Source organism: Nelumbo lutea, chromosome 1 (genome assembly GCF_056320005.1).
Source record: "Nelumbo lutea isolate HS-2025 chromosome 1, American lotus-T2T, whole genome shotgun sequence".
Classification (NCBI taxonomy): Eukaryota; Viridiplantae; Streptophyta; class Magnoliopsida; order Proteales; family Nelumbonaceae; genus Nelumbo; species Nelumbo lutea.
The window spans coordinates 24,782,411-24,854,499 of record NC_142684.1 but is presented as its reverse complement, the minus strand read 5'-3'; the positions used below and the strand labels follow the sequence as shown (position 1 = coordinate 24,854,499).

General features: G+C 35.2%; 2 protein-coding genes across 2 annotated transcripts; one reads left to right on the top strand and one right to left on the bottom strand.

Annotated features, from left to right (window-relative positions):
• Positions 1 to 37,265: 37,265 nt before the first annotated feature.
• On the top strand, positions 37,266 to 46,951 carry LOC148873990 (CBS domain-containing protein CBSCBSPB3-like). Its single transcript, XM_088964170.1, has 14 exons — positions 37,266 to 37,680; positions 37,774 to 37,942; positions 38,023 to 38,155; positions 39,756 to 39,926; positions 40,774 to 40,852; positions 40,969 to 41,082; positions 41,218 to 41,284; positions 44,082 to 44,187; positions 44,257 to 44,315; positions 44,913 to 45,022; positions 45,109 to 45,230; positions 45,362 to 45,444; positions 45,530 to 45,619; positions 46,396 to 46,951. The coding sequence occupies exons 1-14, from the start codon at positions 37,538 to 37,540 to the stop codon at positions 46,567 to 46,569; spliced, it is 1,620 nt and encodes a 539-aa protein (XP_088820296.1). The 5' UTR covers positions 37,266 to 37,537; the 3' UTR covers positions 46,570 to 46,951.
• A 1,735-nt stretch (positions 46,952 to 48,686) lies between these two features.
• LOC148873989 (RNA demethylase ALKBH9B-like) lies at positions 48,687 to 51,601 on the bottom strand. The gene is made up of 6 exons (XM_088964450.1): positions 51,321 to 51,601; positions 50,442 to 50,987; positions 49,985 to 50,070; positions 49,579 to 49,889; positions 49,245 to 49,316; positions 48,687 to 49,134 (listed from the first exon to the last, which is right to left on the bottom strand). Exons 1-6 carry the CDS (start codon positions 51,445 to 51,447, stop codon positions 48,855 to 48,857), a joined length of 1,422 nt encoding a protein of 473 aa, XP_088820576.1. The 5' UTR covers positions 51,448 to 51,601; the 3' UTR covers positions 48,687 to 48,854.
• Between the last annotated feature and the right edge of the window lie 20,488 nt (positions 51,602 to 72,089).

The window sequence follows — 72,089 nt, the reverse complement described above, 5'->3', positions numbered from 1 at the left end:
GAAAACCCACCTAATTAGTTACTACTTTATGATTTCAGTTGACTGATTGTATCATGTCTTTTTGCACCATAGTCAAACCCTTGTGAAAAATCATAGTTATTGAGCGTCTCAACCCCCTAAATGAAAATGCCCAACTCTGCTAAACGTCTCCACATTGCATGCAACCGGCTTTTCAATCAAATGACCAGAAAGAACATCATATCTGAATCTCTAGATCTACTGCAAGCCCAAATACGTGAACCTGGATAAGCAACCAATCAGGAGTGAACATGCTGAGTAACCTCGCTGTGTCCAAAACACTGGCATGTTCTCTCATTATTGGTTACTTAGCAAGGTTTGCACATTTCTGCTGCTCACAGAAGATCACATATGGCTCCTATGCGTATGAAATACTAGCATGCTCATTCATGATTTGTTACTCATTCACACATTTGTGCTTATAATAGATCCCATGCCAAATCAAATCCTCCTCTAGGAAAGCCTCCACACTAGTCTCTGCTAGTACTCCTTAACTATGGGCAGTAAGTCAATACAAGTGATGTTTCCACCTTGTCGAGTAGGCATGCTAATGATACTGTGTTTACATAATGTGTTTATCCCAGATTTGGATAATGTGTTTACATAATCGAATCATTTTCAGATTTTGCAATCTACTTCCAATTAATAATTAGAGTGGATTTGGATTTGACTCCATCTAATCGAATTAATATTCGAATTTAATTATATTATAATATTTATAGTTTTAATATATAAAATTATGTAATTATAGTTACAATTATATGTGAATTTATATATAATAAATTTAGTATGTTATATTTATATTAGTTTATTATATATAAAAATTCAAAAGTAATTAACTTTTTAATATTTTTGTATTTTAAAAAATTAAAGTAGAGTCGGCTTAAATCCAAATCTGATCTGTGTTCATTAGAATTTGAATTTGAATTCGAGGTATTCAAATTCAATTGGATTCAAATGCAAGTGTTCAATAATTAGATTGGATTTGGATTTTGTTGAATTGAATCCGAATTTGATCCGTTTACAGCCCTATTGCCAAGGGGCCGAAGGTAATACATAACTTCACCTCTCTCACCTATTTTTCTACCTGGAACTGAATGGAACCAACCTCGGACAAACCTTACCCAATTTGTTACCAAGTAGAGTCTACTTCCAAATTATTGAAACTGACCCGCACCTAGGCTAGTTCTAGTGTATAGGGATTTACCCAACTCAAAATGAACCGGAGAACCAGCCTTGGTTTACCTTGGTAGAACTAGCCCTAGAACTGAACTTGCCTTGAAAAAACATTGAATAATTTTTAAATATATAATTAAATAATTTGATATTTTAAATATATAATTATTAGTTAATTCAATGAAAAAAAACTATGTAATTAGTTAATAATTAACTATTTTAGTTAATTATAAAAATAATAAATACTAATTGTTTTTTAATTAACAATAATAATACTAATAATGAGATAATATTAAGAAATTATTTTTTATTAATTATCTATGTATTTTTAATTAAATATCCAAATATTTTATTAATTATTTAATAATTTATTAATTCATTATTTTAACTAATTAAATATTAAATACATAATTTTTAATTAATTAATAATTCATTATTAATTATTACTATTTTAGTTATTTTATATTCATTTAATTAATTACTAATTAGTTTCTTAACAGTCAAACAAGTTTTCTCATATCTAGGGTTAAAACAGTCAATTTTCAATTTTCAAAGCTAACATTTAGATTTCAAAACAACATTCTCTACATTCTGACTTCAAAACCAAGAAAAGTTCACCAACTCTTCCCCTTGGCTGGGCTATCTCCCTCATAAGTATATAGGAGAAAGAACTTCTACCCAATTGACATCCCACACAACTTTGATGTCACAACACCACTTAAGATTTGCTACACAAAACTGTTCCTACACCCTTTGCCATAGAACACTGCTGCCGGGAACATCTCCCCATAAATGACAAGGGATATATTCCCAATGTGAAGCTGTATATGGGTAGGGATGTAGGATTAGGAACAGGTTGTGGGTAGCAAATCCAAACCCATTGCAAGCTCAGATGGGCTCCCAACAGAGCATGCCCCTCACAACACATCTACCCATGCATTGGTAAGCGTCTCGAGGAGTCCATCCGAGAGGTACCAATATTTGGGTCTGGGATGTGGGCTCAAGCTCATTGAACAAAATGAATTCAGATTTGTTCCTCCTCACAAATTAAGCATGCCTCACACCAATCTCACAGCAAGTTGCAGCCATTCATTGAAATATCTCTTCATGAATACCAATATATAAGTATGGGAGATACTCCCAATGTGCGAGACTGCAAGTGCTATGAGGTTAGGGATGGCAGTTTCATGGAATTTTAGGGTATCCAACCCATCTTGACCCTAATAAAACCTGTTTATCAAAACCCTATAGGGTATGGGGTTTTATATTAAAACCCTATATGGTTTGGGTTTTGACCTTAGGGTACCTAGTGCTCGAATAGCACACTACTTTTTATAAGAGGGGCATCACATTTACTTATGTGAACAAGGTTCAAAGTATCCAAAAGTGCAAAGAATATTGAAGATGAAATTAAAAGAAATGTATTATGATTTTGGATATGTATAGATAAAATAGAAAATTTACGATACACATGGAAAGTCAAATGTATATTAAACGATCTATTTTGTGACTTTTTGTGAAGTGTAATTTTACTATACATAAGAAAATTGTATTTTAATAGTCTACAACCTTTTGTGAAGTGTAATTTCACTATAACAATGGTATGTATAAACCAGTCTAAAATAAACAAAGTTTAATAAATAATGGTGTTAAATATATTTAAATGAAATTAAGCTTGGAAGGAGTACAGATGCAATTATGTAGAGTGCAAAATCTTGTATTTTTTTTTTTATTTTTTATTTTTGTATTTATACTGTACAATTTGCATTTGTACTCCTTCCAAACCAAGTCTAATTGAATTACTAGCTAAAATTGAAAAACTATAACAGAATAGGGACAAAATAAAGTGCAAATAAAGAGTAACTCCACTTGAACTTGATGGATCCGACAACACTTGAACACAACCTTAGACTTCACAAAGCTGATGATACAATCCGAATTGGGCAGAACCTTGTTGGAGGTTTTGATAGCCTTCTAATAAAGTGAACAATTTTGTTGGGGAGGGTTTTGTGACTTCTCTGCACATTCCCTTTTATAGGCGATTGCCACAACGTCTCTCCTATGAAAAAGGAGATAAGAGCCGTTGCAAAAGATTTACTCACCAACACTTACCTTGTTCTACCCCTTCGGATTGAGACAAGTGTCTCAATGATAATGGTTTTAAACCACATGATCACTCAGCCCATTCTAAGCCAAACATCCTCTTGCTGACTTAGTCAAAAGCTGAAATGGATCCAACTTAGACCCAATAACCACCCTGTGAACAAGTCAAAAACAGTTTACAGAAAACAGATTTATTTTTTTTTACTAGAAAATAAATAATAACATATAACAAAAATTATAATTGGTGTGTGTTGTATTATGTTCACAAAGATGATATCATTAAGCTATTCCATCAACGTGTGACTTTTCACATGGCCAGTGAATTCTCCTACACGTTGAGAATTCCAAATCGAGGGCTTATGGCCACCCGTTCCAACAGAAATCGTGTACTAGCAAGCACGACTCTCCTCCCAACAAAAATCCCAACCAACATGGTCCAACATGATCCGTGTGTCCACATATAATGCATGATGGGTGTTCCTAAGTCATGCGATGAGCCGATGAGTCCCACTAATTATGTGCTAATACAAATTTTGGGAGGAATTTCTGTTGGAACAAAGATCCGAAATCGTCTTAGAAAATGGATTTTTTTTTTTCTTTCTCAGACTAACTCAGAATTACGTGTTCATCAGAGGTGAGCCCAGATCTGCTCACAACTAAATACTTTCAATACGTTCCATCGTATTCTGTACCCACATATGGCGGGGATAATGGGTAATATCTTATGGTGAGATGTGCGGAGATTATGTTGGGAGCGTGTCTAAACAATTTCCTCATACCAAGATAACTAAATAAAGTTTTGTTTTTGGAGCGAAAATAAATAAATAAATAAAATTTTGTTTAATATGGCTCATGAAATTAAAATAAAAGAAAAGCACAAATTGCCCTATCAAAAGTAAATTGTTTTCTCTCTCTCTTTTTTTTTTCGCTCCAGGGATTACACAACGCAAGGTAACCCCATTCCCAAAGACGTTACCATTTAGTAGCATCAACAGTGGATTATTTTTTATTTTTGGACTGACGTAATAGTGTGATTGCTTACATATTTACATGTACATAGCCACGGATTTGAGCGGAGCCGAGTGTAGTTATTAGAGTTTGGCTCACCAATTTAGCTCGAATCAAAAGTTTATAAATTCGAGTTAGATTATGAGCTAAATATTTTATAAAAATAACAAATATATATATACACGTATATACTCACGAGCCAGGGGTGTCAATTGGATTGGATTTGGTCCAATCCAGTGTAATAAATATTTTGGACCATTTTGAATCAGTCCAGAGAATGTTCAATCTGTTCAAATTCCTGTTAATTTAAATTAGTTTCAACTCAAACCTGGTCCATTGACACCTATGTTCTTATCTTTTATCAATGGACCAAATATTGGCTCATTCGAACATAAATTCATTATGGACAGACCGGGTCCAATTCTATATGTCATATTGGTCCATCTAGTCCGTCCAAATTCAATATGTCTTATTGGTCTATCCAATCCATCCAAATGGATTTTGATTTGGATGGACTCCAACCCAAAACCGGTCCATTGACACCCCTAACATGCCTCATGAGCTAAGGTTTATTGGGCTTGAGCACTTTTCATATATTTTAATACAATATCTATATGAAAACACCTTTTTCTCTTGTTTATATTCTTTATTGTTCAAGGAAAGAAAGAGAGATTTGGTTTTATAATATCTAGCCAAGTGGAAGCATTATCCCCCACCTTTTCCTAATTTATCTCTAAAATTATCTCTAGTTAAGTAGAGAGTTTCTCTCCCAAATTATCGCTAATTCCTATTTATCCTCTCTCACATTTGATCTATATCTATCTAAATAAAGTTTGAATTAAAAAAAATCAAGAACTATTTAAATATTATAATGAAATTATACAATAACTTTAAAATATTTATTGAAAACACAAAAATGGATTAGTCGATTCAATAACTAAATTATATTTTAAAATTTTAAACGACAAAATTACTTAAACGTGATTAACATAATAAAAATTTAAAACCAAAAAAATATTATTTAAATATTCCAATAACCAAATAATTAAAATAAAAAATAGATATATAATTATATAACACAATAATGAATATTATGTTATGACTTTAAAATAAATAAAATTTAAATAAAAATTTTTAAATATTTTACATCTTATTTAAATATATAAGTATTTTAAATAACAAAATATTTAACATAACTAAATTTTAAATATTTAGAATAACGAAATTATGTAATAAATTAAAAAAAATTATACAAGTAGGAAAGTAATTAAAATAGATTTCATAATATTTGAATTAATAATACAATAGAATTATATAATAATAGCAAAAATTATAATTTGATACATAATTAAATTTAACAAATAATTAACATTTTAAAAAATGCAATTAATGACACTATTTGAATAACAATAATATCGTAAATAAATAATATTAAAATATGATAAATATAAAAAAATTAATAACTAAATCATATTTTGAATATTAATTAAAAATAGATTAAATAAGGAAGTTATGTAATAACTTTCAAAAAATAATATTTATTAATAATAATTTGGAAATATTTATCTACATTTATTATATATTGTATATACTAAAATTAATATTTAATGTATTTTCAGTAATTATTTATTTTATTTGTGATTAATATAGTTTAACAATTATGTGTAAATCTATTTTTGTTTTGTTATTTGATAAAAATTTTCAATAATTATTGAACATTAAATTATTATTATTATTATTATTATTATTATTATTATTATTATTATTATTATTATTATTATTATTATTATTTAACTTTTAAATTTAATTTATCATAATTATTGGATTGATTATATTTTTTTATAATTTATTGACTAATATTTGTAAGAGATTAAACTCTTACAAATATTGGAGATTACACTGTTATTGGAGATTACACTATTTATTATCTAATTTAATAAGATTTTAGTATTTATTATATTTTCATAATTATTGTATTCATTGTATATTTATTAGTTATTCATTGTATTTTCAATATAAATTTATTTTCAATAATTGTGTATTTTTGCTATAAATTCTCAATAATTTTTAGAGATTAAACTATTTCTATTTATTAGAGACTAGACTATTAATTTAACAAAAATTAGAAGGGTTCATGGGTCAATTGGGATCGATTGAAGGCTGTTTGGCCAACTAAACCAACTTCGTTGGGTTGAATTTTTATTTTTTTATTCCATGTCATTTTTAAAACCAATGAGATACTCTCAATTCCCATAAAAAAATTACTTAAATTATCTGTAAACTACCTCCCCCACTATCCCCCACTTTCCCCTAAATTATCTCTAATTCCTATTTATTTCCTAAATTATTTCCATTTTAGTAGAGAGTTTCTCTCCTAAATTATCTCTTATTTCTATTTATCCTTTCCCCCACATTTTATCTATATATATCTAAACAAAGTTTGAATTATAATTTTTTTAAATTATTTAAATATTTTAATGAAATTATATAATAACTTTAAAATGTTTATTAAGAAACAAAAAATAATAATTATAATAGATTTAACAATATTCATAGTATTAATAATTTTATATTTTTATAAAATTCATCACAAAACTATGTACTAAAAATATAAATCATGATTTTCAAGATTATTCAATTTAAAATTATTCAAATAATAAGTATTGAACAATAAGAAAGTAAAATATTTTAATAACTCAATATTTTAAATAATGGAATATTTAACATAACTAGATTTTAAATAGTTAAAATAACAAAATTATATAATAAATTTAATACATTTCTTAAAAGTAGACAAATAATTATAAGATAATATTTAAATTAATAATAATTTTAATACTTTACAAAACTAATAACATAATAATATAATAATAGTATACATTATAATGTTATGGATTCTTAAATTCAATAAATAATTAATATTTTAAGATTTAAATAATGATATTATTTAAATAACTAAATAATATTGAAAATAACTATTTTCACTTAGATCAATTAATAATTCTAGAAAATAACTTTACAAATTTAGTATTTATCAATAATAATTTTAAAAATCTTAACCTATATTTATTATATATTCTAAAATTAATATTTATTGTTTTTTGTGATAAATATATTTTAAATAATTATGTATAAATCTATTTTTGTTTTGTTGTTTAACAAAAAAAATTAAAGTACTATTATTTAACTTTTTAAGTTTAATTTATTATACTTGTTGTGTTTATTGTATTTTTGTTATGATTTATTGATCAATATTTATTAAAGATTCAACTATTATTTGAGATTACACTATTTATTGGCTATTTTAATATATGTTTTAGTATTTATTATATTTTGTAATTATAATAATTATTATATTTTTATTAGTTATTTATTATATTTTCTTTGTCAATATATTTTCATGGGTTGGTTTAGTTCGATTGTAGGCATTTTGGCTAACCAAATCGGCCCTAGTCAGATTGGAGAGTTAGCCACCTAAAATTGACTGGCCATTAAGGAAAACTGGCCAACTCAGGTTGTATTGGTTTTGTCATTCGGTTCAAAAGATTTAAACTTAAAATTTTAATTTAATTAAAAAATCAATGGTATTATTAAAAAATAAATTTAAAAATTAAATTTATAATATAAAATATTTTAGACTAAGGAATATGGAAAATTTCCCACTTTTGCATATTAAAAAAATTATATTAAAAATATAAAATATTAATATATATCTATGGCTTAGTTGTTCCATTTTTAGTCAATTTACAAATGGCTAAAGTGAAACTAATCCAATCTGTTTGAATTGGGAAATTGTTGAACCAAAGCTTATTGGAAATACTAAAAAATCAACCAAGTTGGGTCGAGTTGGTCAGTTTCATTAGTTTGATGAACAACCTTAACCGAAATTAATTATTGTTATTTTTATATTGTAAAAAAATTATTAAAAGTAATATATAAAATATAAATGATTATTAATTATTTAAGAAGTCAAAAATATAAAACAATTGTGCACTCTTATATGTTTCTATTATATAGAAAACCACGCAACCATCTAATTTAAAACTTTGATATTTGTTATTTTTAAAATTGGGGGAAATTAAGAAAACCGTTCAATATATGGGAGTTGCTGCAATGCACGTATCGAACGCCATTCTGGAGGGGCCAAAAACCCCTACAAAATAATAGGTTTTTGCCAGCGGTCTGGCTACATGACCACCGGCATTGACCAATGCCAGCGACCTATTGGCGGTCTTTCTTTCCCGGTATAGCCACCGTCAGGGAAACTCATGACCGCTGACAAAACTGCACAAAACCGCCAGCCTAGGTGGCATCAATTTGGACAATTAAATTAAGTATTGCCTACGTTTTGTTAGAATTGTCGGCTTATCCTATACTATACCAGTAGTCATAAACCACTGATAAAGTAAAAATAATAATAATAAATTTATAGTTTTCAAATATATTATAAATACCGGCATTACAAACCGTCGGTACAAGTAAAAGTAGACCGCTGGCATTGCTGAACTAGAAGACTTTATTATCCCCTCACAAATAGGAATTGCTGAACTGAAAGACTTTATTATCCCCTCACAAATAGGAATTGCTGAACTAAAAGACTCCAATTATGAATCTCTGACTTAAATCTGTACAACTTCAATCAAACTCTTGAACCATTGAACTACAATTATGAATCCTAGCGTTTTTTTGTGTATGTGTTTGATATAACCAAGGCAGCAACCTGAAACTCTAAGAAAGTACAATGCATTCACAATAAATTTTCACATTAACTTTACGTACTTATCAGCTGCACTACGGTACACCCTTTAGTGCATTCACAATCAAGATCCATTGGAAGGACCCTTGGCCCGGTGATCCCTCACCAACAACTTCTTCGCGATCCTCAGATCCTGAATGCCTTCAATAGGGCTCTTTTAAGCAATGACCTTCCCTTGACCCTCATCTTGGCCATGCCTTCCTCTGGTTACTTCCAAGGCATCCCCTTGGGCGCACCTTTCTTCATTGTCTTCCTCAAAGCAACCACCTCTGCCAACAATATCGCCTTCATGTTACCCTCAATGTCTACAAGATAAACTAGGAATCACGTCAAAAAGCTAAAACAGGGCTTCACTAGAGCCGTAACCAGCAAGTAATAGGAGTGTTCGTACCAAGGGGGTAAGACTAAGGCCGACCTTCACCAAGGGTTCAACATGAATCGCCTCACCCAGCTAAAGCCGATTCAACATGGACTTCTCATTTTAAATGCTACATGGTGCGATCCTCTCGGCCATCGTATCTAAGCTTTCCCAACTAGAATGGAAGGACTAGACCTTAGGACAACATATGAAGAAAAACTTCTTCTAGTTGTGAATGGATGACAGGTTGTCCACCACCTTACCTCGTCGGCCTTAAAAATACCACAGCCTTTCACTATCAGGGTGCCTCCTCAGGGAAAACAGGCTTTGAAACAGGTTCACCATCATTGAGACCCCTTGTTTTTAGGCTATCACCAAGACGGCTATTATGGTCCTGACGGTTTTGGGAGCAAGCTGGCTAAGGGTTAGCCTATAATTGTTTAACAGCTCAAGAATCAAAGGGTGTAAAGGAAAATGCAATCCGAACTGAAGGTAATAATCATGGATACACACTTTCCCTTCGGAGCAAAGTCGTGGCCTATCACTAACTATAAGCATCCAATTTTTACTCGGTCCCCTTTCTAACCAACTTCTCATACTCCAAATGCCCGATCAGACCTTGCCAACATCTTTAGGATATTCCAAAACCCTAGGAAACCAAAAATTAACTGAAATACCCTCAAATCCACTGTTAAATCCATAAGATTCCCTTTTGATGGCCCCGATTATGCCACATCACCATGCATGTTACCCAATCAGACCCCATCACATGAAACCAAACCTCTAAACAACCAATTACACCAAATTTCAGCTATAATTTTTTTTTATTTCGCCATTCATCCATCAGAGATTCCATTTTGACACATCTCACACTACAATACTTCTCAAACAAAAAACCTATGATCCACGCATCCTTGATATGATCAAATGCTCTTCACAACCTTGTAATTCAAATCCATGCCACTCTACCAATCTTAAACCTAAAATTTCCTCATTTACTCATCCATCAAGCCAAGATTCCATTTTGAACCCTTTTATTAGCTGAAAGACCCACTACGTAAATTCCCAAAGTTCCAACACCCTTAAAACCATTAGACACTCCCGTTAGACCCCAAATATCCCAAGACATCCACCACCCAAATTTCAGATCCAAAAAATCCCCATTTTGCCCTTCATACACAAATTCTAAATCGACCGCTCTCATTGCTTGCTACTCTCAAAATTTTAGATCACGATCACAACATCCCTCCCAAGACAAACAAATATCACCAAAACCTTCATCGACCACTTGAATGACCACCTAACAAATTTCAAATCCAAAAGTATCCATTTTACCCTTCATCTAAAAAGATTCCAAATAGACGATCCTCATTTACCACCATTATCCAAACCCAAGATCTTCATCAAGGCACATCATCCAAGACCCCCAAAACATACCAAAACCTTCATCAACTTCCCGATCAACCAAATTTCCAACATCAAACATCATAATGTTCATTTTACCCTTCATCCAAAACAATTCCAAACCAACGATCCTCATTGGCAACCACTATCCAAATCCAAGATCTTTATTAAGGCACATCCTCTAAGACCCCTAAAACAAACCAAAACCTTCACCAACTTCCCGATCAACCAAAAGTCCAACATCATACCTCAAAATGTCCATTTTGCCCTTCATCCAAAACGATTCTAAACTAACGATCCCCTTTGGTCGCTACTTTCCAAATCAAAGATCTTCATCGAAACACATCATCTAAGACCCCCAAAACTTACCAAAACCTCCATCAACTTTCTGATCAACCATTCATACAATTTTAGACCTTAAATTTACCTTTTTATCCTTCATTCCAAAAGATTCTAAATCGATGATCCTTATTGGTTGTCACTCCTCAAATCCAAGATTTCCATCATAATACACTATCTGGGACCTTCAAACTATATCAAAACCCCCCATCAACTTTCTGATCAACCATCTGTCAAATTTTAGATTTCAAAATGACTATTTTACCCTTTGCTTAAAAAGATTCCAAATGGACCATCCTCATCGCCCGATATGCTCCATATTCAAGTTATCCGTCACCATGCATCATCCGACATCTCCAAATTCCATCAAAATCTCCCGATAAATGATCCATCACATTTCATACCCCAAAATTACCATTTTACCCTTCATTTAAAAAGATTCCAAATGAGCCATCCCCATCGCCCGATATGCCCCAAATTCAAGATCTGTCATAGCACATCATCTAACACCTTTAAACCCCATCAAAACCTCTCGCTCATCGATTCATTAAACTTCAAACCTTAAAATTACCATTTTACCCCCATCTATAAAGGTTCCAAAATCAAGGGCTTTCATTAGCTGCTACTCTCCTATTTCAAGATCTGCATTACAGTACACCCTCTAATACACCTAGACCATGTCATCACCTTCCTAGACACCCGGATAAACCCTCCTCCATTTTTAGACCCAAAATTCCCCTAGCCACCGAACTCCTCATTCCTTCATTAACAAACCAACTAAGCTCCACCTCTACCACTCTCCTTCATCTCGATCACTCACCCCGATCCACATTCTTTTCTCAACCAAGAAGAAAAGAAAGAACAAGGGATCCCCATTCATCAAAAGGAAGTAAGAAAGAAGAAAGAAGGAAGAAAATCACACCTAAGTAAGATGAACAAGAAGAAACCCTAGAGAGTCTCTCTCATTTCAAGCAAGGTAAAAATTCCATTTTTTTCTTCTTTCGTTTTCCCAACCAAAATACTTCCATCTCCCCTTCTCCATTTTCTCCAAGACCAGCCCCCTCCTCCAATCATCTCACTCTCCCCCACCAACGGATGTCCACTTCCATCAGTCCTCCACCATCATCCTTCCTATTCCTTTCCCCTGACCAAAAAAAAGGCAAGAGCACCATTCGGCCCTACGATGATGAAGAAGAAGGAAGAACAAAGGAGAAGAAGAAAGAAGAGGTCAAGTGATTCAACTACCCCCTTCTCATCAATATTTCAGCATTATTCACCACAATCGAATTCATCAATTCTTGTTCTTGGAGTGTGTGTCAAAAGGCCACAAGGAGGTGATTGACTCACCTCACCCTTTTTCATTTTTATTTTAATATTTTTATTTTCTAAAACTTCATTGGTGCCCTAGATAGTCTCTATTTTTCAGTATTGTTTATCTCTTGATAGATGACCATTATGTTTTTTTTTTTCATGGTGGTTAGATGTAGGAATCGTTAGAACATTTTGTTAATCAATTTGAATGAAAAACCTATGTCTCATAGCGTTCATTTTAGTTTAATTTGCATCTAATTCAATGCTGAAATCTATTTAATTTCATATCTTTTCAACTTGATTTAGTCTAGGTTAATTAGTTTTTTCTCTTGAATTTTTATGTTAGGTATCACAATTGGAAGGGATTTTCATAGGGGAGCCAATCACTTGTGGCTTTTGCTTTCCCATTTGCTTGGTAGGAATGAGGGGAACCTTGGTCCTTGGATAAAGGAGGGTGGCATGTAGTTGCCAACTCCTTTGCTCTTTTAAGTGTTTCCCACACTCAAATTGAGAATGGGAAGGTTAAACCATTTGAGATAGGAATCCCCTATGACAATCACCCTCTTTGATACATAAAATTATTAGCATTCTTGTAGACTTAATGCATGTTTTAAGATTTGAAGTGGTGTGTCAATGCTTCTTTGGTTGTTTTCAGTCCATTTTTTGAGTTCCAAAGTTGTGTAGTTTGTGTTCATCTCTTTATGAATGGTTGTTGGTTGTTTTTGTTCTTGTTTTTCTTCACTTTAATGCATGTTTTAAGATTTGAAGTGGTGTGTCAATGCTTCTTTGGATGCCAATGCAAGAGGTTTAAGGTTCTATCATAAATGTTTCTTGGTGTCAAGTGTGTTGTTTTGTTTTGCCTTTTGCAAATTGTTTGTAATTGTTTTTGGCTTGTTTTCTCTTTTTTTCTGTACATTTCCAAATATGAAATTACATATGTTAATGCTTTTTTAATTTCCAATTCAAAATGTTTAGGTCACTATTTTAAGTTTTTTTTTAAAGCTTGCTTGCTATGGAGTTGGGAATTGCTTTACAAGCGTTGTTTGTTGTTTTTTTCTTGGTGCTGTCATCAAAGGGCTGAATTGGATTTCCCCACTTTCCCGTTTATTTTCTTTCTTGTTTGATTTAAAAATCAAGTGTTGGTCATGTGTTGGTGTTCTCCTACCTTTGAAAATGTTGAATTGAGCCTTTCCATACTTAAATTTCTCCCCTTCAACACATTTTATTGGTCTTGGTGATGCTTTTGGGTTTATGCTTGGCATAAGGAGAGGTAAGATTTCTTGTTCCCTTCACTTACTGGGATTCTTATAGCTTCTCTACATAGTAGAACACTCATACATGTCTATGTAATGTTAATTCAGCTAGTATTTCATTTTAGTTTGAGGTTCTTGAAAGAATGAAATGTTGGGATAGCTATTGTCATATGATTTCAGATTGTTGTAGGATCAATTACCAAGCTTGAAGTATGTGTTTCACATTGTTTCAAGCCTAATATAGATGATATAAATTGTAATTTAGTCTTAATGTCAATGTTGGAATTCTTGCTTCCATCTTGCTATTTGATCAATGCCATTTTGTAGAGCCATTTATCATGCTGAAATCCCACTTCACATGTGCATTCTTAGGTTTAAGAAGAAAGGAGTATGTTGATCTATGTCTGATTTCTAAGCTGAAATGGGGAGTAGCTTGCTTATATGTGAAGTATAAATTGTTTTGGGAATAATGCATATGCTGAACTTCTAATTTTTGTTGACATTTATACATGCAAATGTGTGAATGATGAAGTGTTTGATGGTAGGTTTCTATGCTAAAATGTTACATTTCTATTCGTGCTTGGACATAACATGTTAAATCTGAAATTTGACACTCCAATATGTGCATATTCAAGAGAGGAAAAATTACACTTTGAAAATCATTAAAACTTTCTTAGGGTCAAGTAGGTCTTGTAGATAGGTTCACATGGTGGGGTTTTAATTAGGTCTTGCAAATAGGTTCAGGCAACTAGTGCTGGAATTTGCATTAAAACAAACTAGGTGTAGAGTAGATCAAGGTGTAGTTTTGTAGATTTTAGTTTCTCTTGAAAATGAATAACTTTGTAAGAATTAGAATTCCCATTCTTTAAATGAAATGTTTAAAAAAAATAGATATACAAAAAAGAAAAAAGATTAGGTAGGCTTGAATCTTCTTGAGTTTGATTTAATCTTTTAGGCAAAGAATGTTAGAGAAGATAGGGGATAATTTTCAACTTTATCACAGAGGAGATCAATAACATATTGTTTATTAACTAGGGAAAATTTCAGACTTCTTAAATGATGGTTACATTAGGTTAAATTTAAAGGGCCTTGGGGTAAATTTTGATCAAAGTTGTAGGCCCATTTGGACTATAGGATGAAATTTTCTTAGATCAAAATATATCTAGTTCTAAGAAGGATCCAAAAGAAAAAAGATTGAAAAATAAAAAAAAATGCAAAAAGAAGAAAAGGTGAAAAGAAAGGGAAATTAAAAGATTAAGCTCCAGAGCAAGCCCATTTGCAATCCAAACCCAATTCGTCCAAGGCTAATAAGGCATAAGCCTAAGTCCATTTTACCCTATAGCCCAACCAAGGCCAATGCCAAATAGGCCTAGGCCAAAACCACATTAGTTTACGACCCATTTCCAACCCAATCCCATAGTCAACTAGAATCCTAACCTATGACAAGGCCAAATAGGCTTAGGCGTAAGCCCATTACCCTTAGTGTGCAACTATCAATTGACCAATGCCCATAGCCATCTAGAAGCCCAGCTTAGACTAAAGCCAAATAGTCTAAGGCTCAAGCCCATTTCCCTCTAGTGTCCAATTAACCCTAGTTTCAAACCCAATACAACTAGAAGCCTACCTAGGGCCAAGCCCATATCCCCTTAGTCTCTAACTAAAGCCTAAGTCCAAGCCCTTTGTAACCTAGAAAGCCCGTTAGCCATAGTGTCCAAAGCCTTGACCCAAACCCTTGGCCATCTTAAAGCCAAACCTAGGCCAAAGCCAAATAGGCTAAGGCCCAAGCCCATTTAGCCTTAGTGTCCAAAGCTTTGACCCAAACCCTTGGACATCTACAAGCCTAACCTCGGAGGCTAGGACAAGGCCAAATAGGCTCCGGCCAATGCACATTTCCCCCCTAATATCCAACTAAGTCTAGACTCAAGCCCACTATAACCTAGAAACCTAGGCCAAAGCTAAATAGTATTAGGCCCAATACCTTTTCTATCTCATCTCCAATTCAGCCTAGGCCACATAGACCAAGCACAAGCCAAGAACTCAAACCCATTTTCAAGTCCAATCCCCAATCAAATGCACCCAAGGCCAAATAATACTAGACCCAAGCCCATTCCAACCTTAAACCAACCCTGAAGTCCACCTAGCATAGAGCCCAACTTATTGCAAGCCTAGTGGACTTAGGCCTAGTCTTAGTCTATCATAAAACCCACATAGCACCTAGTCTATCACAGAGCCCACATAGCACCTAACCCAAACAAGCTTAATCTCAAGCCCATTTCAGCCTAGACTCCAAACAAGTTTACTCCCAAGCCCGTTCCAAACAGCTTAGATCCAAGCCCATTCCAACCTAGAGTCTATGCAAGCTTAATCCTAAGTCCATTTCAGCCTAGTGTCCAAACAGCTTAGATCCAAGCCCATCTCAACCTAACATCCAAATGACTTGGATCCAACCTATCTTAGCCCAGCGTGTAATAAAGTCATCCCAAATCCATTTCAGCCTAGGGACCAAACAGCTTAGATCCTAGCCTATCTTAGCCTAGTATCCAAACAAGCCAGACCAAGCCCATCTTAACCTATCATCCAAGCAAACTTAGACTCAAACCCATCCTAACCAAAAGCGTACTTAGTCCTAAATCCAAACAACCTTAGGTCCAATCCCTTCTCCATCTAGTATCCAAACAAGTTGGACCCATAATCAATGGCCAAGGACAGCAAGTCCCATGACTAATTACCCATGACACATGACCCATACCTAGGGCCCAACACCCATGACCTGTTACCCATATCCATAACCTAAGACCTATGACCCATATCCATGACCTAGGATCCATAATCCTTATCCATGGCCTAAGACATATGACCCATGTCCATGACCAATTACCCATATCATAGACCTATGACCCATGACATAGGGCCCAAGATCCATGACCTGAAAATATGACCCATATCCATTACTTAGGTTCCATGACCTATGACCCATATCCATGATACCGTCCCATGAACCATATCCATTACATAGGCCCATGACCCATGACCCATATCCATGATCTAGGACCCATAACCTATGATCCAAATCCATTATCTGTGACCTAGATTTGTGACCCATGGCACTGACTCGAATTTGAACCATGTCCAAATTAACCTATCTGGCCCACCTCAACCCTACCCTTCTACACCTAATAATAAATATTAAGGTGTTTGAGTTTTGTTGACATTATGCTTGTGTTTTTCTTTGTTGCTTTTTTGTACATCCTCATGCATTGCATATCATCTTAGAGTGCTAGGAACCTACTGTCCTATAGGCGGGGGCCGGTACACAAAGGTCATTAGGACCTAACACCCAATAGTTCTTGTGAAAAGCTTCCAACCAGTCACCAACCTGAGAAACCCATTGGTCTAATGAGTGGAGGTTTAAAGACTGGCGATCATATTGGAACCTTTGTCTAGGTGAATCCCAACCCTCATACATTGCATATTATGTATTTGTTAAGTATAGAGTCATTCATCTTTGTTTGCCAATTGTTTGTTTACATGTTTTTACTTTATTTATTCATTTATTTTTAGAGAGGCCCAAATTAAAATAAAAGTTCAACATTAAAAAAGAAAAGAAAAAGTAAAAGTGAATCTTCATCTTTGCAGTTTTGGATGTACCCAACCCTAGTTAGACTTAGAATCTGCAATCAATGACCCATATCTAGATCCAAGCTTAAACCTAGATCCAAGATCCATGACCCAGATTTAGATCCATATCTAGATCCATCCCTAGACCTAGACTAAAGTCCATATCTAGATCCAAACCTAAATCTAGACATAATCCCAGGCCCATAGCTAAACCTAAACTTAGATCCTAGGTCCAAACCTAGATTCAAATCCTAGATCCATGACCTAGATATAGATACAACGACAAACCTAGTCTTAAACCCTAATCCAAATTAAATCTAGACCTAAACCTAGATCTAGATTGTAAACACCTATACATGCCCAAACTTAAACCTAGACTTAGACATAGATACAAATCCAAACTCATCCAATACCCCAGATCCAAACTAGTTCTAGACCCAAGCCAAGATCCAAACTTAGATCAAGATTGTAGACATCTATACAAACACAAACTTAAACCTAGATCTAGACATAGATACAAATTCAAAACCATCCTATACCCCAGATCCAAACTAGATCTAGACCCAAGCCTAGATCCAAACTTGGACCTAGATTATAGGCACCTATGCAGGCCTAAACTTAAATCTAAACCTAGACAAAAATGCAAAGCCAAACCCAGTCTTAAACCCAGATTCAAACTAGGTTTAGGCCTAAGTCTAGACCCATACCTAGATCTTAGCCTATGACTTAGACTTAGATCCGCATCCAAGTCCAAACCTAACCCAAATCCTAGTGCTGGACCCATCACCTATACACTATGCTCATCTCCTAAATTCATAACCCAATGTAAACCCAAATCCAAATCAAATCCCAAAACGAAATCTTAAATCTAAACCTAGATCAAACACCCATGAGGGTCAGGGTAATTTGACCGCAACAACACGAATCTGTCCCAATCACAAACGTTAGACTATGTAAAGGGATGCACGAAATGCTTGCCTATGAAATGACTATGAAAAGCACTGTTAGAGCTGATGTCTACTCTCATCGGGCCGAGGTTGAGCCTTGGCATGGCCCATCCAACAGCCTTTGCCTTGGCCTCGAGAGAGGGGAGTGATGTAGGTATATTTGGTCGACTTACCAGACCCAAACACGAGGCCTCCACCAGGGGTACTTCCGTCACTTCATATCCCCTAGAGGGCAATGGGGTAACTCTCGCTCTACACAGTTATGGAGCATTTAATGCAGACACACGATCTTGATGAATTTACTCTTGGCACGTTATTCAAAGGGTCGTAATCAGCCAACACCTCTCTAACTCCCCCTACATAACCACAATCTACGGGATAGTTACTCGTCATTCATTACTCCGGTGACACTTACTATAAAAGGGACACTAAACTAAATATACGAATACACTTACTCTCTTATGGTGACCTTAATTTACTCTGAGCCCATGGCTAACTTGACCATTGGAGTCCTTGCCTCAAGGAACACTCCCAGGTCCTTCGACGTCTTTTCACTTTTAGTAGGTAGGACCTACAGCCCTTGAACCTCAAAAATTACCTCATTACCCTCAGTTCCAAATTTAGAAGCAATAAAAATTATACAAAATGTACAAATAATTAGACACATTTATGTTAATTTTATTAATCGAATTAAAAAATAAGTGTAATAAACAAGAACTATTTTTATTGATAATGAAAATGAAATACATAATTTAGAACTAACCAAAAATGAAATTATTTTATTGTTTGGCAAAGATCAATAGTTCAAATTTTGAGTCAAATGTGTTAACCTTTTAATATCATAAATAAATAATAAAGATAAAATATAAAAAACAAAGATGAAAAAATACATAATTCTTGCAAAAAAAAAAAAGCATTCAGACACATGTATAATATCATATATTTATCATATTAAACAAAAACCAAGTGTGACATATTAGAATTATTTTTACACGCAGAAATACAAAAGAAATATAGAAAAAATTAAACACATCTATAATTCTATATTTACACTACTATTAAAAATATGAATAAGACTATGGAACTTTCTTTTGACTAAAACACACATTTTTGACTTTAGTCTCTATTTAATTGGTTTAAATTATAAATTAAACTACTACTTTTCACATTATTCAATTCACTCTTATTCTGTTTTTTGTAGGCAAATGGGTTAAACAACTACAACCAAAGCTTAGGGGTGCAAATGGATCATATCATGATCCAATCTAAAGTCCAATCCTATTTTTCCGGATTCAAATATCCCCATTTCGGATTTTTGGATTGGATAAAAATTAGATTGGATTTGGATCACCCCTATCCAAATCGAATATATTATTTATATATATTGGCATTTTTTGTAATTTGTTTATGTTATTTATTATTTTTATAAAAAACATGTATATAAATAATTTGTTCCATTTCTTTTTGTGTGTATGGAGCTATTTCGGATCTGTATCGTTAATCCATATTTAATACCGAATCTCTCATTAATGTTGTTTATATAAGTCTAATTTCTCTTTCATTAATTAGCCAATTACTGCAAGACAAATTTAAATTTAAATTTGAATTTTAGCATCTAATTCAAATTCTCTAATTAATTCTTGTAATTAATGATCTCCAATCAATAATTTTATTTTGTTAGTGTAAAAACTTCAAACTTTAGCTATAGCAAGATTTGAACCTTGATCACTTGATTTTAACAACCACAAGTTGGCCAATGAGCCACACATATTTGTTTACTATGATTATATGTATTTTTAATTTTAATTTTGAGTAAATTTTCACTTTTCTTAATGGGTGACAAGTTTTATTAATAAATGCTACAATTAATTATTAAAATTTATATACTAATAAATATTAAGAATAATTATATTGGTTTTTGAAAATTTACATTCACATTTTAGTTTTTTTGTCACACTTTATATAAACCACTAAATTATGTTTTTTACATTTAAATGACTTACTTACAATTATATAAAATTTGTCAATAAAGTTAGTAATATATTTTTTAATATTTATTTGAATTTTTTACCATATTTATGAAGGAAGGGAAATTCATCATATGGATGGCCGAATCATGTTAGATGGTTGGGCGAAATTTCAAAAAAAAAATTCACCATTCCGGGAATTGTATTCCCAGTTTTGGAAAAACTGCATTTTTCTAGGATCATTATTGCACTGAAACCGAACTAGATTTGAAATCAAAAGAAAATGAAAAGAACACCTGATATGGATTCCACAAATGTAGCTCCCAAAGTGGTAGTTCACGCCCAAAGAGAATTCCAAAACCAGCTTCCACTGAAGATGACACAACTTGAATCGAAGCTGGTTCAACAACATAGTTTTCAGCAAAACTGTGACCCAACACCTTGGATCGAACAAGGGAGGTGAGCACAAATTGGTTCTGATATTTTCTTGCAAAAATCAAAAGTCAAAACTGATCAGAATCAATCCAAGAACTAGAGGTCAAATTAGGGTTTTTGGGGTGGCAAGAGCAGAGAGACAGAGATCTAAGAGTAGAGTTATCTAGAGCATATTTCGATCTCCTCCTTTCTTAGATTTAAGGATCACCACTCCTAATTGAATTAGGAGGTTCTTAATCCAAATCTTTATTTGGATTTGGGCTCTTAAAGTGGATACGACTTATCATCTTATCCTAATGGTTGATCCAAACCGATATTTGCCCAAAGCACACAACTGCTTAAATTGTCATGTGACCACTTGATTAATCCAATTAATCTTGGGCTTTAGGCCCATTAAGCAAGTGGCTCACGTCCCTAGGTAGTTGATGGCCCATTTGGTTTACTTTGTATGGCATGAGCCCCCAACAATGACCCTACATAAGCCCATATGGGTTCGGCCCAGCCTCTGCGAAAAGGCCTTGTTGAATTCACTATCAAGTACAGTTAACCCATGAGTCCATCAGTATGGGCTCTTAATGGTCCCAACATTTATATTAAATGATCCTTGAGTCCAACCATCCTATGAAGGCCCAAGGATAATGGACTTAAGTAGGATATAGCCCATCAGGTAAATAACCCTAAATGGTCTCTTACACTTAACCTCTCAACCCATAATGATCAAACACTATCTGACAGGGAAGGACCTCTCCTTTGGATGCAAGGAGCAGTGTTGCACTCTCTGCTTGGATGGATCCCGGGAATTAAAACCTTTGCAAACATTTTTCTTAAAACATAATATATATATATATATATATATATATCAAACACAATTGAAATCGATTACTGGCAGTTTTGGTTTCCATTAGAGATAGTGCAGTGCTTATCATTCACGTTATTTGACAAAGGTGTTGATCCTGTCACTATGATCACCCACTTGAGTGAATTCTTAGACTGCCCCAACATACCCAGGTTTTGATGCCTAAAGGATCTCACTGATTGACATATCAATGGCAGCCCAATCCGACACCCAATGCAGTCCCATAATCGAGTCTAAGGGTTATATGCAACTTTCTAGTTTTGCCACCAGTCTCCAAGGTCCATGGCATAACTAGAAATTGGTCTGGGGTCAGTGCTTCAAATAAACACACACTACATGTGCTTCGGGTCCAACCCTGGCAATTAAGACAAGCTACCCCAACCTTCTTCGCAACTAGGGTTGTCCAACCAAACCGTGGGCATATTTTACAAACCGAACCAGTATCACTGGTTTTTGCATAAGCCCAAACTGAAACAAGTGATTAGCCGATCAACCGGTTAACTAGTCTTAGGTGTTTGTTTTTTTTTTCATTTTTATTAAAAAACTAGTGAGACTACTTACTATTTTCGGTTTTCATTTTTTTTTCATTTTTGTTAAAAAATCAATGGGTTGCAATGGGATTTCACGGGACTATAGTATGGGGAGGTTGTTTATTGTTTAGTAGATCAGTCTTGGCCATTCAACACTTGGCCATTTGATGTTTCAAACAGTCAAACATTTGGCTATTTACTTGTAAAAAAAAACACCTAGCCATTGAACAAATCATTATTTCTCTCAATAGTGAGAGCTATTCGGTCACTATTTAGTAGACCAAAAACTGGCCATCTGATGTTTCAAACACCTAGTCATACCTGTCAAAAAAAAAAAAACACATGGCCATTCAACAAATCACTATTTCTCCCCATAGTGAGAGTAATTCGATCAGCTTACAACCTGTTTAGTACATCAGAAACTGAACATTTGATGTTTCAAACACTTGGCCATTTACCTATCAAAAAAAAAAAAAAAACACATGGCCATTCAACAAATCATTATTTCTCCCCATAGTGAGAGCTATTCGGTCACTGTTTAGTAGACCAGAAACTGGCCATTTGATGTTTCAAAAACCTAGTCATACCTATCAAAAAAAAAGAAAAAAAGAAAAAACACATAGTCAAGTGGCCATTAAGCAAATCACTGTTTCTCCCCATAGTGAGAGCAATTCGATCAGCTTACAACCTATTCAGTAGACCAGAAGCTGGCCATTTGATGTTTCAAACACTTGGCCATTTACCTATCAAAAACAAAAAACACATGGCCATTCAACAAACCACCACTTCTCCTTTTCTACAAATAGCATTCAATAACACATTCAAGTCTTTTGCCACTCAACAAGGTTCACAAATTTCTACAAAAAACATTCAATAAGCTATTTCTTTCAATACTTGGCCATTCAACAAGGTTCACAAATCACAAGTTCACAATCATAAACATTAAACAAGATCTACAGCCATGAAAGTTTAAATTCAATGAGATCCACAAGACCACAACCATAAACATTCAAAACTACTTCCAAGGTTCACAAATCACAAGTTCACAACCATAAACAAAAACAAGGTCCACAAACCACAACCATGAAAATTTAAATTGAATAAGGTCCATAAGACCACAACCATAAACATTCAATCATCAATAGCAATAAGAGGATGTTCCTCATTGATACATGATATCTCTGCAAAAAAGATTAAGACAAACATAAATTAGAATTAACATAACAAAATAAAAATGAACAGGAAAAATAAAATAGAAAACATAAAGCTTACTTGATTCCATACTCCCAAGTTCTTCTAAATTTTCCTTTAAATGAAGGTAGCCATGTGATCTTCATAGACAATCTTGTCCACAAATGATAGCTTTCACCATTCTTGGAGTTAGAGAACTATGGAATGAATCAAGAACATGGCCTCCAGTGCTAAAAGCCAACTCAAATGCAACTATAGATACTGACATAGCTAACACATCTTGAGCCATCATAGAAAAACACTTGATATTTCGACGAATTAACTTTCCACCAAGCCAATATGTCAAATGATTGATTTTTCGGATCTTCACATTTTCCCCTAAATATTTATCCATTTCTATTTTGGTATCTACACCTCCTTGGCCTGCTTTTTGCTTTTTATACAGTGCATTCATAAAATCAACAACATCTTCTACACTATCAACTTCAATTTCATTTGTGTCTTGAATTTGATTGCTTGATTGAACATTGTGAGATGACTTAGCTGAACTATAGAACTCGAACATGGAGACCAAAACATGCTTCATCCTCTCTCTTAACACTTGAGCATTATCAACATCATAGGATTCATTAATAACCCAATCCACATACTCCAATTTACATCAAGGGTCAAGAATCACTATAATGAACAACATAATGTTGATATTCCTCACATTTGCCCAATACTTTTCAAACTTCTTTTCCATCTTGGAAGCCACCAAACTAACACTAAAATCATCACTGGTACACCTCCTAGAAAATAACAAGCTCAATACCATAAATTTCTTTCATGTATTCATTTCCAGTTACATAAAGTGACCCAAACAATTTCAATGTAGTTTCATAGAAAATTTTAAGAAAAAGAAGCAAACACCAAGCATATTCCCAATCATCATCATTAGGCAAACCCTTATTTTTTGAACTAGTAAGCTCTTCTACGTACTTACTATCAACAGTATCTAACAAATCAAATGCCTTCTAAAATTTTAAAATAGATTCCAACATCAAGTAGAGTTCCACCTAGTATCAATATATAGGCAAATAAAACTATTACTTTCTATCTTTTCTTTCTCTACACAATCCTTAAACCTTTGCAATCGTGATGGAGAATACCTTGCATACTTCATTGTAGAACAGATCTTAAAAATAGACTCATCAAACTCTAACAACATCTCTTTGACAATTAAACTCAAAATATGTCCACCACATCTCATATGTAAGAACTCACTCTTTAAAACACTTCCCTTCCAACAATTGAGTCTCTTTTTCAAGTATTGAATTCCCACATCATTTGAGTTGGAATTGTCTACTGTTATAGTGAAAACTCTTTCAGTGCCCCAATCAAACAAGCATCTCTCAATTGCCAATCACTTCTCTTGAGTGATTGGAAATTGGACAAAAATTTAAAATTTTTTTATACAATTTTCAATCATCATCTATGAAGTGAGCATTGAGACACATATAACTAAGATTTTGAAAGATGTCCATGTGTCTGTAGTAAGGCAGATCCTTGATGGCAATTTCTTGAAATATTTCAACTTTCTCTTCTCCTCCATAAAGAGATCATAACAATCTCTAGTTATTGTTTGACGTGAAGGGACCATAAATTGTAGTTGTACGGTATAACAGAAATCACAGAACCCCTCCCGCTCCACACGCTTAAAGGGCAATTCATCTATAATAATTATTCTAGCAAGTGCCCTTCTACAATCTTCTTGGTTAAACTTGTATGTTACAAGTATTGGTGTGGTGCCCATCCCCCCATCTTTTGCATTTTGATATGAAGACTCTAAAGTTTTTTTGTTTCTTGTACACATTTAAAGGATACTTCTTGCATCTAGTCAAGTGATTAATCAAGCCAACTTGTACCACTTGCACTAGGACAAGCTAAGTCCTTACCACAATAGTTACATGATGCTCTTTGATCACTTTTAACTTGGTAATCTATCTTAGTGAAATGATCCTACACCTAAGATTTTTTTTTTAGAAGTAGAAGAAAGACTAAACTTTGAATCAACCTTCATAATATGTGGATTTGATGCATTGTGATTATCGCTTTGAGGTTTAGGAAGAGGATTTGTGCTTGTGTTACTATCACCCATACTTGACATCTAATAAAGAAAAAAGATGAATAAGAATGAATAAGAAAAACAATTAATAAGAAATGAATAAGCATGAATAAATAAGAAAAAAATGGATATTTTTAAGGCTCCAAAAATTTTTAGGAAAAATAATGAATACATATAAATAAACATGAAACATCCATTGTTGAATATACAAAGCAAGTAAGCAGTTGTGTACTTGATTAAATAGGTATCTGTTAAAGTTAGCAACTGGTAGGAATTGATCTTTCAGCTGAAATCATATAATGCAATAGAAGTCATCCATACAAAATCATCGGAAATCCATAACTAAAGTTTGTAGAGTTATTTATCCTATTCTTAAGTAGAAGTGCATTCTATTAAAATAATACAAATATCAGTAAAACCACTGCCACAAGTTTGATTCCATACATAAGTTATAGGTGCTAACAACAATGCAAAACAAATCATCATAGCTTTCTCAAATCTCCTTCTAAGTTCATCTTAGTATATTAAGCAATAGCAAAACATTTGTTCAAAGAGTAGCAGATTATAAAATATAGAAAGTAGTGGAATGGCTCTAATATAACCTATCTGTTCATTCTTGTAAAATATATTAAGTAAATAAGCAGTAGCAAAACCCCTACTCATTCTTGAAAATTAATCACATAAATAAGAGTCCAGAACTCCCATTGCATGCCAAACATTCCGAATACTTATAGCCTTTATGAACCAAGATTATTATATTTGTAATTTGTAGCATTTTCTAAAAGCAAAATATACCTAAGACTAAGAGTCCTGGACTCAAACCAAAAGAAAGATCCTATTTAGTGGTATCATTTGACATTCAGAGTTTCAGACATGAGACATTCATATTTTAAACATATTTTATAGCAAATATTTAACTATTTTAACTATAAAAACCATTTACCACTATTGAAGTAGAATCGGCAACAGCGATGGCAATGGGGGAGAAATAGAACCGGTGACAATGACTGGAGAGGTCAAAGGAGAAATGGTTCGATATTCTGATTGTCTGAGGAGAAGAAACCACAACCCTGAGTTCACAGCCACAAGCGATGACAACGGAAGAAAAGAGGTGACGGCAACGTCGAGAGAAGAAAGAAGAGGAGCGGTGACCGACATCTTTGTTGCTAGGGTTTGTGAATTGCGACTTGCGACTTGCGAATTCTCTGTTCAAGGCTCAAAGAAGAAAGAAAAGGGATTTTTTTTCATGCTTTGGCCTTTTGGTGGGGTTCAAATGTAGGAATTGGGCTTGGGCTGAAAGAGAGGGTTAGAGACTCAGAGGGGCATGGGCTGCGGGGGGGCTGGGCTGGGCCGCTAGTGCAACAAAATATAAAATATATATATTATCTATAAAAACCGGTTTGTTTGGTTAACCGCCAGTTTTTTGATAGGTTAACTGAAAACCAAACCGATCCTTTGGTTTTTTTTTTCAAATCAAACCGAAACCGAACTAACCAGCTCGGTTAACCAGAACTTTTGGATCGATTTCTTTGGTTCAGATCGGTTTTTTGGTTTCTTATGGACACCCCTATTGGTAGCACATCAGTGTCAGCCTTGATAGGATAAACTTCCCCAAGTCTATCCAACGACTGAGAACATTCTAAACTAACAAGAGTCTCATAAGTGTCTAGTTTAAAGGTAATTACATAGAAATACACCAATTATAACATGAAACAATTATGTACTTATATTCATTTACAGTAAATGTATCAATACATCAATCTGATTGGAGCTAAGGGCATACAAAGTCTAACAATTTATGCGTATCTTGATTTTTCATCTATATCCATACATATCCAAAGCGTATCCCAATACGTCTCTTAAAATTGTCTTTCTGATACACCTTGCATTTCTAATACTTCAAACCTTGATATATATGATGAAAATAGTTGATTTTTTTATTTAAACTGTTATATTTTCTTTTCTTTTAATACTTTATTATTCTTTAAATTAAATCAGATCCAGTCAAATTCAAATATCTGACATCCTGATCAGATTTGAATTTGAATCAATATCTATGTGATTTAGTTAGATCTTTGAATTAGACCGGATTGGATCTATAGTGTAACCAATCGGATTTGAATATACCCTGATTTGAATCCGATCTGTTTTGTTTGCTTTCCTACCAAAGCCCTCCCCTAAACCTAGTCAAGTAGGATTTAATGCCAATTTCCAAGTTTAATGTAATGAGTAATAGGTCTTATTAGTAGGGGTGAACATGAATCGATCTATTTAATGAGCCATTCGAGCTAAGTTCAATTAATTTGACTCAGTCCAAATTGAGCTTTAAGTTGAACTTGAGCCTAATATGTAAGCTCAATTGCTAATTGAGCCAAGCTCAAATACTATGAAGCTTTGCTCATAAAGCTCATAATTTTTTATTTTTATATGTAAAATAAGAAAAACTTTAATATAAAATTTTAAATTTTTTATATGAAGCTTAACTCATTATCTAGCTCGAGTCAAGCTGAGCTCAACCATATGACCTATTTGAGTGGAGCCAAATTCAAGCTTTTGTTTTTAGCTTGAATCAAGATTGAGCTCAAACTTGACCCTTATTCTTTTCTTATTCTAAGCCAAGCTCAAATAGTGTAATATTCACCTCAACCTACTCATATCCACCCCTACTTACCAACAACCAAGCTAGTAAGTGTAGTCCCAAGTTGCCTTTTTATTGAAAATAGTTGAGTGGCATGTGCAAATGCACATGTAAGAGGTCACTAAGAAGATAGATAGATAATAGAATTGAAAATTGTATGAATAATAGGTAGTATGGGCAAATAAGAGTCTCAAGTCCATAAACCAATTGTAAGTAGGGTTAGAGTCAATAAATTTTGGACCTATGCTTTATTTGTTTCGTTGCAATTTTACTTTCACCAGTACAAATCCATGTGACTACATGCACATGAGAAAATTACAAATTTTAGTTCATTTTCATGCTAAATTTCACTTTATTTTACTTTGCCTAAATTGCATTGCTGATAAACAAAAAAAAAAAAAAAAGTAAAACCTATAATAAAGTTTAACTAAAATTTGGACGCAACTCATTTAGAATCCCTTACTTCTGCGTTATTGAAAATGAAAGTACACTACAAGTTTGCAACCAAACACAACCATACTTGGGTTCAACATGGGGACATAGGTATTAAGTTCAAGGAATTAGGGGTGTCAACGGTATTTGAAAATTTGATTTTGAATTTGAGATTCGACATAATCGAATCGAATTGAATTTGGATAATACGAATATCTAATCGATCGAATTCAAATATCCTATCCATACTAAATAGCTAATCAGATTCGAATTCAGATATGACCTGATTCAATTTGATAAATATTCGAATTTGATCAATTATTTAATTCTTATATAAACTAATTAGATTATTTATATAATTTATACATATGATAATTAAATTATATAAATAATTTATATATTTATATACTTTATATAAATAAAATATTTATTAATTACCTAAAATAATTTATTGTTCAAATTGGAATTCAAATAATAATTTCCAATATCTTAGACCGAACCAAGAAAGCAGACCCGGTGACCTACGGACCAGTCAAACCAATTACCTTATAAAAGAGTTACTCCCTTCGCCTAACTAATGTAGGCTCAGGAGTGGGGGCAATTAATGAGAGGTAATTTGATCCTCTAAATCACATTGCGACATGTGGCTTGCAAACGACACCTTGGTGTTGAGTAAGCAAACTAGCTTGACCAGTTAACCTAAAGTACCCTGCCCAGGCCGACCTCCACCTCGGCCGGACCAAGTTAACAAGTCTCCTACTTTACAACAACCTATCTTAGAGACCATCCAAGTTGTAAGAACTTGAGGTGACCTGCCAGGCAAACTTGTTGACTTGTCACAAAGATGCGTTACCAGCCCAAGATCTCTAGAGCGATAATCTCTTGACCACTAGACCGACCTACCACGCCGAATGCACCAGAGCTATTCGAACGGGCCGTAACTCTTGTGCAGATAACATAACCGACATAATAACTCAACTGACTAAGAAAAAATGGCTCTGAGAACAATTGAGACATGTTGTAAGGGAGCTCAGACTATTGATGCCTATATAAAGTCCTCATTTTCACCTGAGAAGGTACATGCGATACAACCTCCCAAGCTCTCTCATTTTCTAAAACATCTCGAAATACTCTCTAACTTAAGCATTGGAGTGCCCTCCCTGGGTAAAAGACACCTGGGCACTCTAATCCTCCTTTACAGAACAAATCAGCTCGACTAATTCTAGCTTGATGTCACGAACCCGATTAGGGACGTAACGTGAGTTTCGTCTGCTTCAAAGGAGACGAGAGACCAATAAAAAACCAAACAATTCTAAGGAAAATTCTTCAATTGATAAGCTTTCAAAGTGCAAAGGAAGTATAAATATAGACTCCTCTAACAGACTCATACAACTACCCATAACGCCTTAACTTACGTGACTAACCATGACATTCTCCCACTACTAACTGACCCATAAATAAGGAAAAAATTACTAACAAGTTCCACAACAAGGCCACGTGGCTCTCCACTAGATGCATGGCCCAACAACTAACAGAAAAAACACCCACTACTTAATTCTTCTAATTTAAACCACATTCAATAATTGGGCCCACTAATGGTCCATTAGTGGGTCCATGACACTCGACCCTGATAAAGAATCATCTGAATCAGCGTCTGAGTCATTTGACACGAGGGAGTTGTCGGATCATGCAACATCACTTAGGCCCTTAGCAAATCATATTTTGAACATTCGACTATATGAATCTTGACAAAACTCTTGTCTCTTTATTTATTTTTGGGGTTGGGATTCCAATTAAAATCAATGCTTTTCAAATAATATTACGTCAGGGAAATTGTCTTGTCCTGAATCTTTTTTAGGGTTTTCTGAATTAGCGTTTACTTCGGGTGGCATTTATTTTGTGCTAATTTTCAATTGTATCTTTATTTCAAATGATTAGGAGTAGATTTCGTTATTATGGATGGACTATGACTGTTATTTGGGAAATTAGTAGCAAATACTATCAAGTTCAGTGATCAACAACCCATCTTGGAATCTAATATAATTAAATCTTTCCATCTACTAACAATTCTTGGATGACAATTGATACTGGATTCATGTTCTAATGAGGACCAAATCGCGTAGTTATAGATGGTAACTGTAAAAATGTCTATACCACTATTAGATAGTGCATGCCCTTAGCTCCAATCAGATTGATGTACTTATTATCATTTATTATTAATGAATAAAGTGCATAGTTGATTCATGTTGTTATGGTGTGTTTCTGTGTAATACTCTAAAACTGAACACTTATGAGACTCGTGTTAGTTTAGAATCTTCATAGTCATTGGATAAGATATGGGGAGATTTATCCTGCCAAGGCTAACACTGATGTGTCACCAAGTTGGTCGGGGTGGCTTGTCTCAGCTGTCAGGGAGAGACCTAAGGTACATGCAGTGTGGGTTTGCTTGAAACCCTGAACCAGACCAAATTTCAGTATTGCCCTAGACCTTGGAAATAGATGTGCAAAACTGGAATGTTACACATGACCCCTAGACTCGATTATGGTACTACACTTGGTGTCGGATTGGGCTGTCTTTGATATGCCAATCAGTGAGATCCTTTACCAGGTCAAAACCTGGGTATGTTGGGACAGTTCGAGAATTCACCTGAGTGGGTGATCATAGTGACAGGATCAGCCTATTTGTTAGACAAAGTGAATGATCGAGGAATGCACTCTTTCTGATGGAAACTTAAACTACCAGCAATGGATTTCAAATGTGTTTAAAATTTGTTTTGCAAAATATATTTATATAGAGATATACTTATATGTTATGGTTTCACAAAATGTTTGCAAAAGGTTTTAATTCCTGTGGTCCATGTGAGTATAGAGTGCAACACACATTGCAGTCGAGGGAGATGTCCTCTCTTGTCGAGCAATGTATGATCATTAAGGGCCGAGAGGTTAAGTGTAAAGCCATTGAGGGTAATACCTGATGGGCTAATCTTGCATATGCCAACAGTTCTTATTTTTTCACAAGATGGCTTGACCCAATGACCATTTAATATAAATGTTAGACTCATTAAGAGCCCATGGTGATGGACTCAGGGGTTCATTGTGACATGCAGTGAATTCGGCCAGGCTTTATAACAAAGGTTGGGCTGAACCCATGTGGTTGATGTGTAAATCAACGCTAGGGTCCCACGCCATACAAAGAGAACCAAAATAGCCAGCGTATAATGGGTTAAGTGAGTAATATGACTTATAATATGACTGGGATTAGCAGTTGGATAAGATAAGTCTTATCAACTTAAGTGTCCAGATCTAAATACAAGATTTAGATTAGGAAATCTCATTCTTAATCAGATTAGCAAGCTGATCTTGAAGGGATTATAAATAGGGGGCAAATTCCACATAAGGAACACAATTCTCTTTGTAGTCCTTTCTCTCCCTTAGTTCTTGGTGCCATCCCAATTCGATCTCCACCTACTGGAGTGATCAAGAAGGGTTCTTGATATTGTTTCTTGGTGAATAAACAATCAGAAGTCATGCTCACACCACCCTATTTACTTTTTGGTGAAGAATCTCAGGTTCTTGCTAAAAAATCATTCTTGCTAATCCTGCCTCAACATACGATGCATCATCTTTAGTGGAGGCGGGTTTGGTATCTTCTTTGGGTGTGAACACCTATGCTGGGAGTTTCTTTTAATTCCATATCAGGTATTTCCTTCTCCTTCTTTTGGTTTTAGATTTGGTCCGATTTTGCTTCAAGAACAAACCTTGAAAATGCAATTTCCTAAACTAGGGAATATGATTTCCAGATGGGAAAGAAAGAAAATTTTTGAAATTTCACCCAACCTTCCTATAAGGTTCGGCCATCCATATGATAGATCTCCCATCCCTTCAACCACTTGATTAAATAGTTCCAAAAAAATGGGTTTAGACTTCAATTAAAGGTAAACCATATAAATCAGTTGTAATCTAAATGGGTGATTGTGTTTGACTAATCCTATCCCACACTTGTGAACAAAATATAATCTTGTAAAAGAGGGTGCTTTTCAAATAGAAGGACAAAACCCGAAAAGAGCATAGCCATGTAACAACTGGAACCTACTTATCCATAAATTAATTGTATATAGTAAGAGTATTTAAAAAAAAAAAGGTAAAAGAGAGGGTAAAGAAGTCTTATACTTTCTTTAGTTCAATGTAAGGAAAAGGGATTTTCTAAAAGTATCTACTTCAAACTATAGCATTTCATCATATGGACAGATAACAACTTTGTTTTTTCTTAAAAACTTCATAGAAATGACAAAAATTATGGAAACACAAATAAACTTTACTATCTTTTCATGGACCCTCAACAAAAATTAAGTGCTTTGGAACAATAGTTTATTCAAGTTGAACAATCAACTCCTTGGGATCAATAAAAACTCTTGTCTCTTTATAAATTGTATGATACTCAATCTCAAGTTAAGAATTTTTGGAGACAAAGATCTAGACAATTCTCGCTTACGTTTGGAGACAAAAATACAAGCTTTTTTCATAAAAGTACTTTATGCCGCCAGAGAAAGAATGAAATTCAAGGAATTAAAGATAGCCATAACTCCTGGGCGACTGACCATAAAGATATATCAAAAGTCTTGATCTCTTATTTTTCAAACTTATTCACACATCAACCCCAACATGAGTTGTCATTTGTTTCAGATATTTTTACCCCTACCATCACCGAGGAAGAGGATGTTTTTTTAACTGTAATTTCTTTTGAAGAAGAAGTTAAAGCAACCTTATTCAATATAGGTAGTCTCAAATCTCCAAGACTAGATGGAATGCCAGCTTTAGTTTATAAAGAATATTGGGATTTGATGAGCTCTGACATTGTAGCTTTTGCTAAAGAATTTTTCTAGAACAATAAATTACTTAAACGCTTAAATCATACTTTCATATGTCTTGTTCCAAAAAAGGTTAATTGTACTAAAGTCCAAGACTATCGCCCCATCAGTCTTTGTAATGTCCTCTATAAAATCATTTCAAAAATTTTAGCTACCAGGTTTCGTACCGTCTTGGACAAATGTATCCCTCGAACCAATCTGCCTTTATCCCAAGATGTCAGATGACTGATAACACCATTATTGCACATGAAATGTTCCATTTTTTAAAACATCACAAGCGAGGTACAACCTATGTGGCCATCAAGTTAGATATGGCGAAAGCCTACGATAGACTGAAATGGTCTTTTCTTCTGTCAATCTTAAAAAGTTTTAGGTTTTTTTGAAGATTTTTGTCACATCATTCTAGAGTGTATTTCCTCTGTATCCTTACTCTATTCTAATTAATGGTACCTCTGAAGGGAAAATTCTACCCACTAGAGGATTGAGACAGGGTGATCCATTATCTCCCTATTTGTTTATTATAGCCATGGAATGTCTCACTAGATTGATTATGAAAGCTGAACATAGAAATCATCTCAAAGGCTTGCAAATATCTGCTAGAGCCCTTCAAATCTCCCATTTATTCTTTGTAGATGGCATCCTTTTATTCCTTCATGATCATCGGGATGAATTAGATAACCTTAAAAATATCTTCCATCAATTCCAGGATTCCTCAGGACAACTAATTAATTTAGAAAAATCAAGAGTTTACTTTAGCAAAAGCATCCATCCTAAGCACCAAAGAATGGCTTGCAGACAATTTCATATACAAATACTCCTTGAGAATACTAAATATCTAGGTCTCCCTCTAATTTGAGGTTGAAATAGATACTCCTAGTTATCCTATATCCTGGATAATCTTAAAGCTAAGCTTAATAAATGGAAAGCTACAACTCTCAGCCAAGCAAGTAAAAGAGTCATCGTTCAATCTGTCTTTCAACCTATTCCAACTCATACTATGTCCGTTATACAATTACCCCAAAAGACTATGGTTGCAATTGAGCAAATTATTAAAGATTTTTAGTGGGCCATATTTGAATCCAATTCTCATCCTTATCAGTGGTGTGCTTGGAATTCTTTAACTATTCCTAAATCATTAGGAGGCCTAGGTTTTAAAAATATCAAATTGGTCAATCTAGTATTGCTTAAAAAAATGGCCTAGAGGTATCTAAATGAACAGAATAAATTGTGGGCCCAACTTTGGAAATCAAAATATCTCTTTATTCATATGCTCTTCCCGTATATCATCCAATCCAATAGCTCTGTATTTTGGAAATCAGTAGCACCTAAACTTTAAAGACCAAATTAGGAATTAAGATTCTTAGTTCGAGAATCCTCTTTAGAACAACTTGCCCATCTACCTTGGATCCATAATAATGGAAATTTTTGAATGATCACTCACCCTATTTCCTTTCCTATATCTCAACTTACTTTCAATGATATTATTATTAATGGTAATTGGAATGCTCCTCTTTTTCATCAACATTTTAACATGGACCAAGTTGAGAGCATCTTACGAACACCTATTTTTCCAACTAATATCTCTATTTCCTAGGTTTGGACTAAACATTCAATTGGTAAATTTCGAACTGCTGTTGCCTATAATAATCTAGCACATGATTCTCTTCCCAGACTTTTTGATCAACAAAAGTCTTGTATTAAATTGATTTGGAAACTCCCTTGTCCCCCTCGTTATCAATTATTTTTTTGGAGGATTACCCAAGATTTTATTCCTGTGAAAGTAATTTTTTTTTCTACAAATCAGGACCAAAATTGTGTTTTTTGTCGAAATCATCTAGAAACTTTAAATCATCTATTTCTTGAATGTTCTTTTACTCAATCTATTCTCTTTGCTTCACCTTGGAACATTAACTTTGATGCCATTTAATACCAACTGGATTAACTGTATTCTCCATATACATTCTCTTTTTTTTGAAAAAATCATTTTCTAAGAGTTCCTAGTTGGTATGCGATTGCTTTATACTATATCTGGTTTGCTCGTAATGAAAAATCTTTTAAAGATGTTTCCATTTCCAACCTCTGAAATATAAACAAAAGTAATACTATTTTCAATGGTATTCCAATTTCAAGTATTGCACAAGAATCACCTTTGGAACTTCCTCCAATCTTAAATCTCTTTGTGCGATCACACCTGAATGGTATTCTATTTACATATGCCGGGAAATTATCTTCTACTATCTTTTGCTTTGGTACTATCCTCTTCAACAATCATCTGGACTGTATTCAAATACCATGGGGTTGAAAGAATTTAAATTCAGTTAAAGTAGCAAAATCTTTTGCTATACATCAAAGCATCATCCAAGCTCTCCAACAAAGAAGAAGAAACATTTTGGTCTGCTCAGATTCTAAGTTGGCTATTCAAGCGTTACAAGGAACATCTTCTCTTCATTGGTCTTTGTTGGATTTTTTTCAAAGAACCCAAAACTTATTTCAAGCTTTTTAATCAGTTTCTTGTATTTATATTAATAGAAAGTGTAACATCATGGCTCATAAGATAGCATGCAGGAGTAAAACTGATTTATAGGATTATTTTTTGTTAGATACTTATCCTCCTGATGCATTTGATGTTTCAAACTATGTATCTTGTTCCTTTTGTTAATATAATAGTTTTCACCTTTCAAAAAGAAAAAAAAAGACATGTGAAGGAAAGAACTTAAATTAGAAATTGTTTGAATGCATTAAATTTCAATTTTAGTAATTCAATAATAGAGCTTTGCTTCCACACATTGATTACTTCTGAATTTTGGTCACATGGTAGGTCTTAGCGTAAAACCAACCATCTAAATGGTTGGTTGGCAGGTTAACTATCCGGGTCAAATGAGTCAACTTGTAATGTTAATAATCAAATAATAAAAATAATAGAAAATAATGACAAGTTGGACATATATATACTAATTATATTAAAGAAATAAATATAATAATTTGTATAGGAAAACAAAAAAGAAGAGTTAATGTCTGACAGGCTCAGTTTGAAAAGAGTATAAATACAAATATGTATAATGCAAATACGTATAAAATAATACAAAATATAAGATTTCACACTCTATATATTTGCATTTATACTTTAAGGCTCAGTTTGAAAGGAGTACAAATGTAAATTGTAGAGTGCAAAATCTTGTATTGTGTATGTATTTATACTATACATATATTTGTATTTATACTCCTTCCAAACTGAGCCTAATGGACCAAATGGTTTAACAGTTCAATTGGTTGGCCTGTTGATTGGATCAATATTTTATGCAAGTAAAGGTTCGGGGTTTAGTGAACCAGAAACTTGGTCAAGAAGATAGATGAATCGGTTCAATCGGCTGGTCAACTCCTGGTGGAAACTGCAAAAATATTAGTATTAAACCGTTGACTCCCCTACAATAAATTAATATTTAATACATCACGCTAAGCATGCCGATTGAGACGTGAGGGAGGAGGAATTGGAATCCAGTGGGCTGTAGGCCCCTTTTTTTGTATAAGGCTGTAAATGACCCTGTATCCAGTTATCTACTCCATCATCTCTCTCCCTTTTTCTTCATATATTAATTAATTTCGTATCCAAATTTATAAAAAGAAAAAAAACCAACTTTGTTTTAATGATGGGTCCCCACTCGCACGATGGAACATTCCTATGATGTCAGATTGGAATCTACTTCACTCCATGCCCCACCTTGTATGGGCATTAGATCCATTCAATACCAATCCAACGGTCAAAAGATCCCTCAAATCTGAGGGCCCCATTTTTGAAACCACGATTGTTACAAAGCATCAGAATTCATGTTGCGTTTACGCTGAGTAGTGAGAACTGAGAAATCAAACGTGGTTGGCATTTTTGTAATTTAACTGAAGGAAAGTGTCATTTCAGTAGCTATAAGCCTATAGCTCATTCAAGAAGCAAGCATAATTTGAAATGTCTTCTGACAAACTGGTGGGAAAGAAATTATTCGATATAGAGAGAAAGAGAGATGGAGAGAAGGCGAAGGGAATTTAAATCCCACAACCCTTCGATTCCCTCTTTTTCTTTTTAGCTCTATTCTCGATTGCTTTCCTCTGCAAAGCCTAGGGTTTTAATCGAATTCAGAGCTTCTTTAGGGTTTTCAGAGTGAACGCCTATCTGTTGCTTTTCCCCCGTCAATACCTATTTTCAGAGGTAGCGCTTATCTGCAAGTCGAAGATGAGCAGTCAAGTAGCTCCTCCTCCTCCTAAGAGAACCAATCTGAACTCCAGACGGGTTCCTTCATCCGTGAAGAAATCAGCCCCTGTTGAGAACGGTACCAGTAATGGAAGCCACACGAAGCCCACCTCCCCTAGCCAATCGTAAATTCGACTTCTCTGTTGAGTTCTTCAGTTGTTATTTCCTGTTTGATTGCTGTAATTTGACTTGGTTCACTATTGGGCATGGGGAAACAGGTCTGTTGGTGGGGAGAGGACGGTGAAGAAGCTGAGATTGTCGAAGGCGCTTACGATTCCCGAAGGAACGACCGTTTCGGATGCTTGTAGAAGGATGGCGTCCCGCCGTGTCAATGCTGCGTTGATTACTGATTCGAATGCCTTGCTCTCCGGAATTATTACGGATAAGGTTTAGTGGACTTCTGGTGCGTACTGTTCGGATTTGATGTTTCCTCTCTTGTTTGATAGAATATGTTTGTTTGGGTTCAGGATATTGCGACTCGAGTTATAGCAGAAGGATTGAGGCCAGAACAAACATTAGTTTCGAAAGTCATGACAAGAAACCCGGTATTTGTAACTTCGGATACGATAGCAATCGAGGCTCTGCAGAAGATGGTCCAAAGTTAGTTACATGTACTTCTCATTTGGTTGGCTTCTTGTATGCACTGAAATATGGTTACAGATTCATAATTTTGAAAATATAGACAGGAAGCAGGTTACACTACAAACAAAGAAAGTGGTTTTCTTAATACCCCTCTCCCTATCTCTTTCTCTATATTTGTGAAAGGGCAACAAATCTTCCATAAGACTATAACATGCGGTGGGCTCAAGTGCAGAGCTAACGGTGGAAATTTTGGTATTTGCTAAAATGTGTCCCAGATGTTATTCTTTAGTTGCGGTAGAGCTTTGGCTTTGTTAATTACTCGAGTTACAATAAACAATGATAGTTTTTCTATGATAACGAATCCCATGTATAAGGTAATGTGCCCCAGATGTTATTCTTTAGTTGCGGTAAAGCTTTGGCTTTGTTAATTACTCGAGTTACAATAAACAATGATAGTTTTTCTATGATAACGAATCCATGTATAAGGTAATGTGATGAATTATTTCATAAGAGAAAAGAAAAAAAATAATATAATTCGCGTACTTACTTAAAATGAAAGGCTGAAATATGTTGGGCATTCAAGGCCCTTGCTTGTATCTATCTTTTCTTATATCAATAGTTCAATACATTACCTTTTTCAAAAAAAAAAAAAGGTAGTAACATGTATTTATCATTTAGATTCATCACTAGAGCTGAATACTTTACCAGATTTCCTAAATTAAGCAATATATGTTCTGTACTTGATTTAGGTGTATTTTGATCTGGAAAACATTATGAAGAGGGGAGGGTGGAAGATGAGAACATGAACCCCAACCTGATCTGAACAGTAAACCATAGATCCTATGAGGAAAACATAAAACCCTTCAATTATCTTTATTTATGGAAAAAAGAGAAGAGGACTTATCTTTAAGAAGAGCAGGAACGATTTTGTTCTTAGAGCAGGTATTCTCCTTCTTCCCAAAATAATGCAATCTGAGATTACTAAGAAGTGAAAACTCCTAATCTAAAATTCAAAAGGTAAAGCAGATCCAAATTTCTAAACCATAATCCTAAGAGGAAAACATATAAACCTTAAGGCAATAGCATAAAAACCTTTTTTTTTATCTTGTTTTACAAAGGGAAAAATGAAAAAAAAACCGTGTTTTACTTGTAAAAAAAGAGAAATGTAATAGAGATCCTGTGACAAGATAAGGATGTTGAGATGGAGGATAGGCAAGAGTAGAAAGGATAGAATCAGAAAAGAGTGGATTAGAGAGGATTTTGGAGTAGCTCCAAGTAGTGACAGGATGAGGGAGAGTCAACTGATTGAATTTCTATTGCTATTGGCTAATGCTAGCTCTAACTCTAGTGATTGGCCATAATCTTCTGCTTTTAACATTGAATTTCTTCTTAAGTACTTTGTCCCATCATATGCCTTTTTTTCATTTGGTAGAAATTGATATAAAGTTGTTATGTTATGTGTGTGGTCCCCAATCATTGGTTCTTGTTATGCTGTAGTTTCCCCCTTTAATGAGCATATATGTCTCCAGAAAAATGATCATATACGTTAACTGGTACTTATAAATAGGCTATTGAACTTGCTCTTCATTCTCTTTTTGATCCTTTTTTCCTTTTCCAGGAAAATTCAGGCATCTCCCTGTTGTAGAAAATGGAGAAGTTATTGCCTTGTTGGATATTACAAAGTGTCTTTATGATGCTATATCTAGAATGGAAAAGGCTGCAGAACAAGGGAGTGCAATTGCAGCTGCCGTGGAAGGAGTTGAACGCCAGTGGGGAAGTGCTTTTTCTGGTTAGTTATCCAATCTTTTATGGACTTGTTTCATAAAAATTGTCTGTGCCTATTTTTGCATATATGTGGGCAAGGTTCAAAGTATCGGTAAACCCTGATATGCTGGAAGAGGTGTATCAATACTTTGTACCTAACTCGGAGCTTTTGTGTTAGTCTTATTTTTCAAAAATTGCTTATGGGGGTGGGACTTAGGCCTGTCTACCCCCTGAAATGGGTGAAAAGGCCATTTACCCTGTGTCTCGAGTATTGGACAGCCACCGACATGATACACCCGATACAGGGTGTGTCGTGTTGAAATTTTGAACCTTGTATTGGGCACTTGTGATATTTAATACTTGCTTCCAATTACCCAAATTGATGGTACCAATATGTTATCTGATAACCATCTTGAATAGGATTTTCTTAGCTCTTGTTTTTGTTATTTTTAATTGTGGTCATTTTAGTTTGTCAATAATGATTTAGTGTAAAGGGAACTCCGCGATTGTCTTTCCCATTTTTAAGATTTTGCCTGTAGTTTCTATAAAATCTAATGTAGTCATATTTTCCTGACAAAACTAACTTAAAAGTATGATGCCATATTGTTGTTTTGATACCTAAGATCCAATTCCATGTCTTCACTTCTTAAAACAATCATATTAATATTTGCATATGGTCATTGGTTTTAGTTATCAATGCTTGAAAGTGGTATGCTCCAAATTTTCTGAAACAGTATAGACTGAAGGTCTGAAATTATGAGCCAAATGCTACAGTTTATGCATTTAGTGAATTTAATATTTTGCCATGCTGAAGTTATGGATAGAAAAAAGGATAAATTTCAATCCTGTGCCCTGTTTCTCTTATTTTGCAGCTCCATATGCTTTCTTAGAAACTCTTAGGGAGCGGATGTTCAAGCCTTCATTGTCAACCATCGTCAATGAAAATACCAAGTATTGTTATCCCTTTTCTTTTGCTAGTTATCAGCTTCTGTTATGATCTCCTAGTATCATATTTTACTTATGGAATAGTTTATATTACCAATTTCTGTAATTGATTTTATTTGCAGGGTTGCAATAGTGTCTCCATCTGATCCTGTTTGTGCTGCTGCAAAAAAGATGCGAGAGTTGCAAGTTAATTCTGTGATTATTACAACGGGGAGCAAACCTAATGGGATACTAACGTATTAGCCCCTTTACTGTTTTCTATTTTTGATATTGCTTGTAGTTCTTGATACATGCAAAGTTATTGTATTTATATGTTACTTCCCTGCATTTTGGTGGTTACTCATATGGTTGCTGGTTGAACCTTACTGCAGTTCAAAAGATATCCTCATGCGAGTTGTAGCACAAAATCTGTCCCCTGAGTTGACATTAGTGGAAAAGGTTTCTACTTGACTCCTACATGATTCTTATTTATCTAGAATGTGTTATATTCTGTTCAAGAATCAATCAGTGTTATCAATGTGTCAACTAGTCAACTGACTAGTCAGTTGAGGGCCAGATTGACTAAGCAACCAACTAGTCAGTTTCTTCGAATCCTAGGCAACGGTCAACCACAAAATCATTTTAAAGTTTTACCTGTTTGCTTATATTCTCTAATTTGAAGTAATACAAATACATCTAAATTCTCATCCATGTTTTTTTTTTTTAATATTGTGATGGAGAATGATTGGATGATGGTATATAAAATGAAAAAGGGCATAAGACGAAGTAAAGTAGTGGAGTTCTTTAAGTTTTCTTCCAATCAATGGGGTGTTGGTAGAGTTGTCATATACAAAAGTACATCAAACAATCAAAGTTGATTTCATTCTTTGCAAACTTTTTTAAAGACTAAACTAAATGTTCAATATCATTTCTTTTTCTTTCATCATTGTAGGTTTAGCTTATTTATGAGATTACATCAATACCTTAAATTTTAGAACATGTCTAGTGTAGGACTGAAGTGATCCAAAGCTGGGCTGATGACAAATTTGTGGGAAATTGATAGTGAGGGGTTAGGTCCAAGGTTTGAGGGGCCGGAGGTAGGTCTAGAGAAGGGGGGATGAGGTTTTGTCTAGGGAAAACGACTGTATGAAGTAATTAGGAAGCAAGTTTAATGCTGAAATTCCTGGAAGCTGCAACATGCAGAAATTTCTTAAGAGAGAAACAATGAAATTTCTATATCTCAAGCATAGTTGTCAAGGCATTGCCTAGGCGACAAGGCGCCCTTTGAGGCTCGCCTCACCTCTCATCGATCTCATAAGTATCATACCAAATCCCATCAATCGAATCACTTTTTTGAGAAAAATGAGACATCTAAGTCGTACAAGTAAAGAAATCTATTCATTGATAAGAAAAAGAAAAACGTGAATGGTGATTGGATTGATGATAAAATAGAATCTTGGGTCGCGAACAATGTTTCGATTGATGATGAAGAAAGAGGATTCTTGTATCAGTTCTCCACCTTAATGACAGAAAAAAGGATTGATCAAATTCTATTGAGTCTGACTTATGGTGATCATTTATCAAAGAATAACTCTGGTTATCAAATGATTGAACAACCGGGATCAGTTTACTTACGATACTTAGTTGACATTCATAAAACGTATCTAATGAAAGATGGATATTCTTTGCTCATTATCATAAAATCACTTGTTCACAAAACTCGTGTGGGGCTAATAGTTTTCATTTCCCATCTCATGGAAAACCCTTTTTGCTCCACTTAGCCCTATTCCCCCTCTAGGGGTATTTTAGTGATAGGTTCTATTGGAATTGGACGATCATATTTGGTCAAATACCTAGCGACAAACTCCTATGTTCCTTTCATTATGGTATTTCCGAACAAGTTTCTAGATCCTCCAAGCATTTTTGTACTACTTATTATAAACACTTTTTTTTCTTTATTTTTTGACATTATAATTATAAAATAGGCGCTATTAACAAAAATAAGGGTTCGGCCACTTTATTTTTTGAATTTTCTTTTCCTTCTTGTTTTTCTTCTCATGAATATGTTGATTTTCTATACTTTAACATGAACTTTATACTTTTCTTATGAAGATTATGAATAATTATTAAGGAAATGTGGTTATGGTACCTAGGGAACTACCCTAGGATCTATGTTTTCTACATAAAAGAAACCCATCACCTAGGCAACGCCTAGGTGCCCGCCAGGCGACTAGGCACCCCTCTGTCGCCTAGCCTCACCTTGGTGCCTTGAAAACTATGATCTCAAGATTGGTACGGAATTTCTTTAAACTGTTTTAGAGGAAGTTTTAGTTGAGTGAACCAAAGCAGGGGGTTAAATTTAGAGAGGTCTTAACAAGGTCGGACACAAAAAGACGAGAGGTGGAAGTTCTCAAAATTAGAAACTATTGTTAACTGGGTTTTTAGGTAGGTTTTTTTTCAAACCGTTTTGGTGGGATGAAAAAGAACCTTAGGTATGTGGAACGGCTAAATCAGATATGATTTTCATGAAGGTTTGTTATGGAAATTTTATAAACAAATTTCTCACTGTGGGAAGGTATGCAGATGTTGGGATCAAACTGATTCTTTTAATCGATGTTGAATGATGAGTTTGATTGCATTTTCCTTGGTATTTGATTATTGTGAGAAACTCCAATATTCATTGCTTACGTTTTGAAACTTTATACATATATAGACTGTTTAAGGTAGGCCAAACTGCTTTCTGAATTAGAAAAACTCAAAAGAACAATTATGTTACTCATAAACCAGCTTAAGAAAACTAAATATTAGTAAATTACTCTTAAGCTACTTAACCAGTGAGTCTAACATTTAAACATGACTAAATTATCACTAGACAAATCAAGCCAATAGGTTGGACCCATGCCACATGTTAAATGACCAAAATAACACTAATCTCCAAAAATACAATAATCCATAAAAGTTACTAAAATTCCAGTTTTGACACTTCAGCTCCTGCATCAATATCCTTTTATATCTACTAGTTATTGCATTGACTAGATAGGCCTAAATGACTAGTCACCACTTCTCGCATTGATAACACTGGAGTCAAGTTTTGTTGAGAACTTGAGATATGTTTGGTCAAGATTTGACACCATCCCCACCCACACATGCACTGTTATTATTGCTGATTTACATCTCAGAATCATGACTGAAGAAAAAAAATGTTTCTGCTGATAAAGATGCCTTGGCATGACCTTATCTACTCTTTCTTTTGAAGGTTATGACAGTGGCTCCTGAATGTGCAACACTGGAGACAACAATCCTTGATGCATTGCATATGATGCATGATGGGAAGTTCTTAAATTTTCCTGTTCTGGATAAAGGTATGAAATGATTCCTTCAACTGGCAAGGGGTGGGTTGTAATCGGAGTTTGATGATGGTTTTTATGCAGAAGGATGTATTGCTGCTTGTGTGGATGTCCTACAGATCACTCATGCAGCAATTTCAATGGTAAAGAATTATTTCTTCCATGGAAGATTTGCTAATTTTAATTTTTTCTATACTTTATGTTCATTGCAACATTTGTTTGTTATTGGTGTTTAATTACTACAAAGATACATGTAAAGGTTGCAGAATTAATTGATATTATTGCCACCCAGCCCAAGTTCACCCCTTCTCTTAGTAATCACATTGAGGCACATTCATAATTCTCATTTCTACTGTTATACTTAAAATGTCAGTCTGTCATTCATCTTGGTGATATTAAGCTACAGATTTTTTTGGTGTTTCATGAAGTTTGAATTTTTGAATTTAATGTTTAAACAAATCCATGCATGGAATGTTGGAGCCTTGGAAGTTTAAATTTATTTTCATGGAATTTAAAACAAGTTCATGTTTTATTGTTTAATATTTCTTTTCTTCTTTTTTCTTTTTTTATTTTTTTTTTCGGGTGTCTAAGTTGTTTTTGTGAATTAAGAAGTTTGTTAAGTATTTTGAACATGATTATTAAAAAATGCAAGGGTTATTGCTAATTCTAGTTTACACCGAGGAACAATATACATTTAATACTTTGATAGATTAGTTACCCATCCATTGATTTCTTTGAAGGTTGATGGGGGCTCTGGAGCTGTCAATGACATGGCTAGCACAATGATGCAGAAGTTCTGGGATTCTGCACTTGCCCTTGAGCCACCTGATGATGAATATGATACTCACAGGTATCATTTTCCATCTTATTATATTATATGATGGTATCCTTGTGATAAAGTTGAACTAATGCTGCTTCTTGTTTTGTTGTTTGAAGTGAACTTTCTGCACTAATGACAACAGAAGCCACAGAAAAGTATCATCCATTAATTGGCCTTGGAAATAGTTTTTCCTTCAAATTGGAAGATATTAAGGGTCGTATCCATAGATTTACTTGTGGTAAGTATGTGCTCCAATGCATCCTAACAAATATGAAAACAACAAAAAAAGCATCATGTGAGAACCTGGCCTTGAGGATTACTGTATGATTTGTGGTTACTGAAACAATGAGATGTTCACTATTTCTTCAGGTACAGAGAAATTGGATGAGCTTTTTACTGCTGTAATGCAAAGGATAGGGACTACGAGTGACCAAGAACGTCCAGAATTGTTGGTGAGTTTTCGACACTCCCACACAGGCCTGTGCATTGATGGACTCTTTATTCTGACTTTTTTTCTTGTGGTTTGGTTTCTCGTAGTATGAAGATGATGAAGGTGATAAGGTTCTCCTTACAACTGACAATGATCTCATTGGAGCTGTGAACCATGCCAGATCAGCAGGATTGAAGGTAACTGTTCTTTCTTGTGTAGGAAGTAGGAACTCTTATATAAGGATTGAACTTATTCTTTCCATTTTTAGTATCTTTCAATCAATTGGTGTTTGAAGATATCTTATGAAGCTTGTGCCTCTGAGGCTTGTCTCAGATGAAGGCTGAGAGCCTAAGAAATTGTCTTGAGTTGGCACCTCAAAATCGCTGGTCACATACCTCACAGTTTGAGAGGTGTCTTCTGTTAAGGAGGATGTGTTTCAGAAGGTTTCTAGGTTTTTATGTATGTAATTCAGCTTTTCATATATAAATATATACTATGACCTTACATGTGATATTATTGTTGCCCGCACATGATTACATTTTTAAATACATAATAAATGAGAAAGTTAATCCTAACTTTTCTGGGTTTTAATTTTGTTCATTCATGCGATGGTTAATTTTAACTTGGTATTTTTCTTGGTATTGTATACAGTACTTGCTATTATGAATATTTTGATACTTTGATTCAGTTGAATTATTTTTTCTCCAAGAGGTGTCCATGAGAAATTGGAGGCTTGGGCCTCCAGCTTCTGAAGGTCCTAATGCCTCCACAGATTATTTTGTTTTTGTACCATGGATGCTTGGGTTTGGATATTCATCGTGGTATTGGTATTTCACTTATTACCTAGGATTTTGATTTGTTAAACTCTTCTAGGTGTGAGTTAGCAAATATATGCGGTACGTTCGGGTGCCATAAAAATTGTCTTCATTCCTTGTTTCCCCATTATGGATTTTTTACTTGTATTCCTTTTCAGATCCTAAGGTTGCACATCAATTACGATTCAAGCAAGAAACTAGTGGGGGCGTCATTTGATACCACTACCATCCAAAAGCCTGGATTGTTATCTCTGCAGTCGGGGCTTTTAGCAGGTGCAGCTGTACTGGCGGGCATCGGTGTGTTAGCTTACCTGAAGCGCTCCAATTTGTGATGCTCATGCTCTGTGAACAACTTTCTTCCCCTAAACATTGAAAGAAAGAGATCTCTGCAATCTTAACAAATACATGGTTTCTCGGGGTTGAAGATCTTAAACAAAAGGCCTTCCTGAAGACGATCCTCTAAACTCTGATAGACTAGAAAATCTGTAAAAAGTATACTGTCCTTTGGTGGTGGCGGCCAGGAGTGGTGGAAGTGGAACCACTAGTGCTCGATAAAAACATATACATGGAAAGATGACACAAAAGGCTGCTGGGTGAGGGCTACAGTCTACAGGGGATTCTTTTTGTCATTGTTCATAATGTAATCTGATTGTGCATACTATATATGCAACAAAGAATCATTGTGGACTATTTAACTGTGGATACATTCTTTCATTGACTAACTGTTCACAGAAAATGGTGAATGAGCATGTGAATCAGAACAGAAAATGTCCTCAAGTCTCAGGCCCATTTTCTGCTGGTTCTGTTTGGTCAAAGAATAGCTATTCTTTACTTGCCCAACAGACTTGGTGGTACCGTTCCTTGAGGCCTTTTTGGATTTTAGGGCTTGTTTATACTCCGCCCTTGGTGGGTTATCACCGAGCATTTGAGGTTAACCCACATCAGGGGTAGGGTCGTGGGGATCTCCTCAAAACAGAAACGCTGCAAACACTCTAAAAGCACTGGCATCCTGCATTGGGAACATCTTCCCATCAAAGTTGGAGTATCTCTATCGCTATCCAGGTTTCTGAGCCGTAATAGATTTTTAGTAATTTGTCCATCCTTAAACTTGTCTTAATTTGTCGGTGGTAATGGGTCATTCTGTGATTGGGGTCATTTCTTTATTTTTTTTGGTAAATTAGGATCATTTGGTGAGATGGAATCTTCTGAAAGCAAAATCTCAAAAGTTCTGTAGCACATTGGGAATATCACCCCATGGATTTAATATATGTACAAGAGATTCTTGATGTGTTTCGAATTTTTGCTTTCAGGAAATCCAGGCTCACTTGAAAGTATTGGGAAAATCGAGGCTCCCCATGAGTTTTTGTTTTCAGGATGTCCAGGCTCTCAATTTTGTTGCTCTCTACGAGACAAATTGAATGCCAAAACCGGTTATGTTATAGAAAATTAAAGTTTAAATCAGTGAAAGATAGGTAAGATTTTCGGAGGAAAGGACCTCTCTCCATAAAGCTAACGACTTTATTACCAAAAAAAAAAAAGCTAATGATGGAATAAATATTTCTGGTCCATCAAAAATTGTAGAATTTGTGAGTTCCCTGCCTTAGCATTTCCATGCCAACAAAAACACAAGAACCAGTCTCTCTCTCTATATCCATCAGTTTGATCACTGGGTGATGATGGAGAGCCAAGTGAATGTACTTCGCATCTCGCTCCTCACACCCACGTCATAGCATGTTCCAATCACATATCGGGAAATCTTCATTTATTTACGCCATGAAAATAACTAGAAACAAAATGACTTAAGTAATTGATTCTTTCAGATTCTTTAGAATATCAACCAAATCTTCATTGACAAAGCGAAAAATACAAGTGAAAACAAACGGAAGCCAACTACGAGGCAACCAACTTCAAATCAAAGCGAGAGCCAGAGAATGAGAGAAGATCTTGGATCCCATCAACCTGAATACGTGTCATCTGTTCTCTTTAGTATTGCTTATCTTCTTATCCACCTTCGGTGTGAATAGCCCCGGCTGCACAGGCTATGGTTGAATTGAAGCTAAAGCAGCCACTGTTCATCAATATTTGCCGAGAAATCGAAGAAACGTGTAGAAAGCCAATGGTGAAAACTACTTCAAAGAATTTGATGGAATCCAGAATAAATACAAAGATGATCATTTAAAATCCGCAGGATATCTGGCAGAATGGAATGTGATCCTAACTTCCTAAGGTGCCGTGCAAACAAAACATAAAGACAGAATTAACTGAGCCTTGAGAGGCGCTAACTTCAGTGTTGGAACTTAGAAGGAACATGTAATGCTCAATTACTAGCACGACTTGCACTTTGTTTTCTGTTATTCCCTTAGCTTTTCCAATTCAAAAAATACAGTGAAGATGAATAGAGAAATGAAACACTAGCAAGTAGCAACGTGACATGGAGAGAATACACAAGTTGAATAAATAGAATTTCATTTAAACTGTTGCAAGAAAAATCAAACGATTCAACAAAATAGAAAAAAAAACTGAAATTTGGTACACAATTAGATGGCCAAGAACTTGAGCTTTATAGTGTTAAAAAATAAACAACCAAAATTAAAATGAAGCCAAAATCTCATTGATGTCATCGGTGCTTGTTAGTTTTAGGTCTGTTGGTTGAAGCTGAAGCACCAAGTGGAGGGAAATCATCTTGCCCAAAGTGAAAACTATTTTTGCTCGTCCCTTTTACAGTGTCAACTTCATCATTGGAGGGTTGCTTGGTTTGCTGCAATGGTGGTGCTTGCTTAACTTGCTGCTTTGGTAGCTTTGTCAAGGAGTATGGCTGAATTCCCTGCAGCTCAGGGTCTGGTTTGAATTTGTATGGCAGCTTACTGTCATCCATCTTCCTGAAAGTTATGGAGATCCTGCAAAGAACAAGTAGGTACTAATAAGATGCTTTTGTCAAATATAAACATAACAAAGTTGAGTTATAAATCTTTTTGATTTCTAGTATAAAATGAGCAGATGACTGCACCTTTTCGCTGGGACACCAGGAACACAGTGCTTTGCAATGTCAGCGCCATTTCCATTTAAGATGAGCACCGAACTGCAGGGAAGTATGACAAAGCATTATGAGCAAAAGAAGAGGGAGCAAATGCTAGTTGAAGCATCTCATATGATATAGTGACAACAGATAACTTTCCTCATTGAAGGAAAACCCAACAAAAAGATGATAACAATAACAGGTTAACAATAAAGATAACTACTACACAGAAAGAGCATCTTTTCCAATTTGTATTTGGAGCATTGTCATGCAGTTTCTCAACATGACAAATTGTGAATTCAGAGAAAATAGGAGCTAGACATACCCAACAGGCAATGGAATTGCTACTGGTCCAGAGAATTCTCCTGCACCCTCAATCTTCAGATTTGATCCAAAGAGTATGTTGCATTCAGTCAAGAATGACACCGTGCAGAAAGGCCGAAGGAAATCATGATGATCAATGTGAGGTGGGATGCAGTCCCCCTCATCATAGATGTTCACAATGCAGCTATTGGGAACACAAGTTACAGGCAAGACATTCCATCTAACCAGCCTCTTGATGATTGCCTTGAACAATGGAGGAATGGGGTCAACTTCTTCATCTCGGATTATACCCGGGGGGTTTCCATTTTTGTCCTGCCAGAGATTTCTCAGTTTCAGTACACAGATAAGCAAACAAATAGAATATAGAGAGCACCCGAGCTATCAACTGCTGAACCCAAATATCTTACCACTGCATAATTGTAGCAACAGCCAAACTGCATTGTAACACGCCCTTTACCGCGCATCCACTTCTTTGGTTCTGTATATGTACGTTCTGTAAACCATTCAAACAAAACTAAGTTTAAGATAAAGCTGCATATATGATTAAGAAACGTATTCTCTAATTCTCCCATGACCAACTTCAATGAAAAATAACAAAAAAGGATTGGTTAAACCTGCATCAAGGGAAAACTTGGTTATACCAAAATAGATCAATTTTAACAACTAATTCCAACATTTCTGAGCAGTCTGTCAGAAATTTTATACCATAACTGTGTTTTGTTGTAGATTGAATCAATATCCTAACTAGTCTAGATAATAGTATCAATTAAACAAGCCATAACTAGTCCTAGCAAAGGCCTGGCTGTAAAGCTGAACAAAAGCAAAAGGGTGAGAAGAATGTACATAGGATTTTACTGTATCTACCTTTAAGCTGTCCATTCTGCCCCATTCGCTGTAGCTTGTAGACATAATCCACAATCTTCTCCTGTTCCATAGTGTTGAAAACTCGAGTGTGAAGCTCAAGCCCTTGAAGCACATTTGTTTTCTTTCCATTGACCCTCTCGAAATACACAAAATCCTTCTTTCTGCCTACTTGTGAGAATCTTATTTGTTCTTGCTCAGGCGATAGACTTAGACCCTTCTGGACTACCTGTTCATTTGATACCCCGTTACTGGATTTAGCAAATGTATCATTTTGTGCTACTTTAGAGTCTAGTCGATCAAGTGACTGTTGTCGACTGCTCATTGATGCAGGTGAGGAACTTGTCACATGCCCCTGACGCTTAGAAGAATGGACAGATCCTGGAGTTCGGGTTGAACTCCAAGATGAGCTTTCTTGCTGATGAGGCCCATTAGTTGAAGATGCAAAGCTCTTCTCTGGTGAGCACAAGCTGGACGTATTGGCAGAACAGAAATCGGACGAATTCTCAGAGTGATTACCGCTAGACAAAGATTTCCCATTGAATTTTCCTGCAACCAACCAACTTTTAATCAAGACTGATTACATATAGTCCCACACCCCATTAAAAGTAAGGCAATTGCAGACACAAAGCTAGGAATAAATCAAGATTACTTCAACCAAGTCAGGACTTGGAACAATAATACAAAGTGAGAATTTATATACTTAAGTTTCATTCAATAAGAACCAAGAAAATCAAACCCTAAAAAAAAAAAAAAAAATCATATACTCTGAAACAATCAAAACACGTACAACCTCTCAATCTTTCATCACAAAGGGAGGAAAGTGAAAAGAAAAAGAGACCCACCCACAAAAGAAAAAAAAGAAGGAAAAGAAGAGCTTACCATTAGTGTTATCAGAGAAGAGATTCTGAAGACGAGTCTGCAACAAGTCTTTGCATGAACTGCAGAGCCCTTCTGATAACATATCCACAATCTCAGGCATCTCGAGTTTCTTAAGAAAATTTTCCATTATCAGGAATCTCAGCACCTTTCAAATTTCGATCTCTCCACCGCCAACGCTGGAACCAGTATTTAACTCTGTTCTGCTCCTAATTTCGGACTCCGAGTAGGAGTTCTCTTCGTTAGATTTTAGAAAGAATTCGCACGCGTTCCTGCTCTTTCCTATCTATTTGATTCACCAATCACCATCTATCTAGGTGACTAGGATTTGGACAATTTCTGTATTAACGAAAATACCCTTACATGGACACGTTTAGGTTTAGCGTCATCCAACTGCCATCGGCACGTGTAGAAGCGTAGAACTACAGACCCTAGTCAACGTCTAGTTAACTTTGTAGTTTGTTTATAGTGGGCCCCACTTTCGCAGCCTGATGAGTTTATGAGCCTACGGTGCCGTTTGGGTTGGGTTAGGATTTTTAGCCCTCGTCAGGGTTCGGGGCGAGTACCGTATAGGGAATTTGAACTCGGGATCAGATAGAGGACAGGCAAAATCCGGCCCCATTGTCATTCTTACCGGAAATGATGCTCTTGGAGCTGTGATTACAATTGGATCTAACCCGATGGATTTCGAAAAATGTCTCAAACACAATTCGACATAAGATCGGGTTATCTCGTATTTGGATGTTTTAACCTGATTCGGTTAATAAATCGAATTAAACGCGGATTTAAGCCATTTGATTAAAAGCTCAATCTGATTAAAAATTATTAGTTTATATATTATATATACAGGTTTATATACTATCAACAGGTCCGGGCTGCAATTGAAGCCCAGTGGGATGGGCCCATTGCTCTGCAGTTATGAGATATTCCTCCGGCCTTGCCCATTCAATAATCAGACTTAAGGGCCGTTTGGTGACAGATGAAGTGCCTTAGCTGAATGACTTATTGCTTGGTTCTTCAGAGGTTACATTGCCTTGTTGCATGTTTCTGAGAGGACGATTATCATAGGACCAATTGAGTGCAAGTTGCCTTGTTAATACAGAATTAGAGTGCATCTCCTCTAGAACAGGTAGCCCATCTCTGTTCTTCCACATATTTGAACAATAAAAGTGGTCAAATGCAGAAGTCTAAATGGGTTTCGGGTCAGGGTTTACCTTTTTCATTGGGCCCTTTTAGGCTTGGTTGTTTTAAAAATCTCCTAGAGTCTAGCAGAGGTCTGAACTCCTGGTCCTGGCTCAGGTAAGTGCCCTGTTGGGGCTTTCACGTTTGTGCTTTCAGCCGCTTACATGGATCTCCTATAAGCTTCTTTCTGTGGCTTCTGCAAAGAAGCTTAGTGAAAGCAACTCTAGAAAGTTTAACCCTTCCAAATAGCCCTTAAATATGGCGTTAGTAAAGTGGGCCTTAATCCTCTATTTCATACAATACCACATCTAGCCAGCTAGCTAATAGTACGAGCTGGATATTATCCAAAGAGAACCCTCTCAATTACAATCATAAAGTAGGAAAATCTCAAAAAGGGCTAAACTTTGTTGCGGTATGATGTCGAACACATTACAGAGGACTCACCCCTAAGTAAGACTGTAATTCAAACGAGCTTTAATCGAATAATTCAGGCTCAAATTCGATTAAGCTTGATTCAAGTTAGATTCTAATTGAGTTCGAACCCTGGAGCTTGATTTCAATTTATAAAAAGATTGGCTCAAAAACTCATACATATGTATAATAGAGTACACAAATATATTTTATTATATATTATAAAAATATCATATAATATATAAATATATTTATTTTTGAGCTTTCGAGTCGAACCCGAACTCATTGAATATTTAATCGAATCGAGCTCGAGTTAGAAAATATAGTTCGAGTCAAACTCAAACCTAATAGTATTTTAGTCAAGCTGAGCCAAGACATGCCAAAGTTCAGCTTGGTTCGGCTCGACTTGATTGCATCCCTACCCCTAGGACCAAATAGGGTGCACATGAGGCCCATTGACCAAACCACAGGGAGCCTATAGTTTTACAAGCTTGATCATGCACCTCCTGTTTTGGATGGATGGCAAGTTGTCATGGGGCTAGTCAATGAAGCCCATACGGCACTCGATTGTGTTGAGAAAACCTATGAAACAAAGCAACACAAAAGAAAAGGCAACAATGATAGCACATAAATTAGTAAAAGGCATGTATTGCATTTATATGTTAAGTATAGACAATCAGTTCATGTGTTAAGGGGCCCCATACTTAACCTTTATACCTTAGTTCCCTTTTGACTACCTAACTACCTATCTTATCCTAAAGAGGATGTTAAACTTTTGAGCATCCACCAGAAGGATATAGCAAAGTATTGAATAATCATACTTGATAATTACAATAATACCATTAACATTACCCAAGTATAAAAGATAGACAATGCCCCACCCATGACATACATAAGGACACTCGCATAATTGGCATGTTGCAGGTAGTGCGATCATTTGATTTTATTGTGTAGGGATGGTAGAAGCTGATTAATTTGCTGCTTATTCCCTTCATGGCTTGTGGGGCTGGCAGAAGCTAATTACTTTGCTTCTTATCCTCCTTGATGTTTTCTGCTGCTAATTCTTTCGAAGAAAGTTTATTCCTTATTAGTTATTACTAAAACCCCCAAAACCATTTCCCTCCATAACTGAAAACCAAAAACTGCTTATTCCTTAATAGAGTGAACAATCTGATTTTGTCCATGAGCCCATGATGAACATTAAGACACCTGGGCCTCAGGCCAATGAAAGAGCCCCCTTTTACACTCATCAGAAACTAAAGCTAGGGGTGATCGTCAGGTGTTGGATTTCCCTCCTCATGTGAAAGTGGAGCCCACTCATGTATTGGGGTCTCTTGCTGAACACATAATTTGAGAAAGTTGGTAAAAAAGACAAATAATGTTGAGATTCTTGATGTTCTCTCATTAATAAGGGTGGCAATTTTCTCCATCCCTGATCCGATGGAGTCGGGGATGGGGGTATCTTGGCGGGGTTGGGGTTGGGGTCGGGGATGGGGCTACCCCTGAATCTTCGATCGGGGACTGGGAATGCAATCCCCGCCCCGACCCATCTCCGATTATATAGATAATATATAATATTATATTATATATTATATAAGTATAATAATTATTATTCATTTTTTAAAATATTAAAACTTAAAAAATAGTAAAATACTAAAACCCTTGATTGTAAAACACAAAACACTTCGACAGAGAGAAGAGAGAACTCTGTCTCTAAACCTTCATCAACAACTCTATCTCTAAACCTTCGTCTTCGTTGCCGGTCACTAATTTTCTAGCCGTCGTCTCATCGTTGTCGCCACTCGCTCATCGGACATTAGACAGAGGACACAGATACTCGAGTGACAGAGAAGAGCTACTCAAAGAAGAGTCATTGTTGCCACTCGTCGACCATCGTTGCTTCAACCTTCGTCTATCATCGCCGAGTCACCGACCACCGATGGCCAATTGCCGATCGTCGTCGCCCATCAGACTCTCTCTTGTCGCCGACCTCAACTCTCACAATGGTCCTTCCTCTCTCTCTCTCTCTCTCTCTCTCTCTCTCTCTCTCTCTCAGACTCTCAGTGTGCATACATATCTCACCAGGGATTCGGGTCTTCGATGGGGAATTCATCCCCGTCGGGGTCGAGGATGGAGGGGGGACTCCTTTTCCTGCTGGGGATGGGGGGTGATCTGGGGGTCAGGGTTGGGGGTGGGATCCACTCTCCATTATCCTTTGGCTTTCTTAACAAGCCTCATTTTGTCTTGGTGAGAAGAGTTTCTTGGCATTATTGACTCTCAATTTGGTATCCTCTTTGAGAAGAAAGGAGAAGAAGAGAGTGGGAAGGGAGATTTCCTCTTTTACAAGAGAAGAAGAAGAGATCCAAGCTCCTTACTGTGTGAACAAGAGCACATTCAATCAACCACTGTGACTACTATTTTACACTTGTTCCATCAAACCTTTGGTAGGTTTCTTGGCTCTTCAACAGTGCTTTTAGAGAGGGTGTGTTTAACTTGTTTGTGAAATGTTTTTCATGTTTTGTTAATTAAAACATTTTTTGTTTGATGACTGTTGTTGTATATTCAATAGAGATTCTTGTCTCTTAAAATTGATATCCTTTAGTTGGAACTACAGAAGTTTTAACCCATTATTCTTGTTGATAGTGAAAGATTTCTGAGTTAATGCCCCATGATTTTTACTCTTCACATTAGAGAGGTTTTCTATGCTAGTAATTCTAGTGTGATATTCTTCTTGTGGTATTTAATTATTTTTTTCATTGGCTATTAATTATTGTTTCTCCTTTGTTAATTACATTGCTTATTTGTCTTTGAGATCATTGATAAACCTAACCACCTCATGAGCATCCAACTCAAAGCACACTGATAGGATCCCCATGGACAAGGCTCACTTGACTACGCTATGGATAACGCTCACACCTCAGCATCCAATGAGCTCAAGCACAGGGATCGTTGGCCCTCAAAAACAATCAAAACACCTCAATGGTCTCAAAGACAAATAAGACCAGCACAGAGAGAAGCCAGGTGGAAGCTGGCATCACAATTCACTTTAACTATCCCCTCCAAGTGGAAGCCAGGTGCAATTATGCCTGCATATTGAAAAGGAAGGGAAAAGTAGTGAAGGAAATATTTGGACATTGAAGCAGTTTAAATACGATGGATATACCCAATGGTAAGCTTAATTAAAGTGTTTTGTTGAAATGATTGGGTTGGCTTTCTTTATTTGATTTAGGTTTGATCTGTAATTAAAGATGCACTTTATGTACAAGAATGAGTCTTGCACCAATGTAACATCTTGAAAGCGCTAGATTTCTTATTAGGGTTAGAAACTCAGGGTCCGTTTGGTTCATAGGAATAGAGGTCGTTTGGCATCAGAATCGGAATGGGTTATATCGATTTCAACTATTTAGTTGGGTAGAATCAGAATCTCATTTCCATTCTTGGTGGAATGGGATTTCTCCATTTGAGGGAATGGCCATTCCCTCCCCTCCCTTTAGAATGAAATCCCATTGTATTCTGTTTTTAATTTCTTTTCTTATTACTTCTATTTGAACCAAACGGACTATGGGAATAGACCATTCCATTTGTAATTCCAAAGAATTTCGATTTCAATTCCTATTCCAATTTCAGTTGCAGAGCAAACGGACTCTCAATTATATTTCATTTGTTATTAAATGATATGAGCTAACTTTCTAGTTTAGATAGGAGACAACACCATTTATAGGTAAGTGAAGCTCATGCCACTTTGAATATATTTTCATTTTGAATTAGATTTTTTTACCTTTTTTAAGTGAATGGCTGACCACATGTTTGAAGGGGAAAAGCTTGGCCGTTTGTAACAAACAGCCTAGGCTGTTCGAGTGCTTCCCATACATAGACACTTACCATGGTTATGGGGTAAGAGTAATTTTAAGAAACCTTTTTTAAGTAGCTCCAAAAAGTCATGTATAGAAATCAATTTTGAAGCTTTTATAACTGACCTAATTAATAAATCCTTTTTATTAAATTATTTGATTTTTTAATCTTTATATATGCAGAAGTAAAATAAATTTTAAGTTTTTAATACCTTTTTTTTTTAAGAAATATATTAAATATATCGATTTCCACATTTTAAAATACTAAACATATGGATGGTGACAAAAGTCATGTATAGAAACCATTAAAATTTGACTGCACTCCACTAAAGTTAAACCTCCCAAATCAGCCCTTCATAGGAATGACTGTGAGGGCTGTTGTGTTAAACATAAAGCTAACAGAAAATCAAGTTTTTGTGTTTAGCAATTGATCCCATTGTTGTTTCGGCATTATCTACTAAAGAAGTGTCTTTGTAGAACACCACTGAGTGGAGAATGTGAACTGGGTATGACCATGGGCCAGGCCAGGTCTGGCCTGGGCTTTCAGGGCATATAATTTTAAATACTATATTAAATAATATATAATATTTATATTATATAACATATAATATATAAAATAGAATAACATATATAATATATTACGTATTATTGTGGGTTGGGCCAGGTGGGCTAGAAGCAACCCCCTTAATCTAGACCCTAACTTTGCTACTTTCTTTGCAAAGTTTATTAAGGAACCAAAGAACTTTGAGATTTGTTATGTTTTAGGTCCCGTTTGTTTTTTGGTAAGTTATTTATCTGAGTAAATGCAATTACTTGGATAAGTTTTTCTGGGAAACACTTACCCGGGTAAGTGCATTTACCCATGTTCTTTTATTTCTCAGGTAAATAAGGTAATGACCATTTTAGTCATAAAAATCTATTGTTAAATGGGGTATTTTTGTCCCATTCAAGTGTTAGCAACTTTCTTCCTAGATGGGAAAGTTATTTACCCACCTAGGAGATAGATAAATAAACTTTCCCTGGTCCCACATTAATCTAAAAAATAAACATGGGATTCTTGGTCAATGGAAACCAAAATCCCATTGACCAACTTTCTCCCCTCTTAAAATCCAAAAAAAGAATGCCCCCTTAGAATAAGGAGGCTCCTCTATTGTTCTAGACAACCATTCACATAAAGACAGCCTTTTAAAATTGGGCATCAAACAATTTAGCTACATCATGGGTCTATATCCAATTTCAGCCATGGTTGCTTAAGTAGGGATTAGAAAAGATGGTCCAATCATGGTTTAAAGTATTGAAACACTCGGTATGCAAAAATTGCATATTGAGTATTTCAATCGATCAAAAGACTTGGATAAAAAAATAATTGAAATTTGGGAATTGAGTCAAGGACATTTCTAGAGGTTAGATGTCCTAATTCCCCCTATTTATTATTTCAGATATCGTATCTAAACTTTAAACCTTGACACCAATACATTAGGTGGTCAGATTGGGTGCAAGTGGCATTTTCTTTTTCTTTCCTTCTCTCTTTCTTATAGAGATAAACTATCTAATAGCTACATCAGATTGGGGATATCCCTTCCTGGCTTCCCACAAATGCAACCTTCTGTTTGCAGCTTGGTTGCCCTCTCTTTGAGTTCGGGAATAGATTATCCTTTCTCACTATGTCTCTGCACTGCATTCTATCAAAACTTTAGTTCTCCACAGGTTATGCTCAACAAGCAATCCACAACCAGCTTTGAATCACCTTCGATCCAAAAAATGGGCTTCCAATACTTCTCAATCCTCTGCTACATTGATAGAAGCCACTCCAATTCTTTGAGATCTCACCTCCACTACCAACCTTGACCTGACCATTAGGGGTGCAAACGGTACTCAAAAATTTGATTTCGAATTTGATATTCCATATAACTAAATTGGATTTGGATAATTCGAATATCTAATTGGTTGAATTTGGATATCCTATTCATACTGAATAGTTAATTAGATTTGAATATGGATATGACCTGATTCGATTCAATAAATATCCAAATTCAACCGATTATTTAATTCTTATATATAATATATATATATTTTAAATAATTTTTATATATAATAATTAAGTTATAAATAATTTATATATTTATATACTTTATATCAATAAAATATTTATTTTATATATTTTTTAATTATCTAAAATAATTAATTAATCAAATTTGAATATCTAATCAAATTCAAATTTAGATATTAATTTCATCCGTCGAATATCGGATTCGAATTCGAATATTGCTTGATGCAATTCGAATTTGACCCGTTTACACCCCTACTGACCATAAAACAGACTGCATTGTTATTGCCCCTTTTTTATGAATCAAAATTAACTTTCAATATCCCTTGGTTAGGAGGCATCCATTTGCCCCATTTTTGTTCTTGGATCCGATTTAATGGATTTACTGTTCTGGGAATACTGATTTATTCCATTACCATTTTAGTTGATTTTTCAGCTATAGTAATTTTATGTATAGTATGTGTATCATACATGTATTGTTTTTTCGAGAAAAACATCCCAAACTAGAATTTTCCAAAAACATAATTTGCGAGAAATATATAACACATGAATTTAATTTGGAATGTTTTATGTATTATGTTTATTTGACCAAAGTTTTTTACCTATTTTAGGGAAAATCTATTGTATCAAAAAAACATAATACAGGAAAAAGCTTTGACCAATCAAAGCACCCCATAAATTTTTATGAATACTATCTGATCGGTCACCTCTTTTATGATATTAGTTGATTGTTTATAATTTTTTTTGGTATATAATATAATATAAAACCCTATTTTGCACAAAAATTTAGAATACAAATTGGATTTCTAATTTGAAGAATTTACACCATATTGGGCCGGGCTTCCTATTTAAAATGGTAGCTGTCCATAGGGCCCTACGTAACATGGATGATGGAGCTCACATGGCCTTTGATGTTGATGAGGTGGACCACAGCCAGCAATCTACATCTGGTTTTGACCCTTAAGAGAGACATGCTGCTGCTATGCGCCAGATGCTAACAGTGACATGCTCTCCATGCGCCCATGCCCCCATGCCATACACCGAAAAAGCACGTTATTGTCCATTGGTTGACTTAGCTTTTGTGTCCCACCTTTCTTATAAATCAATCTACTAAAGGTGACATGGGACCATGAAAGCTGCATCGCAAAACCTTCCACATCCGCCACCTCTGTGGTTTTAAACTCTCCCTTTCTTTGGGCAATAGGAATTATTGTTTACTAAGTTTGTGCGATTCTTAAGACAAAGGTGGATATGGTTTTTTGGAGTCCGGACTTGGTTCACTAATGAGATCTATATATGGTGTAGGCCCTCGTGTATATGAAACACTGACGTGTTTGTTGATCAGATTGGGCATGTATACTTGTGTTTGCAGCAGATCTTAAATGGAGATTACGCTCAAAATTTTGTCATGTATTGGCCGATATGTATCATATCGGGGACAGAGGATGTATTGAGTCGGGCTACGGTTCAGAGGGTAATCGGGACTTAAACCGACTCCTTTCAATCGGTATTGAAAAATAAATAAATAAAATATAAAAAAAGTACTGATACAGGCCAATACACCCTATCGGCGTATTGGCCTGTATCAATATTTTGAACCTTAGGCTGTGTTTGGACACGATGCAAATAAATGTGAGTGCAAATAAGTAGAGTATAAAATGGTTCATATGAATTGCAAAGTTGTGTTAGTTTTGCATTGACAAATTTACCTTCTTACCAAATAGACTTTCAGCTGTAATGGATGCAAACATAAATTTCAATAAAGCATATGCTTTTTTTTTTTTTTTATCAAAAGTCCACTTGAATGCAAATTTATTTCTTTTTTATTGATGTAGTACTTTTACATCTTATTGTCAAGTTAAATATGCATTGGTTTGTCATTTATTAATATATAAATATAATATTGCTAAACATAGACAAAAGTGAACCAGAGTACAAATTTACCCTGAACCGGGATTCGCACTCCATTTGCATCATTTCCAAACACAGCCTTAATGGAGAGGTTGGGGGGCAATTGTTAACCTGGCGTATTAGTCTTCCCTTCTTTCTCTTCGTTTTGGGTTGTCTAATCCAACCCTACTTGTCCTAGAAAGGATCCAATTGGAAAATTTTCAACCTGGTGTGGAGTTTACTCAAACTGTTCCAAAAATAGAGTGTCATCTTTTGTTATTACCAAATACAGGCTCAACTTTATGCAGAAAACATAAAAAAAAGGGGGAAAAGAGAAAATAATGAAATAGATCTAACAACATGATTAGAATGATGAGTCCAAAAGGGTTAGGCATTCAACCTAATTCAGAAAGAATAAGACTCCAACTCATGGTCATGTATTATATGAAATAATTAGGTATTGAGATTAGGAAACTTGCAAAGATCAAAGAAGAAAATAAACAAAGATGCATTAATTGATTAGAATGAAGTTAGATAACCAAATAAATGAAATAAACAAGTAATGGACCTAAACCACTACAGATATGTAACATAAAAACTAAAAGCTAGGGCATGGTGGCTTTCAACATAACTAACAAATATGAAATAAAGAGACAAAAGGGGAGATTGATGAGGATGGCGCCTATAGAATCAGAGTTCAGTGGCAAAATGACGAAATGCATCTAGAGTCTTATAAGATAGGGGAATATTAATTTGGCCAAAAGGGAAAATTTATAAAACAGTTGAAGGCTGTTGTGCTGTATGGAGAAGGGTGTTGGGCTAGAAGAAATACGAATATTTAAATGTATGAGTGGTAAAGTGATAAAATAAGTAGATTGAGAATAGTTTGGTCACTGTACAGAAGACCATCTACAAAACCCTAAGAAAAAAGTAATCCTTTACAAGTTCAAGGGGCTAAAATTAAGGGTGTTAATAGACCATTTTGGATCGGACCTCATTAAAATCAAAATCAATTTGGACAGATCGAACAGATCAATAAGACATGTTGAATTGAACCAGTCCAGACTTAATGGTTCAAAATATTTATTGGATTGGATTCAATATGGTCCATTCGTAATAGATTTATATTGGATTGGGTCAGACTGAACAAATATATGATGCATTAAGAATGCAAGTATCAATGGACCAGGTTTGGATTGGAATCAATCTAAATTAAAATCAATTTGAACAAATTGAATTGTCCAAACATTGAATTGGACAGATTGAAAATGGTCCAAAGTATTCATCGGATTGAATTGGCCCTGATCCATTTATAATGGATTCATATTGGACCAAATCTGATCCAATTAACACCCTTAACTAAAAAAAACAGCTAACGGCAGATTGAAAAGAACTTAACTAAGAGTAAAAGTAATAAGAATTGAGATTTAGGACTCATACTTTAACATAGTTGGGACAAGGCTTAGATGATGAGAGGTGCGGGGTCTATTTATTACCTGGAATAAGTTCAATATGATTTTTACGTTTACAGTACATTGATCTTTTTATCTTTATTCTTTCTTTCTTTTATCTTTTTCTTTTTAACTTTTCCACTTCTTCCAACATCCTATGACTTGGCCTGCATCTTGCCTATCCCGACATGTTGAGTCAGGGTTAAGTTCAGCTTGGTCGAGGTTGACTCCGCACCAACTTGTACTAAACCCAACTAGTTTCCATCCCCACCACTAATGCTATCCACATTCTATAGTGAGGTTTAAGAGGATTGATTTGATTTGGGCAAGAATATCATCTCCATGATGATAAAAGTTAATCTGCATGGATAATTTTGTCTTTTAAATAATGTATTTTTTAACTGATAATTAGGATATATTCCTTTACGATTGATTTGGATAAATTCCCATTTTTATAAACTCAGCAAATATCTGATGAAAAGACAAACAAATAAAGTCAGAACATGGGGATGTTTTTATCCTTTCAAACACATGCTTCTTGTCTCATAACAGAGTATGTAAATACAAGAATCATGTGTTTGACTAATAATTATTTTCATTTGCATAAATTTTTGCATTGTACTGCAAACAAAACAAATGGGACCTTAAAGAACAACCATCAATCGAAAAGATTAAAAGGTGGTACGCATAATTGATCCTCATATTTAGAAATAATGTGTACTTTAGAATTAAATGAGTCCGGATCGCCAGTCCACGGGGAGATGTCTTCAATGCATGGAGGTAGTGTGTTGTGGGCAGATGTGGATAGAGTTCTTGTGGGCAGGAGATCTGGAGTCAAAATAAACTTGGTTATAAATCAGCCCTTCATCTGTTCACTAATTCATGCAAATTAGAGTTTCAACTGGAATATTCAATTGAAAAAAAAAATGCTTAAATAGAATGTTCATTTCTGGTAATCTATATTAACACGTCAATTGTTGAAAGTCATGAGCAAGGTTCAAAATATTGATATATATATTTTTTCTTTTCGGGATTTATGTTTTAATACATTTTTTGGCTTCATATATCAATAGTAGCAAGTAAACCAATGCAAATGCATGGGGTCAAATAGAAATTTGGTTAGATTTAGATTGATAAATTTGGATTCTAAAATTTGGGGGAAGATTTAAGAATCATGTTATTAGAGAGAGTAATGATGAATTTTATTAGATGAAATTAAGACCTAAAAGGTTTTTTATTATGACTTCTTATGTTTTTATAATTTAATTTAAAAACAAATATCCACATATATGAGAGATGAGAGGAGAAAAAAACCTCTGGTGAGAGGACCAAGGACATTGGTCTCCACACATTCTTCTTTATATATATATATATATATATATATATATATATATATATATAATCAAATTAAAACAATAAAGATAGCTGCATTTCTTTGGGATTGTCTGGGACTTGCAGCCCTACACTAAGGGTTCAAAAATCCAGAGCTTGCAATACTCAATTGAATCAAACTGACCAAATTCATTATATTCGTTCTAATTTTGAGTTTTGTGTCCTAATTATACATAATTGGCTTAGAACCAGTTTTTCTGTTCCAAACCTATTTATCTGTCTCCTAGATTTTCTATATATTTTTTGTTATATTTTTATGTTTAAAAAGATAAACAATACATAAAAAATAAATTAATTTAAAAACACTTGCTTTATCAACATACAAATAGTATTTTATTTACTACCATTTTTTAAAATTATATTATAAAAAAGGAAATTCCAAGTATCAAATTGTTATATCATAAGTAATTATAAATATCAAGTATAATTGGGTATGACTCGGTCCAGACCTGACCCATTGACAGCTTTCAGATTCAACCCGTTCGAAAAGCAGGAATTAGGCCCAAGTGGGGTATGCTGTGTTTTTTGTTTGGCCTGCTCAAATTGCAACCCCATTATTACAATTCCTCGTGCTAATAATGCTGTCGATGTGATACTAATTGGACTAATGGGGACAACAGACAAACCACATATGGATCGGTTATAACATTATATAACATTATATAACATCTGGATCATGATGCAATCCATTGAGATTTTCTTTAAGCTTCAGGAGAACCTTATGATACATTGAGAACCTTAAAATCTAGGCCAGTGCCAATTAGGGTGCAATCGACACTAAGTCGAGTCGAATTTCTGCATGTTTTGATTTGGTTGGATTAAAATATTATAAGATTCAAGTTTAAATTTGAACTTGATTCAAATTATATTTTTTTAGTTTGAGCTTACTTTCATTAAATATTCTACGAGTTCAAGTTCGTCTCAAAAGTTTGAAATGAATATAATTTTATATTTTATAAATTTATATAATATATATGATATTTTTATATCATATTTAAAATGTAAAATATATTTTACATAAAAATGTATTTTCATAATATATATTATTTTTATGTTCTATAATGTATGTATGCATGTATGTACATATTAACCGAGAAAGCTTGCAACCTTTTGAGTTAAACATTTTATTGGCCAAGCTCGAGTTCGAATAGCTAATCAAATTTACATTGAGATTTTAATTTGATTAGAGTTGAACTTGAATTGAGTGCAATCAAACTCAAGCCCAAATTATTCAATTAGAGCTCAATTCAATTGCTGCCTAGTGCCAACATTGACTAATAAAACTGTATGGGCATTGCCAAGTGCCTCGGCAACATAAAAGTAATGTTTGATTCCATTGTGTTTTCTTAGAAAACAGCAGTGTAATGATGGTCTAATGTTTTCTTAGAAAACAACAATGCTTGGCCGTGTATGGTTTCATAGCCATTTTTATTACATTGTAGCCATACTTGTGATTATTGGTGGGTATAGATTGATCCACACAATACCATTGTGGTAAGGGCCAATCTACACATCATGGTCCATAGCTATTTTTAGTTATAGACAAATTGTGTGGATTGGATCAGTTCACACCCACACTGGTGTTTTGTAGATGTAGTGTGGATAAACTTACATCACACTTATTTTATTTTATATATCTTACATACAATTTGTAAAATGGCTATACATTCGATTATAAATGAGTAATTATACCCAAATTAATTTGGAAATAGCATTATAAATTCATATAACAAATACAAATTTATTTTAACAAAAATAAATATAAAAATAATTAAAAAGTATAAAAATATTTTTTATTGACAAATTTTTAAATTTTATTACAGAAAATTATTGAATTATTTAAAACCACAGTAAAAATAGTAGAACTTATGCTAAAAAAATTAAAAGGACTATCATCAAATTATAGTTAACAAAAACAGAGAAAAAAAATACAACTTCTTTTGTTGTAACAGTAAAAAAAGAAATAAAAAAAAAAGAAATATTGAGCATGCAATATATAATATCAAAAGCCTCTTTTTGTCAATCAGTGGATGTGGACCATCCACAAGATGTACACATTGCCGAGATTTTGGATTGGGATGGTCCTTGTCTACGAGATATTGGGGATAGGGACTGTCCCCTGTGAACCGAATCCATCTTATTATTGTGTATTAGATCAAAACGGGCGCATGCATAATATGAAAACAATATCAAGCACCACCAAAAGAATGTAACAAAACATAAACAATGACATTTCCTGAAGTGGCTTGGATTTTTCAATCGATGCATATTTTTTTTTCATTGTGTATTTTGTTGTTTATCAAGAAAATGGCCAACCAAACAACAAATTTGACCGTTGAAGATGAATTGCTGATGTGGTTCTGATATGGCACCATTTCCTAGAAAAAATGGCAATGGAACCAAACACCTTATTCGTAGAACAGCTGTTAGCATCTCCTCTGTTCAACCCTTCAAATTATCTTGGAGAATATTCACCTCTAAACCATATTGTTCTTTTAAAGCTATTAACTGTTCTAGACTCACCATCTCTATAACTCTATACACACTATGGAAGCTTGAGAACCTAGCCACAGATTGGGAATATTTCCCGATGAATTTAGCATACATGTATGTATGGGATATATTCCCAATGTACGGCTAGATGTTATGTAAGCAGAGCTTGTAGGAGATCTGGGCTCTAGATGTTAATATGTGGAATATGGGGTAATATGATCATTTTAATCATGTCATTAATACCACTTAAAGAGTGAAGGTTTGGGGAATCATTTGAAACTTTTCATAGTTTAGGTAATAAAGTGATACACCCCAGCCAACGGTCAGAACCCGCCCTGAGCAGGGTGGGGCGGGTTGGAGCCCCAACAAGGATAGGTCAAATTGCCTTTTCTATATTTAAGGTATATATTTACTGCCATCATCTTTCATTGAGGATAGAAAATGAAATATCAACTTCTTTTTACCTCATTTAATTCTCTATCATTAAGATTTATATGTAAGGTATTAGTTTCACATTTTCTCTCATTAAGTCATGTATTTAATCTATTTTCTCACTAATGAATTCTATCATTTTTACTTCAAATAAATTATATTAATTAGATCTATATCAATACTCTTAGCATTATAGAATTTCTATTTAAAATCAACCCAAAATGACACCATTCTCCCATCTTAGTGATCTGTAAGTAATTCAACCATCCAAGTCAAATGGGTCGGTCTATGATGTCATAGTTAAATAATAAAACTTTTAAAACAGAAATAAATACAAAATAAAAAAATGGACACATTTTTAATATTTTATATTAATCATATCAAAGGAAAATATGTATGGTAAAAAAATAATTGTATTGATGTTGGAAATGAAATACAAAATTAAAACTGACCCAAAAATGAAATTGTTTTCCTGTGTAGTGCCGGGTCAATAATTAAACCTTTTGGGTCAAATGTGTGAATCTTTAATGTTGGAATTAAATAATAAAAGTTAAATAATCTTTAATGTTGATAAATACAAAAATCAACAATATTTTATATTAATCATATTAAATAAAATAAGTGTTATAAACAAAAATTCTTTTGATTGATGATGGAAATGACATAAAAAATATAGAGCCAACACAAAAATTAAATTGTTTTCTTATTTGGCAAGGGGTCAACAGTTTAACCTTTTGGGTCAAATTTATCACCCATTGATATCATAATTAAATAATACAAAAAATAAAAAGATAAAAATACATAAAAATTATGAAAGATGCAAAATTTCATAAAAAATATTTGGGCAAATCTCTAATATATTTTATTAATCATATTAAAGAAAAATGTGCAATATAAAAGAATTATTTACATTGATAATGGTAATGAAATATAAAATTTGAAGCTAACCCAAAAATGAAGTTGTTCTCATGTTTGGTGATAAGTCAATAGTTCAACCATTGAGGTCAAATATGTTAATCATTGATGTCATAATTAAATAATAAAAAAAAGATAAAAATACACAAAATTATAAAATAAATATATTTTGTAAAAATTTTTTAGCCACCTCTAATATCATATATTTGTCATATTAAACAAAAATAAACATAATAAATAATAATTATTTATTTTTTGAAATAAATTAGAAATATATTATTACTATTCTAAAAAGGGTTGCGACTTGCGACAGCTTGAGGTCGTGACCGAATCAGTGATCCGACCAACCACGTCATTTACGGGTTGAAATCCAACTCTCACTAGGATATTGAGTTGGGTCGGGTTAGAAACCATGCCCATTACCTAAAACTAAGCCCAGAACATGAATCGACATAGGAAATCGTACCCTTCGTTTTATGGGTCCCATGTCTCCCACTTGGGCAATCTGTTATAAAATCAATCATAGTCAGAATCAGTTGTACGACAAATGGCTGGATATTCTCCACGAGGAAATCTCCTCATCTATCCTCCGTTCTTTAGTTTCTCGTGCATGTCTTGCCCATAGTACCTAACTTGTTTGTCCCATATAGTACATAATCTCTCAAGCCCACGATTTGAATTACAGTACTGCCCTTAAAATATCCATCCAATTGACTCTGCCCAAACAAGGACAGATCTCATTATCTTCAATTTTGTCTTAGAAACATAAATTCTTCCTTGTACTAATTTAACTATTTATTAAAACAAAGTTTTATTTTAAAAACGTTACAATCTAAAGCCAAAACACATTGGCTTATAAATTTTTTTTTTTTGAAATTTCCTAACATATGGTATATTTTCTCAAAGCAAATCAGGGCTGCACAAAAAAGTAATTTTTAGTTTGTTTTGTTATATATATATATGTAATTTCTAATAAAATTTATGGGAGAAATGAAATTTGCCTTTATTGTTTAACTTGTTTACAAGGAGTTGTTGAAAACAAACTTCAATATTTGAAGTATAGAGGTAAATAATTATTAGAGAATTTCTTGCGACAGGAATTCAAGGAGATATTATAATATGCCTAACTTTATATATTATATATAACGGTTCATTTATAGGAAAAGACAACCATTAGGCTCCGTTTGGGAAGAGAACAAATATCAGTTTGGTGCATATATGCATTCTAGTTGAGTTTTGATGGTGTTTTGGAAGAATGTATGTGTATTGAAAATGACACCAAGTACAAATTCATCCAAGACATATTTGAATTAAAAATTAGGGAAAATTCATGTTTGTACCTAATGGAGGGTGATTTGACCCGAACCTTTAAGATGGTGACACGTGGACATGACTCAGCACAAGTAACAACTCAACACAACGGCCTGACCGCGACTAAGTAATGAGCCCGTAGGGCGGCTCGCTACGTCACAGCTCACCACAGGGTGAGCTCGCTACAGCGCGAGCTCGAGGACCCCCAACGTACTGAAAGGGAATACCCCAAGACAAGTCTATCCCAACTTGCGAGCTAGGATAACCAACTCGCTCCAATACTCAAGCAGAGAAACCGCCCCAAAGGCAACCTCAACAGGAATCACCTCGAAGTACCCCTAGGAGCACGCTACAAGGTAGCTCGCAAGAGGATGGCTTGCTACAAGGCAGCTCTCTACTAAGCGATGCGATGTTTTCAAGAAGCTTCTATTTGACTAGATCGTACTCGTCAGACTGCACCACGTCTCCCGACTAACGGCGCAGTCCCTGCCAACCCGACAGACTGCACCTAGACCTGTTCATGGGCTGGCCTGGCCCCCGGATGGGATTGAACATGGTTATAGGCCTGCGGGCTTAAACTCAGGCCAAAAAGCCAGACCTGCAATAAATTCGAGTCGGGCTTGGGTTCTGTCAAAATAGCCTGGCCTGGCCCGACCTAAACCTAGACATAAAAAACCCTAATCGAATAGCCCCATCTTTTTATTATCTCTTTGCCTCTTTCCCTCTTCTTTTTCCAACCAAACCCTTCTTCTCCAACCTCCAGATTCTCTACACTCCACAGTGAGGTGGCGAACGTTCACCGATGCAATAAGTCCGACAGCGACGGTGAGTTTTTTTTTTCTCTCTCTCTCTCTCTCTCAGATGCGAAGTTGCGAACTGATGAGGGATCTTTGTCAAAGTGCGACAGTGAATTCTCTCTCTCTCTCTCTACAAAATTTATTTGGTCGGGCTTCAGGCTCAGTCTCGGGCCCAAGTTATAGGCCCGTAGGTCAGGCCGGGCTTGGGTTTGGGCCTAGCATATTTTCATTAATGGGGACTAAAAGACCGGCAAGGCCCAGCCCTTGAACAGGTCTAATTGCACCCACATCTCTTGACAGATGGTGGCGTGTTTGTCCTTCCAAGACTTGTCGCTCATCCAATTGGGGGGTACTCTGCAACGGTTACCTGCGCAGCCCTGGCAGATAATGGTTGTGACAGAAGTCCAGTGGAGGTTACGCCCGATTTGACAAGAACGCTCATATTTAAGAGCCCCATGGTCGAAGGGGAAAAGGTATCTTGAACATATCTTATCTTTATCTCGAGCTAATCTCGAACACTCAGTGATCTAGTGCGACCTGCACTCTTAGTCTTCTTTGTATTCTTTACTGCTTTCTCCAGTGTTCTAACTTAAGCATTGGAGTATTCCTATCGGCAAGTTCCCTGGGAATCCTTCATTGTCTTCTTCTTAGGTACCGTTCGTCGCAAGCCAGGAGCCAGTAGATTGCCAGCTAGGAGTGCCCGGATTGCGCTGTATCATTTGGCACCGTCTGTGGGAAACGCTTCAAAAAAGCCTTCCTCTAAGTTTCTACAACTTCTCTCTCAGAACATAGCATTCATGGCCTCCTTCAGCAATGCCAGACGTGGTGCTGACTAGAATGCTTCTGGGGAGCAACCCCAACTCCCCACTGTCTGTATTGGATAGTTCATCGTTCCCCTCTTTGTGGATGGAATCCTCAGTTTAAACGTGCCTCTCATGGTGGCACCCGTGAACGCTCCACTCTCTTCCACAGTTGGAGCGACCTTCGCTGAACCTTTGGTTGTTCCCCTAGTGACCAACCAAAACCAGTTGGAAGGCCTAGTACAGTGCATGCGAGCCATGCAAACTCAAATACAACAGTTCCAACAGTTCCAACTCTACCAACAGCAAGTGCTGCATCAGGTCTCTCAGTACCAGTACCAGTAGCAGTTCCCTTCCTTGCCTCAGGCCCAGCAGTCGCTTTCCCCTCAGCACCCGGCCACGAAGCAAGTCAAGCCCTCCTGTCGGAGCGAACGACCTCACCGGGGAGAAGCCTCTTAGGCCCAAGATCCTTCCAAGAGCCAAGCCTCATCCCATGGTAGAAAGGAGAGGCCAACCACCCCCGCCTCGCAGCCTATGTGCGGGTCGGGAGCCTCCCAGCTGGTTAAGCTCGCACCACCCCAGCACTCTCAGTTTGAGCTCCCACTCGCAAAAAACCCGTTTGAGGTCCTACCCGCAGACTACAGGCAAGGCCCCTCGGTTCAGAGCTACCACTAGCAGTCCAAGCCCATCAAGCTCGATAATACCGAAGCAAGCAGCACCAACGCTGAGCTGACGAAGCAGCAGCGGAGACGCCGACGAGCTCGCTGAACTGCTACTCGTGTTTTGCCCAAGCTCAGAGGAAAGGAGGAGGTAAGCTCAGATGAAGTAAAAGCTACTCCTCTCCTTTCAGTTCCTTCCCCTCTATCGCTAGAACTTCTTGCTGTCCCCATGCCAAGGGACTTCAAGCTCCCACCCCTGGATAAATATGATGGATCCTTCGATCCAAATGATCATGTTGATGACTTTCAGTCTCAGATGCACCTGGCAAGAGCTAGTGAATCCTGTATGTGTGTGGCTTTCTCCACCACCTTCAAAGGGGTAGCCCGCACATGGTACCGAAATCTCATGCCCGGATCAATAAGAAGCTGGAAGCAGTTCATGCAAGTCTTCACCTCCCACTTTGTCGCCAGTAAGAGGTGCCCAAGAACTTAAGAAAGCCTCCTCAGCATAGTGCAATAGGAAGGGGAGTCCATTCGGAGTTACATCAAGCGGTTTAACGACTCTTGTATGCAAATACCCGATCTAAACCCCGCAGTTCATCTCACCGCGGCCAAGCAAGGTATTACCCATAAGGAATTCAAGTGGCACGTGGTTGTCAATCAGCCTAAGACCGTGACCGAGTTCCTCAAGCTCGCGGATCGGTTTATAGGGACAGAGGAAGAGATCAACCAGAAGGGCGAGCAGACCTGCGAGAAAAGAAAGAGAGAACCAAAGCCCCCTACTCAGAGCGGCAACAAGAAGAAGAAGGACCAAACACGGGGGGCAAAACCAAGTCAGTCTTTCTGAGCTCCAGTAGCAGAAAGGGACTACACGCCCCTCAACGCGAAGCAGGCTGAGATCCTCATGGTGATCAAGGACGCCCGTATGTAAAGTGGCCACCCCGGCTGAAGGTAGATCCTAATGTAAGAAATAAAAATTTGTATTGTAGTTTTCATAAAGACCACGATCACAGCACCAAGAATTGTAAAAACCTCTCCGACGAGATAGAAGAGCTCATCCGTCGCGGGTACTTGAAAATTTTGGTACAAAATAATAATAGTAATAAAGTAGATCGGCAGGGGGAGCAGAGTAGAGATGCTC

Coding starts and splice junctions, on each gene's coding strand:
- LOC148873990 (XM_088964170.1), top strand. CDS start 37,538: ATGAGCAGTCAAGTAGCTCCTCCTCCTCCTAAGAGAACCAATCTGAAC. Junction 37,943..38,022: donor CCGGAATTATTACGGATAAG/GTTTAGTGGACT, acceptor GTTTGGGTTCAG/GATATTGCGACTCGAGTTAT. Junction 44,188..44,256: donor TTTTCCTGTTCTGGATAAAG/GTATGAAATGAT, acceptor GTTTTTATGCAG/AAGGATGTATTGCTGCTTGT.
- LOC148873989 (XM_088964450.1), bottom strand. CDS start 51,447: ATGGAAAATTTTCTTAAGAAACTCGAGATGCCTGAGATTGTGGATATG. Junction 50,988..51,320: donor CTTCTCTGATAACACTAATG/GTAAGCTCTTCT, acceptor GGTTGGTTGCAG/GAAAATTCAATGGGAAATCT. Junction 49,890..49,984: donor GTTGCTACAATTATGCAGTG/GTAAGATATTTG, acceptor AATCTCTGGCAG/GACAAAAATGGAAACCCCCC.